The following is a 72089-nucleotide window of genomic DNA, read 5'->3' on the forward strand; positions in this document are numbered from 1 at the left end:
CAATCCTAGTACTACGTAACATAGTTGAAATATTATTATTTGTTAAGAGGTTGAGTAGGTTGGATTCTTTTGTAACATATTGAAGCTTTATGGTAGAACCATCAGGTATATTGCAAAAAGCATAGCAACAGACATGTAGAAATTGTTGGATATCTTGCTTGTCATTAATTTTGCTCAACAAAATCACCATTATAAATAAATTCTCTCTAGGATTCAATAGTAGAGAACCTTTGTATTTTAGCAAAACAATCATTCTTCTACTTTTAGTCATGCTTATTTTGACATTAGATTCAAACCTATAAATCATTTGTTAATGAACCAAAAAATTCAATGTTATGATTTGTGAGATTTACAAAAAAAAGAATTAATGGACAATTCAATGCTCATTTTGAACCATTATATCATTTATTGTCGAATTATTACTAGACAATATTGAAAAATTAAGCAAAGCATTTGATACATACAAAAAGTATAAATCAACATTTCAAAATTTGCATAATTGAATCATTTGAAAATGAATAATTACAATGTGATACACTTCATGCATTTAATATGATCAATAAACTACAGATTTAAATATTTAAAGAGTAACCATATGAACAATTAATCTAGGCATTTGATTGATTCACAATAACATACTAAATAAAAATTATCATCCAAAGCAAGCATGTAAAACATTTCGAAATCTAAAAATAACTGACAATCATAACTAACGACTTGATTAGCTCTATTTTATTACTAAAACTTTAGCTTTTGATTAATCATATACCTAGAATTATTTTTTAAATTTTACTGCAGAAGATTGGATCATAAGCACAAATAGTAAATCATTCCAATATTTATATCACATTTATAAATCCAAAAGTATGTATGTGTGGAAATTTAAGGACAAACTAAAACCCAATATGTACACAGATGAAGTGTAAACAAAAACAATAATTTAAATTAAGAAAATACAAAATAAAGTATTGTCATAAATTAAGCTAAGCTTTATTGATACTAATTAAAATGAATATTTTAAATATAATATTATATTTTTATAATTAATAACCAATCATATATGTTAATACTTTTAAGCATCAATTAAATAAAAGAGTATAATGTATGTAAAAATCCATAAACATATATCCATTTTAGTAAGGGTATATATATATTATAAAAACCCACATAAATAAAAATCTCCAAATGACTTTTATGACCCAAAAACAAGCTCAAAAAATTCAAGTCGAGCTTCATCAAACACTAGTGCTTTTCATTTAAAAAAATTTAAAAATATGCACATTTTAGAATTAATACCTCAATACACATAGGGGTCGTTCGGTGTGCATGCTTGGAGTGGGAATGAAGCCTTGATGGGTTTTAATCCCTTGTTTGTGTGTGCAGGCATGGGAGTAAGAGGGGTGTGAGGGAGGAGAGAATGATCAGTACACAAGTAATGACATTGCCCTTGAATTTGAGAGGAGTCCCATTCCTTGTTGAAGACTTGATGGCGAAATGTCAATTTTGGCCCAAAAAGTTAGTTTGTTCACGTGAAGTTGGTCTTCTTGCCATTCTACCAGTGTCCTCTTCGTATGCTGAACACTCGAAACCGGCGAAACACCATCCCATCTCTCGGTCGTCTTCTTCGTTTAACACTCAAAACCGGCAAAACACTATCCCATTTCTCGGTGGATAGCTTGAAATCGGTTCCAATCTCTATCTCGCCGGCGAAACACTCAAAATCAGAGAAGCTAACAAGGGAGAATTCCTAACATATTTGTTAATATATAATTAAAGCCAATAATTGATAACTAATTAATGATATAATGAGTTATTGAAATTAAATATCCATTTGTAATAATAAAGTAAATTTAATATTTTAAAAAATAGTTATCACATACAAATCATAATTAAATAATAGTTAATAAAAATCTAACCATAATATTAACTAATATTTTAAAAAAATAATTGATTCAGATAATAAAGAGATAAATAATTAAATTTAATTATAAATAAAAATTAAACTTAAATACTTCACAACCACTTATATATATTGTTATTAAAATTAATAATTAATAATTGTTAAACTGAAAAATTTAATTTAAATTTTTAATTATCATAAAAAAATAACAATACTTAAAAAATATAGTTAAAAAATAATGAGATTCTATTTTCTGCGTTTTGATCTTAATTTTAATAATAAATAATTGATAAAGTGGAATATTTAACTATGATAATAGAAGTGAAACAATATTTGAAACATTTTATTATTTAAAAAATATTTATTATTTTACTTTAATATGTTATTTATATATAATATCATTTAATCCTATACAGGTTATAATAGTCATTTTATCATATTTCTTTTTTTTTTTACTTTTCCCATTCCTAATGAACTACACCATATACCTTATCAATCAAACACATTCTTCATTCCCACTTTTTCATCACTACTCATTTCCATTACTCCCCTACTCTTCTCCATTCCCAATCCCGGCTCTGGTCTCTTGAAGAGACGGAGTCTGACCTTTAGAACTTTCTCCACTTTCTCCCTTACTAGTAGCATGATTCAAAATTTCATATTTTGTATCTTAATTAAGTATCTATCTTTACTATTGAGCAGTAATATTTTCTTAGTTAGTTCAGAAATGAAATGTTCCAAATGTTTCTGGACAATCGAACACTACTTGAAAATGGTTCTTCTGTTCAGAAATGAAATGTTCCAAATGTTTCTGGAAATTCTTGCTGGAAATGAAAACCCCTTTCCCTTCTCACATTTGTTCTCTATTGCATTGCATTGTTGCAATAACAAAACAATAGCTAATTTTGGAATCAAATAAAAATAATAAAAAATGGATTTTTGAAATATTTATTTGTAGTGGAAAAGAATAATGATTTATTCCTAGAAGAGATCTTTCTTGATCAATCCCCTTGCTCCTCATTCTTCGAAAATCGAGGGAAATATAATCCATCCGATCCAGATCGCTGAATGATCCATTTACCACCCTTCCTTTCGTTGGAGTAAGAACTCCCTTTCATCGTTTATGGGAGGTAGTATGGGATCCGTAGTAGGCAAGAAAATCACTCGTTTGATCGAGTATCTTCGACCCCCTCAGTCACTACGAGCGCCCCCCGATCAGTGCAATGGGATGTGTCTATGGAACTTCGATCTGATGAGGGTATCCAATCCCGCCGCTAAGATGTCCGGCCCAACAGAGTGTTTTCGCCGTTGGTATTCTTTCCAATCTCTACGCATTTCACCGCTCCACCGGAAATTCCCTGATACTATAGGTATCTCCATGCGAAGGGCTTTACTTGGAGAAATAGAAGGAACATGTATCACACGTGCAAAATCTGAGAAGGTACCACATGAATAACTTCTTGGTCTTCGACCTCCTCAGTCACTACGAGCGCCCCCCAATCAAAGTGCAATGGGATGTGTCTATTTATTTATCTCTTGACTCGAAATGGGAGCAGAGCAGGTTTGAAATACAAACTAATGGATGTAAACAAATAGCACGTTCCTCTACTAAAATGGGTTGGAACGCCTAAACCAAATACCTACTATAGGCCGAGCAGCCAAGAAGAAATGTAAAGCACGAGCAGATTTTTTCGGAAAACTCCATCTATTCTGGTGTGGATGGCAGGCGGGCCTATATTTCTTGGTACTAATCCTTAACTTTTCGAGGAATCCTTCATCAATGGTTGTGAATGACTGACTTTTTCAATCTTTTCGACCTTGGTTCGGTAGGAGCAAGTCAGAAAGATTGAAAAACCTTTGAGTTTAGTTTGGGACTTTATTCAATATCATCGTGGTCCTAGTATGAATCTGAGGTATTTCGAAAGGAGGGCATTGGTGCGCTCAGTCTGGCCGTCTGGTGGAAGCTTTCTTTTGGAGAAGTGTAGTTCCGACCTATGATGTGATTTCTTCTTCTGACTTAGGAAAGTTTAAGCTAGAGGATGAAATAAAGATGGGATACTTTTTAGCTAAGAATCTTCGTGAACTGGGTTATCTTTATAGCATGTCTCTTTAAAGTGAAAGTCGAATTCATTCTTTGGAAGAAAAAACAAGATGTTTCTTTTGTCCTTTCCAGGCGATCGGAAAATAAAGAAATGGTTGATATATTCAAGATAATTACGTATTTACAAAATACCGTCTCAATTCATCCTATTTCATCCGGTTAGATTCAGGCATGATACACTTTTTATTTATTGGGAGAACCCAAGTACGCTCTTGCGGATCCATGAAACAACTCTCAGAAATCTTTTTCCTTTTTGGAAGATACAGGAGCGAAACAATCAACCTATTGATATCGTCTGAGATAATTTGTATTGATAATGATCCCTTAACCGGTTTTTCCATTCATTTATTTCAGACTTATGAATTTTCTTGTACCTTGATTTGACTAAAAAAAAAGGGGCACCTTACCTCTTTTTATCCAATGCCAAATCGACGACCTATGTATAAAAAAAGAAGAATTTTTTGGATTTGAAGAAAGGGAAAATTATAAAGGAATTTTATTTTAATATTTAATGAAAAAGTAGAATGCCAACCTTAAAAATGTAAAAAATAAAGGAGTAATCCGCTGTGACACGTTCACTAAAAAAAAATCCTTTTGTAGTTGATCATTTATCGGGAAAAATTGAAAAGGGGAGCAATACCAAAATTCTTGGCTGATACTATAGGTATCTCCATGTGAAGGGCTTTACTTGGAGAAATAGAAGGAACATGTATCACAAGTCGGGCGAACGACGGGAATTGAACCCGCGCATGGTGGATTCACAATCCACGGGTTGGTGTGAGCTTATCCATGCAGTTATGCACTCTTCAAATAGGAATCAATTTCACACACACGAGATCAAACCGGGACTTTTTCCCAAATGAATATTTCAAATGGCTTTGTATATTCTCACTTCAAACCGGGGCTTTTTCCGAAATGAATATTTCACGCACATGAGATCCAATACTAACCGTTCAATAGGCTGTTGATACTCTCAATTATTTTTTTATCTTGGAAATTATCATTTTTATCCATTTCTCAATATAGTTATCAGCATAAAGGTCTTCAAAGTCCAAACAAACAAAAGCTCTGATGAGAATGCTTGTTTTTTTATAAACAATGTTGTTCCTGCGGACCACCCGAAACACGTCAGCACCTATCCGTTTCGCAATAACAAGTCACCGACCGGCCCCACCAAAGATAGCGACACTGGGCCCATCAACCACAACCAAAACCACTCGATGTTCATTTCTGTGGATCTTGGAGCAAATCTAACGGCTGATGTTAGATCAACATGGGCGGCTCATAGGTTCCTTTCGCCGACCCCACCATTCCTTTTTTTTTTCTTTTGGAGTTTTGCACATAAATCCCTGTAATATATATCAATTCCAATCATGCAAATATCATATCACCTACTTCAATAAATAATGCTTTATTGAAAATTCACATATTCATAATGACGTGTACTTTAGAGCATGTATAATTCCATGAAACTCCATTTATTTTTTATAATTACAAATGATCATGTGATTTTATTTTATTTTATTTTTATAAATATGTACAAACCACTCACTCTAAATTTTGAGTTTGGAGAAATTTACTTTTGACCTTTTGATTTGAGAAGTAAATGAAATATTCCTCACCAGTATAAAAATTTTATTGATACATAAATATCTTTGCTAAATTAGTAATATTTTTAAATTATTTTTTTCTAATATTATTGGTGGTTAAAATTTTTTAAATGATTTATGAATTATCAAACGTTTCTTGGCTTATTGGTACTGAGTCCTTTGTGTAAGGTGTCTATTTTAAAATAGACTTAAAATTGAATCCTAACTCACAATATTTGTTGAACTTGTAATTACATTTTTTATCTGAATACATTCTTAACTCCCCTTAGAAGGAGGGCACCTATCACCCATTTGAAATATATATATATATTTATATGAGTTGAGAATTTATTGTTGCTGTTATGATCTTATTTTTTTCAATTTTGATTCTTTTCTTTCATAACAGCAACATTTAATGAGGAGAAGCTTGTGAATGTTCCCAATTATATTATATATTTTATAATTTCATAACAACTCTTTATCTTCTTCTCTTTTATCTCTGCATTCGTTTCTAGAGGAACTCAACATTTTTTATATTGATTTGGGTAATATGCACATTCCACAATTTTTGCTAAAATCTATCCGTTCTTAACCATAGGTTATGAGTGATGTTAGGTAAATTTTAAATGAAAATGAAGATTCTACAAAGATATATTTAAATAAATACAACGTAAAATAGGGTGAAATGACACTTTCATGAAATGAAATATATAATAATAATTTCATCTTGTGCTTTTTCCTTGATGGAATGAAGATAAGTGATTTCATTTTATAAAAATCTTAATAATTTTTTAAAGTGAAATTTGTTCCTAAAGAAGTGATTTTTTCTTAATTTTTATTTTTACAATTTTCAGTGAAGAGCGTTATTGTGTGAAAGAGAATTAATGGAGTTAATAATAAAAAATATTTTCAACAAAAGAGTATTTTAGTTAAGAGTAATGCTATATGAGGCGAAGGAAACACACGAACCAGCCACACGAATGATGTGGCTGGTGACGTGTCATTTTTTTTAATTTTTTTAAAAAATAAAAAAGTAAAAAGATGGCGACCGGGTCTCTCTCCCTCTCTCTCACGTGAGTCCCTGTCCCACCGGTCGCCGCTCCCGTTGCTTCCCTCTCCGGTCGCCGCTCCCGCCGCTTCCCTCTCCCACCCGATTTCCAAGCTTTCCCACTTAAAGAAGTCTTCACATTGCCGCCATATATCCTGCTTGACATAATGCAAATAGATTAGCTAGTAAGTCTTAGTCCTCAGGAAGAACACAAAAACAAAATGCTAATTTAACAACTCACACTTTCTATCTCTTTCATTCTCCTACAACATGGCAATTGTCAATCGATGATGGCCATAGGTTGATCCAAAACCTTCTCAACCTCTTCGAGGCCATGAACATTGCCATTCAATAACTCCATGCTCGAGGATCGGCAAGTGAAGTAAAAGACAGCACTCATCATTGAATCCACAAGCACTACAAACGAGTACATCATGATCAACAAACAATCCTTCACTCGATGCTTAAACAATCCTTCAACGAACGCCATTCCAATTGTTGAGCCAAGAAACATCAACAAGCCGGCCTGTGTTTGCCCCTTGATCAAATGCACAGATCTGAGCAATGCCAGCGGGCCTGACAAGTCCTCCAAGACGGAGATCATGGTTGCAAGATTGCAGACGATGATGGTGTGAGCGTAGGCCATGGAGAAAGTCAGGAAAACGAGCATGGCCGGGTATGCAACGATCTCCGGAGGGTAGCCAAGTAAGGAGAAGGCATTGCAGATGAGGACAAGGATTGCGAGGAAGAGAGCGACGCATCCGGAAATGGCCGCGCAGACGCAAAGGTAGGTGAGGAAAAGTCGGCGCCAGATTCGTCGAAGGAGAGCGACGAACTCGGCAAGCAAGATGGGTCTGAAGGCGTAGATGGAGGCAACGGAGAGGAGATGGAGGAGCGGGCGAGAAGGAGGAGGGAGAGGAAGGGAAGCAGAAAAGGGAGGAGAGGCCAGAGGACGAGAGATGGTGCGAGAGGTGTCTGATGGAATGCGTGAGAGGGACACCAGAGCGGAGTGTGAGGAGAGCAAGGCGGTGGGAGAGGGCGGTGACGGCGGCGGTAGGGACGAGGGCGTTGGAGAGGAGAGCGGCAGAGACGGGGCAGATGAGGAAGGCGAGGGAAGCAACGGGAGCGGCGACCGGAGAGGGAAGCAACAGGAGCGGCGGTGGGACAGGGACTCACGTGAGAGAGAAGGAGAGAGACCCGGTCACCATCTTTTTACTTTTTTATTTTTAAAAAAATAAAAAATAAAAAATAAAAAAAAAAGTTTTTTGACACGTCACCAGCCACATCATTCGTGTGGCTGGTTCGTGTGTTTCCTTCGCCTCATATAGCATTACTCTTTAGTTAAATCCTTCAATAATTTAAACTATTAAATACTTTACTTGATTCTACTTCTACAACCTTAAAAGACATTTATTTGGAAAACGGAGAGAGAATCATATTCACTATGTACTTTGAAATTAGATTTTAGTATATATCCCCTAAAAATATATACATATATTCCATTGACATACTCATGAGAAACTCTATTTAAAAAATTATAAAAAATTGCACATAAAAGTTGTTTTTATTTCAAAAATATATATAAAAATGAATCAGTTTACATGGATATTAATGACAAAAGGCCCACCAATAATATATTTTTTTCTAAAACTGTCACTCTAGTTATATTATTATGTATGAAAAAAATTAAAAAAAGCTAAAATATAACATTGAAGAAGTGCACATGTGAAAGAAGTCAACAAAATGATCATAAGTGTCTAAAGTTAATTTGAAAAATTTATAAGCATATATATATATATATATTTGATAAAGATGAATCCAATCTTAAAAATTTATTAACTGAGATAAAACATTATATAAGGCGATTAAAATTCTACTATGTATATGTCCAGAATATATTGCAGAAATCAAAGCGGGTTAATAAAATTTTCTACCATACAACTCTAGAGAGGAAAAAAAATATTATTCTCTCAAAATTCTCATAAATAGTAAATAAATACTATACTACAATATTTATATAGATATATTATATACATATTATTAAAATAGTATTATCAACCTTAGGGATTTACAAAGTCGACACTAGGGATTCACACTGGTTTGCCCATTTCATCATCTTTATTAATCATATAAATATGTAAAATTTGTTTAAGATTCAAATTTGTAACAAATCCTAAAAATTTAGAAATCTAAAAAAACACTTTTACAGGGGGGTATGTATAAAAATACACTCTTTGCCTTTCCATCCACGGCCTCCTTTTGGGGCCACTTCTCTCTCTCTCTCTCTCCATTTGCACACAAGACACGCGGGTGATTTGCTCACGCTTTGGGCTGAGAGACCGAGAGACCGAGAGAGAGGAGAGCCAGATATGGCGGCGTCTCGGCGGCAGCTGGGCGCCATACTCCGCAAGAACTGGCTTCTGAAGGTCCGGCATCCCGCGAGCACATGCACAGAGGTACTTCCCATGACCCGGTTCTTGATTTCACTCACTCGGAGCAGAAAGAATGGAAAAAGGCGAAGAATTCCAAGATTTTTGTGTTTCAATGGAGGTTTTTTTTTTTTGCTTTAATTTAATGTTAATTGGGAATATTGGTGTTTTCTGATCATAGGTTTTGCTGCCGACGATTGTCATGCTGTTGCTGATCGCTGTGAGGTCTAGAGTTGATACGACAATTCATCCTGTTGAATCGTATGCTTCCATGGTCTCTTAATTGATTTTGTTGAGTTTTGCTGTCTTGAACTTCATGTTTTGGTTTGTGTTTTTGTTGGAATTTTGCTTAGATATATTCGGGAAGGCATGTTTGTGGAAGTGGGGAAGAGTGAGATCTCTCCGAGTTTTGATAGTATCCTTAGCTTGTTGTTTGCCAGTGATGAGCATTTAGCCTTTGCGCCTGATACTAAGGAGACAAAGTTAATGCTGGATGTGCTAGCCTTGAGGTTTCCTCTTATAAAGGTATAATTGGTTGGTTTATGCTTTCAAACTACTGCATGCCTGAACTCAAAGTGTTTAATTAATGGCTATGGGGTTCATTGCATGGTTTATGCTTTTCGATATTAATATTTATATTCAGTTTGTGCTTCCTTTTTATGCATATCCTAGTATTATGGATTTTACATTGGTCATTTTGCTGTATTTATAGATTGTTGGAAAAATTTACAAAGATGAGGTAGACCTTGAAACATATATTCGTTCTGATCTTTATGGTATCAACGATCAAGCCAGGTAAGTCATATATCATTTTTACCATTTGGTTAACAAGTGTAGTTAACTGAATCAATTTATTAATTTGTTTGGAGTGAAATCATTTTTATATAGGACCAGCGTAATAAAGCAGTTGAAACTTAAAAATGTTCGAGTCCCATGAGGAGCAGTTATAATTTTTTGGTCTTGCTTTGCAGCATTTGTGATACATATGCAATATTATTATTTGAAACAATAAGTTTTGCTTGAATTCATGAAAATATTCAAGAACTAGCATGATTAATTTCCTTTTTTGGCAATCATATCTAAGTTGCATTTCTTTAGCCAGTTGACTATATGTTCTCTTGGCCATTTTTTTCCATAAAATGGATGTGCTTTTGAATGACCCAATTTTCACATGATGAAATTTTTTATTGTGTATTCAGGAACTTATCAAACCCAAAGATTAAAGGCGCTATTGTTTTCCATCAGCAAGGCCCCCTGATATTTGACTATAGTATTCGACTCAACCACACTTGGGCCTTTTCAGGGTTTCCTGATGTTAAAGCAATCATGGATGTCAATGGACCATATCTTGATGATCTGGAGCTGGGCATGAGTATTATTCCAACTCTACAATATGGATTTAGTGGGTTTCTTACTGTATGACTTCTTTACTTAATCCCCTTTTTCAGCAGCCATATTTATTGTCATGCATTGCAATATAATTATGTTCCTTTGGTTAATATCATGGTATTTTATATATTACTTCCATGACCATGTTTAAGATTATGATGGTATGCTGGTGGAGTTCACTCGTTGAAATTGTTCGCCTTCATCATCAGTATATTTATTCTTAATAGTTTGGTAATGGAAATTTGTTATTGGAGTTTCCCTTTTGCATTCATTTTAATTGTTTTGATTTTTTTAGACATAATTAATAGTGTTCCTTTTTTTCCCCTAAACTAAATGTTGCGCTTTCTGTTGAATTTTCTAATCTTAAAATCTTCATTGTGCCCTGGGAAGAATGAGATTCCCTAGTTCTACCTGATGTTGATTAGTTTATTTGACTGCTTGACATATGATTCTACTCCCATTGACTGCATATGATTGTGGGCTTTTTGTTCTGGTTCACTAAGCCTTCCGTGTTTATATCATGTGTTATATGCACATGATTTCAATTCTTGTCATTCCTGTTGCAGCTTTCCACTGGATTTGTTTGTAATACTTCTGCCCAAGTAAACAACAACCAAAACATTTTCAAGAATTCTATTTTGCTAATGTGAATTGTTGTAAAATTTCATTTATGGAAGACTTTGTTGTTTGCTAGCTTTTTCATAACTTATGATGATCTACTTCCACTGAATCTGAGTTGATATTCCACTAGCTGGTGTAGTGTGTAATTTACCTTTACTAATTTTCTAAAAGCCTCACATTATCGTCTGCTATTTTCACCAAATGTGCTCCTTGTCATTGCAGCTGCAAAAGGTTATGGATTCACTCATAATACTTCTTTCACAGCAAAACGGAACTTATTTTGTTGCCAAAAATTTGGAAGTAATTTCATCATTCGGAGATTTCTCTCATTCAAACATTTCATGGAGACAGTTCATTCCAGAAAACATCAGGATTGCTCCTTTTCCAACTCGTGAGTACACTGATGACGAATTCCAATCCATTGTAAAGACTGTCATGGGAGTTCTGTAAGTACTTTAAGCATCATTTGATTTCCCAACTCATGTATTTCATTATTAGGTTGCACCATTGTCTAGTTGAAGTTTTTAATGCAGACATTCTATTTGTTTTTGTCCGAGGACCATACAGAAGTTATCATTTGTGTTTGTGATATTGACATAGGTATAAGCTGTCTTATTGTTAAAGTAGTGGTTACTTAATTAAGCCTCCGATCAACAAGTGTTTACTCTGCTTGAGGAAAAAGATGTTGGTAATTGGCCCTTCCACTCATTATCTAAAATTATTGGAAAAACAGTATTTACAACTAGCCCTCTTGTTTGTATTTTATATTACGAATTAAACCAGATTTATTTAATGGGGGATATTTATTTAGTTGGAGAAGTATCTTAAAGTTGAGAAGAAGACTGTTGGGAATTTTGTTTTCTGATTTTTTGAGAATTTAATTTAAGATTGTGCTTCCTTCCACCCTCTTACTTGGTACAATACATGGACATCTTTATCATTCTCATGCATCATGGATAAAAATTGTGGCAATCTTACAAGCATTAACATGTGTTGTAAATTTTCTAATATGATTTACTGATAATCTGATTATGGGAAGCAGATATCTGTTGGGATTTCTCTATCCAATCTCTCGTCTCATAAGCTATTTCGTTTTCGAAAAGGTATCTTAAAGACTCTTGATACCGCCCATCTTTGTTGTTCTTAGAATTTCGCTTGTCACTTCTGTGTCTTTGATGTTGCAGGAATACAAGATTAAAGAAGGGCTCTACATGATGGGCCTAAAAGATGAGATATTCTATCTTTCTTGGTTTATAACCTATTTCGTACAGGTGAGATCTATCCACACCTGCTTTTATGATGAAAATTGGAGCATACATTTCTTCTTCTATATATGTTTATTCTTTTTTACCACATTAGCTAAGTAAATTTGCTATATGTGGGCTGTTAATGCTATGAGGCTTAACATTATTGTAGAGATGGATGTGGCTTAAAACTAAAACGTAGCGCTAGTGTTGCTTATTAATTAAACAGAAGGAAATCTTGCATCATTTGTTTTGATTGATTCCAGGATATTGAAGATCCAGTGTTTGCTTAAACAAATGTCTTCTCTTTTCAAATTGGAAAGAGATGCTCTTTGAAGACTTGATATATTGATTATATTTATTGATCATAATAGTACATAGAGAAAAGGTTTTATGAGCTGCATGATTGCTGTAGAATATTTTGGGATACCAAGAGGATATCTAAAACATAGCGGATAATAAGAGCATAGAATAGAGTGAACTTATGTGGAAAGTTGACAACCATGTCTTATGTGGCAAATGCTTTGTCAAGGTTATTCTATTTTGTAAATCATGTAGTAGATGGCCATCTGGTCTTAATCAAGGCTTGTTCCAGTTACAAGTTCTTTACTGATTGAAGCATTTGATAGTGGGATGGTTGCCAAATCTAAGAAGAGATGGTTTATCTTTTAAATATTGATCAAGGGATGTGTCTTGTCTATATGGCTATGAATAGAGGTACATGATTTCTGTCATGAGATATTCAAAGTTTAAAAAAAAAATTGCAGCAGTTAACATGTTATACATCTTGAAATGACTGCTACCTTAATGTTTGTCTATTGGGGATCTTTAACCCAATTGCATTTTTCCATCAAAGAGAAATCCACCAGTTTACCCATTCAAGTGACTAAGAGAACGAAGTCAATCTTTGTAGACTCTGTTAGAGCTTACAAGTGAAGACTTTGCCTTTCAAAGACTATCGTAGACTCCTTTTGCATAATTCTTCCTGCCCAACACAGACACACACACACACAAAACTAGAACTGTAAACTTCTGCAAGACACATTTCTCCAGGGTAAGGTACTATCCTTGCCGCAAACAAGAAGATAGTGGCTAGCTAAAACTAATGGTGCTTCTTTCTACACTTTTTATATATATATATATATATATGTATTCGTACACATAAATATATTTTTGTGTTTGAAGGTTCTCTCAAAATGGTTTTTTTTTTTCTTTAGGCTCTGCTAATAATAATGGCTTTTGTGACGTTAGTAGTGATGATATCTTGTATCACTTTATGTCAATGTCCTTTGGCAAATGATGGAAATGAAGGCATAGTCTGTTGTTGGCATAAGTTCCCAAATATCCAGTTTAACACTTAAAATAAGCAAGAAAATATCCTCTTTGTGTGCTCCAAAATACATTTGGGTATTTGTAAAGCCTATACACCAGCCAACCGCCGGAGGAAAGTATCTGCTTTGATAATTCAAGTCTTCTGCCCTTGTTAAAATCTTTTAAGGATTGGTATCGAGTAGGCCAGACTTAGCTGTGTGCTTTTGGTTAACATTTGATGCTGGCAAGTTTATTTGTGTGTATTACTTTGGTCTGGAAACACATTTCTTGATCCATGGTCAATTTTCCAATGTGTTTTGTTCCCATTCATTCTTCACTTATCAGTAATGCTTTTTTCTTTTTTCAAACTAAAGCTTTCTTCCTCTGGTGGCTCATATAATGAGCAAATGTACTTAACATTTTTCAACTAATAAATTGAGTGCTTTTTTATTTTGCAGTTTGCAGTTTCTTCTGCAATCATTACGGCGACCACAATGAGCAGTCTTTTTATGTATAGCGATAAATCGCTGGTCTTCTGCTACTTCCTTTTGTTTGGTTTAAGTGCAATCATGTTTTCTTTTTTGATCTCTACATTTTTCTCACGAGCTAAGACAGCTGTGGCGGTGGTACACTGTCGGTTTAAACCTTTTTTCCGCCACCACGGTCAATGATCCTTCTGTACCAATGTTAGTATTCTTGCTAATTAGCTATAAATGCTTTGTGGTCTTCTTCAGAAAGGTTTGAGTTTTTCGTCCTAGTGTACATTTATTTGTTTGTTGCACTGTCAGGTTATGGAAGGTCTTGGCCTCCTTACTTTCACCAACGGCCTTTGCCCTTGGTACTGTTAATTTTGCTGATTATGAGCGTGCTCATGTTGGTGTCCGTTGGACAAATATGTGGGAGGTAGTCATTGATATGAAAAAGTTTAGCTCAGAATTTCAGTTAATTTTTTCATATTAATTGCTAGAATGGTTGCCTGTAGGACTCATCTGGAGTCAACTTCTTGGCTTGCTTCCTGATGATGATTCTGGATACAGTTTTTGTATTGTGCCCTGGGGCTGTACTTTGATAAGGTAAGGACAAGTGCTGATTTTGATGTTATTATTGTCTACATTGCATAACTCGTTGGAGTCATTTCATGTACTGAGGATATTCATCCAGCTTGCTGGTTGATGTTTAATGCCTTGACAGTAGAAGAAAACTTTGCCAATGTTGTTTGAAGTTAGATACTTGCACATTAATTTTGTGTTTTTCATTTTTTGGTTTGTGAAGGTGTCTTTTATCTCATATAATGTTTTTTCCCCTTTTTTGTTTTTATTTTATTTTATTTAGTGTGTTTCTATTGTAAAATGTGGTATTGAGTAACATTACAGACAACCAATTCTGGTTTGCAGTAGAACCTGACTTGTGCTTGTAAGCCTTTGAAACAATGTTTATGCAGCAGTAACAGTAGACGTGTTGAGTTGCATCATTGTATCAGCATTTGAATCAATCATCACATCAAATACAGGTCTTTTTATTCAGAAAATTATTCTGTTGACCTACACTACTTACCAATACGTTTACTATCCTGTATATTTAAAAAATGTATTAATCTGCATTCTTCCTGTTCTCCAATGAAAACTACTGGCGCTCTGATAGTTAAATGATAGCAAACTATCAGATGCAGTTGGCAGCTGATGTTAGATTAGTAGTTTATTTTAAATGTGCTCAGACTTATCTATATTTACTTATTTTTCTTTTGATTAGTTTAATAAATAATAACTACAGGCTGTTACAAGTGACACCCTAATTATTGGGATCTCTATTTTCTTCACTTGGGTTTTTCTTCACTACTACATGGTCTAACCTGAGAATTTTGACTAATAGTCTTTGCTAGGACTTCTTCTATTTTCTGATCTGATTTATTTTTGATTTTAAAAAGTGAATGTTTAATATGCATGATTTCGAGAAGAGATGGTTCCTTGGTTGGAATACAAGTTGAAAAAAAGGTTCATGCCTAGCGCTGGAAGAAGTTTGGTTTTCTGAAATTTCAACCAAAAAAGAAAACAGCATATGCCATTTGATTAACTTGTATGGCAAAACCTTTCCTAACACCTTAAAAAGTATACATTTCTTTACTAATGGTCAGAAACTCAAGGGGACCATTATATAATTTTTCTGCCGCACACTTCATAAAATGTAGTGCAACTAGTTTTTTTTTTCACTGATGAGATTGTTTTAAGTTGATTTTTTTGGTTCTTGTTATATAGGTTCTTCCGAGGGAATATGGAGTGCGCTATTCTTGGAACTTCTTATTCAGTAAGCATTTTTGGGGAAAAAAGAGTAGTCTTCATTGTGCTGGAGGGAATTTAGAATGTATAGCCAATGGAAAAATCAATCCTCACAAACCAAAATGTGCTGATAAAAGTGCATATGAACCTGATATGGAGACAATCAGTTTAGAAATGAAGCAGCAAGAACTTGATGGCCGGTAGTAGCTCTATGATTTGGCCTATGTATGAGATATTACAGTTTTGAATTCTTATTTATTATTGTTTAGTTTTTCCTTAGCTGTCTGCAGGTCAGAAATTTGCATAAAGTTTACATGACCAAGAAAGGAAAATGCTGTGCAGTTAACGCCCTTCAACTCACTTTGTACGAGAATCAGATTCTTGCGCTTCTAGGTATGCTTCACAGTATGCACAAATTCACAATATATTATTCTTAAACATCTAGGTTATGCTTATACCCATTTATATGATGAAATTTTTTATCAGATTTATACTAATCACGCTTAAGATGAGCATTACATTTATGTCTATGTTGATATAGGAAAATTAAAATTCAAGGCTCTAGATTTAGGAAGCTGAGGAAGTCCTGGTTTTGCTGCAGATGAATTTAGTGGTGTAAAACTAGCTAAAATGATTGAATTTTTACGGGAAGATTGTTAGAGGCTCTTATTTAATAATGCGACTTAGATTTCTGAGTCAAGGCTCAGGTGCATGCATGATGTGAGCAAATATGCATCTTAGGTAGCCCTTGACAAGAGTCAAAGGAATAAGAGATTCATGTTACTAGGCTAAACTATTGGCTGTTATTTGGTGCTTTCGACTAATTGGCAGGTGGTCTGACCATGCACCAAAAATAAGAATATACGACAAATCCTATTTGGTTGCAAGTAAGTGCAAATCCTATGCAACTCCAGTAGCTGCAACTCGAGTTACTTTTTTTTATTTGCTTGGATTGATGTGCATTTAGTTACAGTAGCTTTGAATATTGTGTTTGGTTGGATGTATTTCAACCAGTTTACAGAAGGGTATAATTACATATATACACTAAAAACAAAAATCTTCATATACATCCCCACAAATCACAGGTATTCAACCAATATATTTCTGCATATACATCCCCCATAAAAATCATATTTCTGCATATATCCAAGAAAAAATTGGTAGTTGCATATACACCTTTGTGCTCAACAATGAATTATACTTTTAAAAATAACCTTTTTAACCTCACTCCTTTTTTCTGCAACATTAATGAGAAAGGTGAAAGGAAAAAAAAATAAAAAAAAAGTAACTTGGAACTCAAGTTATATTGATTAAACAGTCTCTTATTAACCTTGGTAGATTTTGTAATTTTACGAGAACTCTGTTGTATTAAACATGCTTTGGATGCATAAGGAACATGGATGGCTGATCTAATGTATAAAGCTGTGTATTGGGTGTTCTTCTCATGGTTCATTTTTTCATGGAATATTTATGGAATCAGCCAATTTGTAGAGTACATTTTATTGAGTTCAAACGTAAGTGGTGCAAAAGAAAGGTCATTTGTGTTGTGTTTTTGAAATGAATCCTTTTTTTTACAGGACATAATGGTGCTGGTAAAAGTACAACTATTTCAATGTTGATTGGTCTTCTTCCTCCAACATCAGGGGATGCTCTTTTCTTTGGCAAAAACATCAGAACTGACATGGTAATTCATCTTTTTAGTTTCTTACTATTGTTTTCTTAGAATTATTTTTATAACAGGCAATCATGGTTCATGGTCAACCAGCGACATCTTCCAGGATATAAATGTTAACAGCTTCCTATCTTTGCATAGTTTTCTGTGTGAATTGTCTTCCAAGACACAATGTTGCCATGAGCTTGTTTGGTTGGTGAGTTACCTTCATTCTTGGTGTGGTGTGGGCAGGTTAAAAACAAGCTTTAATTTTGATCTTAAACGAGTAAACTTTAAACTTAAAATATTTAATTTTTATTAGCATTAATTAAGTCAAAATGTGGGCCGTCTCATAAAAGTTTTCCCTCCAAACCAATTTGTAAAAATGATTCGTTAAAAATACATTCTTACTCATTGAAGACCAACACCACCTATATGGACTTCATTATTGTTGTGTGTGTTTGGCGAGTCTTTTATTTTTGATTGATAAAGGGTAAGTTCATAAACTGGGGGACAACCTATAGAGGCGATGTTGCCATCATGTGGGTTAGAGTAGTACATAACAATACAAAATGATATAAATATCATCACTAGTCCAAGGGTTGGCAATAACACAAATACATTGAACCCAAACATAGCAGCCCTCAAAACATGTACAAAAGAGATCATACTAGAGTAGACCAACATATTCGCCAAGGTGCAGTTATTGGTCATGTCTTATGTTTCTGCCATCCGATTAAACCTTATCAGATTGGGGCTTTATATCAGTATGCCCAGTCACAAATTTGACTGTGGGAACTACTTTGGTGCAGCTGAGTATGTATTTGGTAAGCCCTTGATGGATTTTGCACAGGAGGTTGCCCATTGAGAATAAGCAATGTGGTTTTTTTTATCTTATTTATGGTCAAAGGAAAGAAAAAGATAGCCAAATTGATGTTGCTCTAGTTGAATGATGTCGGTAGTATTTTCCTTGGCACAAGGAATTCAAGAAAGGAATTAGAATATGAAAATTTAGCTCACTTCGTATGGTCATAATATAATAGCTAAAACAAAGTTGGCGAGTATAGCATCTAGGTAGAAGGAAAGAAGTGAAATGGATGAAGAAAAGAGACTGTTAAACTCATTTGCTTTACATACAGTGGACATTGGAGCAAGTCTTATATGTGCACTTATGTGTAGATTTTGTTATAATCTTTCACATAAAACATATAACAGGGAGACATTGAATCTCTTCTAGCAAGGGACACTTACCCTATCAATCACACAAGTGGACCAAAAATCTGAATCTCCTACGTCTATGATTCAACAACAACAACGACAACAAGAACGAGAAGCTGTTAGTCCCAATTATTTGGGGTTGGCTTCATGAATCTTTCCCTCCACATTGCTCTATTAAGGGCTAAAAGACTAGATAAACTAAGCTTTGCCATATGATTACGTAAAGTTTTTGCTAAACACTTTTTCGGTTTTCCTTTCCCTCTTCTATAACCTTCCACTTGTAGCGCTTCCACTTTTTTATGGGGCATTTACAGATTGTCTAAGGGATCTCCTGCATTTATGATTGTGTTGCACAACCGCAAGCGCACGGTTTTGCCAAGTAGTAATAAAGTATTGATCCCACGAGGACCAAGTATGATTTCCAATCTATTGCAACAATGGGTTATCTAGACAATAAAAAGGGTGGAATGTAAGAACAACGAGTAGCAGGAAATAAGACATAATCAAGATTACAGGGATGCAAGGCTGTGGATTATGATTCAGGTTAAAATAGATTTAGATTCGGGAACTCACCACAAGGTGTAACATGAATGATGCGTTGGATCTAGACTGGATTTGGGTAGATCTTTTGAAGGGCAATAATCCTAAACTACTTGTCACTCTCCTTCAAGAGATAGCAAGTTAGGTCTTGATAGGGCCATCTCCTACTTTCGTGGTAGATAAACCTTTCCTAAAACCTTAATAAGCACAGTGATTAAGTGATAAACTCTCAAGAATTACCTTTCAGTATATTCAGGGCGATTTAAGAAGTTCCAAGGCTTAGGTTACCCTTTCAGTTAACCTAGATCTCTAAGATAAGCAAGCAATGCTTTTCAAATCACAAGCTGTGTACTCAAATCAGAAATCAACTCAAAAATCTACCTTTAAGCACGAAGATCCATATAATAAGTATCAACACATCAAACACTCAATATCTTGGGCTAATCCTAGACTTAAGAAAAGTTTTACACATGCATCATCTCAGTTACAAAAAAAACTAGAAAGAATAGAAGTTTTGCAAGAAGCAGCACAACAAGGCTGAGAGGACTCCCTATGATGTCTACAGTGGTCTGTTCTTCAATTTCCAGCTCTCCTTTCCTTCTTCAGCCTTCTTCAAAGTCTTCAAAACTTCTTTCCTTCTTTTTCCAACCACCACTGCTTGCTCCCTGTCTCTCTTGCCCTAAAACCCCTTTTTTAGGTCCTTTTTATAGCCAAAGATGGAAGCTAGACCCCAGATCACTTTACAGACCACAGGTACTTCTTGCAGACCACAGACAAGTTGTGTATTATCAGAAAGGCTGATTCACAGTCTCCTCAGTCATCTCCAGCTTCCTACAATCAAAACAACTAAAAAGAGTAGTTTGTACAAAAAGAAGGGAAATAATCATAAAGACTAGGAAAAATGCATGAATATTAGCTAAATGCATGATGTTAGTAATGCAATTTGTAAGTGCAACAGATTGCAGACAAAAAAAATTGCTGTTAAACATATTCCTGAAGATCTTGTCCTTAATGTCAAGGTTAATGAATGCTTCATCTCAGCTTTGATGACCAAAAAGCTCTTGCTAGAGTTTAGTTAAAATGGTAGCTTTGTCTCAAGGTACTTTCGTAGGCTGGCGCTTGTCAAAGGTTTGGTATTTGGGTTAGATTCTTGTGGATCTAATCCTAGATTTGATAATTAATAGGAGTGTTATATCTGTCAAAAGTGATGGGTTTTGATTGGCTTGCTGGAAACTATTGCACTTGGCTGTGTTAGCTCAAATCTTTGCTGAAATCAGCCCATAAGAGTTTACTTATAGGTACTCAATGAATATTAAATTAAACTAATGCAAGGTCAAACTTCGTAGCTGATAAAACATGCTCAAATTCAGAATGGCTATTAAATTAATTCCCTGTCCTTGATTCTTTTATGCTCCATTGAATTTAATATTACCTAATATACTCTTTTTGTTCTTCCTCATTCTATTTGTGGACAATTCAAAAGACATCTCTTTGCATTTGCCTCCAACCATAAGACATGATTTTATGCTGGCATGCCACAGGACTGTATATTCAGTGATTACTTTGATCATTTTCAGACATCGATCATCTGTTAGGGGTTGATGTTGACATTTGATACTTCATGATGGCACACCAAATTATTCATATAGTTGGGAATGGTTGATCAATTGTGTAAAGGTTTAATTCTCTTTCCATTATTGTATTTTGAGTTCGTATGTCTTCATCCAAATTGGAGCTTTCTCATTTAAAGCTAGATGACTTTTTCCTTTGTGACGTACATGGCTGAGTGCGTATCTAAGCATTTTAGTGGTTTGGCTGCTAAGGACTTCCAATTGGCTCATATATCTAGGGATGGCAATGGGTTGGATTCGGGGTGGGGAAATGCCATCCTTGACCTTATCCCCAAATCGTTGACCTGTCTTCCATGAACTAGTCTCGATCCCCAATAGGTATACATACACCAAAACCATCTTTGAAACTGATGGGATGGGGATACCCGACCTGGCCCTGATTCCTCCATTGCTTTTCTTAATTTTACTAAATCAAAACATAAATATAAAAAATATTATTATTAATAATTATTTTATATAATTTTTAGTTATATCTATCTATCTATTGCGTTCGGGTGGGTCCCCAGGGAGCATGAGTAAATTGCATCCATTCATGTATCAAACTAGTTTGAACTGAATGATGTTTCTTTTCAATTCCATTTTGTGCTTTTGATTGATCTGTTTGTTCTTATGGATGTTATCAACTCTTCATTGCATAAAATTTGCTAAATTGTTGTACTGATCACCATTTTTTTTCTATATTATAGGATGAGATACGCAAGATGTTGGGTGTGTGTCCGCAAAATGATATTCTTTTTCCTGAGCTAACGGTAACCATGTTCACAATGCATTTATGGATATATTTTCTAGGATTTTTATGCCTATTGGATTAATATTGTTTGATGTTTCTTAATATATCATTTTGTTATTTTACTATTATTTGTGAATCATTGAACATCATATAATTATAGCATAGATGATTTGCAGATGTGCTAAGTTTCTTTTTGTATCAGACGCAATCCTAAATTTAATGTTGTGTGATATCAAGCATCAACAAACTCTGCCCCACTTACTTGCACTATGTAATATTTGCACATCCAGGCAATGAAAATCTGTGGATTATGTTGTTATAGTATCTATTTAAATCTAGTTTCTACTAAGAGTGTTTGTTGATTGACCAGGTATCACTAAATGTTTGCCCCCTTAATTGCTAACCCATAATTTATGGTTTTGTATCCATATGGCTGGTCAGTTCTATGATTCAAGCTTTGTTATCATTGTTATTTATCAATCTGTTTTGGCTATTTCTCATATTTTTTTAGGTAAAGGAGCATATGGAAATATTTGCCATTTTGAAAGGTGTTAGTGAAGATGATTTGGACAGACAAGTGATTGAAATGGTTGATGAAGTGAGTTCCTTTAGTATTCCTTCTTGATTGATCAGATGCTATTGAGATGTGGATCTGGTGTATACATTTAAAATTGAGAAATTGGTGTCATGTACATTTTTAGTTTTTAGGTTGGACTCCAAATTTATGAATGTGAATGCTGTGTTTGGTAAAAAATGAGCATGTTCATGTAGTTTATTGCATTCAAAATTAAGAAAATGCCATATACTTTTTTTGCCTTTTTAGTTTGATTCCAAATTTATGGTTGTGAATACTGTTAGATGGAAACCATTTTATGCAAATCAAAGAGATAATCATGGTTCATATGAAATATTACAATAAACATCCACACTTGATACAATACTGGACTTGTGCTTGTGTAGACTAAATATAAAATCTTTCCCAATAATTATGCTAGAAACATGGAATATTTCCAACTCATAATAACACCAAATATAGGCTCTTATAACATACTGGGATACAAGTCATATTTTGATAATGGCACAGACTTTCATAATATACTAAAACATAACATATTTCAACAAATAATTCATTTGCAAAAGAATAGCTTTGTTCGTCATATATTTGAATCATTTCATGTCTTTATAATCATACTTGACATATTGCGCATCAGGTTGGTTTGGTAGACAAACTCAATACAGTTGTCGGTGCCCTTTCTGGAGGAATGAAAAGGAAGCTTTCTCTTGGAATTGCTCTTATTGGAAATAGCAAGGTGTGGCTAAGTTTGTATACTTTGTTTCAATATTCCTTGTAATAAGGGTTACAATTGTATTTTTCCTACCTCAATGCGCAGGTCATCATACTTGATGAGCCAACTAGTGGTATGGATCCATATTCAATGCGCTCAACATGGCAATTGATAAAGAAAATTAAGAAAGGGAGAATTATTTTATTAACAACACATTCTATGGACGAAGCTGATGTTCTTGGTGATAGAATAGCTATAATGGCTAATGGTCATTTGAGATGTTGCGGAAGGTCTCATTTCTTATTTCTTGCATTCTTACTACTGAATATATATATATATATATATTTTTGGTGGCAATATATGATTTTCTGGTAATTTCAACAAATTGAATGTTGTATGGCAGTTTCTGATTTTTAAATTGTTCTTTAGTAATAAATTCTTTCGGAATTATGGGAAAACTTAAATTGTCACTTTTAATTGTATCTGTGTCAAGCTCTTCATAGCCCAATTGAATGGCATGTCTAATTTTGCCTTTTGAGTTGTCTTGTTGTCTTGTGTGTCCATCTCGTGTTTGGGAAATATGCTGCAATAAGCTTGAAATCACAAATAGTTTGCCTAGATTTCTTCAATATTTTTTCACCATTTTTGGGTTGAGATTTAGTAAATGCAAACATCTAAATATTTTTGTGCACTTCTACTTATATAAATACTGCTACCCTGATAATGTAGTAGTTTGTGAGCTGAAATGATGATGAACTTTACTTAATTTGAAAATGTGTTTGTTTCTTGTTTCCCCATCTATACTCAAGTCTATTTGACCATGCACTGACAGCTCTCTTTTCTTGAAACATCGCTATGGAGTTGGCTATACACTTACAATAGCGAAGGTACATTTGCTAATTTAGTTTTCATTTTATTTTATTTTTCTATTTTTGGTAATATAATTGCGTTTAAGATATTTGCTTTGTAATCCTCTAATTCTTGATCTCTAGACTTCTCCTACTGCCTCTTTGGCTGCTGAAATTGTCCATCGTCATGTCCCAAATGCTACACGTTTATCAGATGTAAGTTTTCCAGGAATCCTCAGAATGCTATGTTTTACTGGAATGATATTTCTCCTGCTAGTCTTTATTGCAGTTGATAATGATTGCAATTTGAAGATGAAATATTACTGAAATTCCTTATGTGACTTGTATAATTTCTGCCTTCAAATTTTTTTCAATTATTTGCACCGAAGTTTTTCTCATGTGTTTCTAATGCAATCTATCTTTTTAACATGTCTTTTAAATATATCTACATGCTGACATACTGGTTTTGGATTTGAATACCGTTGAAAAAATATTTAGCAGTTAAACTTCATTAATAATAGTTTGCCAGATTTCCATTTACAAATCGAGGAACTAATATATTATTAATAGGATTTGGATATGATCACTCTTATAGAAATTCTAGAAGCAATATTCCATACTCCAAACCTACAAGTAGTCAATGCCATCTATCCCTGAAAACTTATGTCACAAGTCTTGTGCTTATTTTTGTTAATGCAATTCGAAACAAGCAAACAAACTATTGGAGGATGTAATATTTGAACCAAAAGAATAGCCTTTCACACTAAAATACAATTGAGGCGCAACCCTTTTGAAATAAGCGAGTAGGATTAGAGTCTTCTAAACTTAACTCAAAAACATTAATACGCTTGTACTTTAAACATATATTATTATTATTATTATTATTATTATTATTATTATTATTCTTATTCTTATTATTATTCTTATTATTATCTTCTTCTTCTTTTTCTTCTTCTTCTTCTTCTTGATGGAGAAGAAGTAAAATTTAAGAGTTTGCTTAAAAGAATTTGTAAACAGGCCAAACGGGCCAATGTGTGGATTTTGGTGTACATATCAACAATCTGCATAGAGGACTGAACATGTGGAACAGTATAGTATCTTGTAGATAATATGTTGGTGCACAAAATGACAATCAATTTCTATATGCTTTATTTGCTCATGAAAATGAATTATCACAATGAAAAGGCGTAGGCATATATTGTCAAAATCCTAAAGCATTTAAAAGTGAATGAAGCCAAATAACCTCTGCTGTGGTAGACACCATAGGGTGATACTTTGCAAAATAACCTCTAGCAATGACTCCCTGTTTTTATTTTTCTGAGAGACTAAAGAATCTCCATAATCAATACATCAACCGGTTGTGGAACAATAATTTATGATATCTCAAGCCCAATTTGCATCACAGAAGGCATGCAAAACCAAAGATGAAGATGGAGGGAATAACTATCCATAATGTTAAGTCCCTCACAAATACTGAAGAATCTGAAGAACAATTGTCCAATGAGTAGTACGAGGAGCATAACTAAACTAACTAACAATATGTACAACAAACTATATATCATGATAAATGACTGTGAGATGCACTAAAGAACCAACTACTTCTTGATATTGACTATTGAGTGGGATTATTCAAAAGTGTAGCATCATTTTGAGAGAGCTTAACATTGTACTTAGAAGTAGCTACTCTCTTTTCATCAGTAAGACCAGCTCTGTTAAGTATATCAAGGGCATATTTTGTTTGAGACAAGGTATAGTCATGAGTTGATGAGACGACTTCTATGATAAGAAAATAACATAGAGGACCTAAATCTTTCATTTCAAATAACATTGCAAGGTGATTTTTAATAAAGACAGTAAGCACCACTCGAATCGTTTCTATTAATGGGAAGATCATCCATGTACAAAAATGAAAGAATTTTGCCACAAGACGGAGTAGAAGTGAATAAAGCTGAGTCATAAAGTGATTTAATAAAGCCAAGTTGAAGTAATGCTGAACTTAACTTCTCAAACCAAGAATGAGGCACTTGTTTAAGGCCACAAAGTGCTCTCCAAAGATGGTATACTTGTTATTTGGTGTGGGGTAAACGTAGAGGAGGACACACGTACAGCTCTTCATGTAATCTCCATTTAAGAAAGCATTTTTTACTTCCATTTGAAAAGAAGTCATTGATTAGAAGAAGCAATAGCTATCGAAACACATATTGAAGTCATTTTTAACTATGGAGCAAAAATCTCTGTATAGTCAACGCCGTAGTTCTTAGAACCGCAAGATGAGCTTTATAGTGTTAAAGTAATCTATTTTTTTTTGTCTTACTCTTATATATCCACTTGCAACCAATAACATGTTTACCTGGGGATTAATGACATAAAATCCTATGTGTAAGTTTTATATAAAGCATCAAGTTCTTAGCTTTTTTCCAAGTGGGATGCGAAAAGGCTTCTGTAAAGAATGAATGTTCAACGAAAGAATGTATGGATTATAAAAACAAGCAATAGTTAGAGGAATAAATAAAAGACAAGCAATTTAATGATGTATACCTACCAGGAGGCAGATGAGTACGAGATGGTTGAACCTGAATAGGATGAGAAATAGGTGGAATAGGATTAACAAATAGAGATGGAGATGAGATACCTGTAGAATCCCCTTGACTGGATGAAGATGGATCACCTTCAGTATCCTGTACTGCTGTTTTAGGGCGACGAATAAACTTGTGCAATGAAAGGTGGTGGCTCAGAAAGAGTGGTAGGTGTTGCATCATTGGTGAATGGATCGATAAAAACCAAACTATGAGATTTAGAAGCAGACCAAGTATTACTTGATGAATAAAAAGAAATAATTTCTAAAAAGACTACATGCTGAGAAACATGTAACCGATTAGTACTTGGATCAAAACACTAATATTCTTTTTGTCAACACTATAACCAAGAAACACACATATATGTGACTTAGCATAATTTTGAGCATCATGAGTAGGCAACAAAACAAAACAAGTGCACCCAAAACACATAAAGAAGAATAATTCAGTGGTAAACCATACAATGTATGAAAAGGAGAAAGACTGGAAGTGAGTGTAGAAGAAACACAATTAATACGATATGATAGTTAAAACAGCTTTACCCAAGAGCATAGATGGAACATTGATAGAAGTAACAATGATTTGGCAGTTTTTATAATATGACAATGCTTATGTTCTGTAATTCCTTATTGTTCAGGAGTGTAAGAACAAAAAGTTTGATGAATTGTTTCTTCAATGGCTAAAAACTGAGTGAATTGATTAGATGGATACTCTCCTCCAGTGTTAGATGAAAATATTTAATTGATTTCCCAAAGTGGGTGCCTATAATTGCAAAAAAAGAGACGGATACTATAAAATTCAGATTTCTTATGCATTAAGTAAATCCATGTGTAACGCGTGTAATCATCAATAAATGACACATAATAGCACACACCTCCTTTAGTATGCATAGGTGTAGGTTTCTAAATGTTTGAATGAACTAAATCAGAAAGCAGATAAGGAAATAGTTTGACTATTATTAAAAGGTAAAGCAAAAGGTTTGGACAATTTACATCCACAACAGTTTGAAATATCACTAGAATTTATTTTTCCTAAGATTCCTATAGAAACCAAATTCTCCAACGTAAATTTAGAGACATGTCCTAACTGAGAATGCCATAAATAAAACAATGTGGACTGAGGTGTTTAACTCAAAAAAAAGATAAAGGTGAAGATTTTTTAGATGTAGTAGCCAAATGTTAGATGTGTAGGTGATCCAATTCATACAAGCCGAAAACTTTACAGTTTATCCCAATCTCCAAACCTATCTGCAAATCCTGCACAATACAAGAAGTAGCAATGAAGGTTATATGATACCTTAGATCAGCCAATTGACTAAAAGATAACAAACTAATGGTAAGTTTGGGAATATGCAGAATGTGATCGAGAGTAAGGTGAGATAAATAAGACTATTAATCCTTGATGTGGTATAATAGAGCCATTAATAGCATAAATTGGTTGGGGATTATCAATAGAAGAAGACTAAGTGGTCCAGAATAGATCTAAGGGAGTTATATGATTGGTGGTGCCAGAATCAATCAACCAAGTGGTAGAAAGATTATCTGAAGTAGGACTTTCTGTGGGGTGGGAAGATCGCAAACCTTTTAGCAAAACAAGTTGTTGAAGTTGATCGACAAAAATGTTTGGACTTCTTGTTCAAATACTCTGATAAGTATAGAAGGTATAAACAAATACATCAGACAACATATTGGCAGAAAATCATTGCTCACGTCCATTGCGTTGTGCGAGGTGGGAAGATCACAAACCTTTTGCAAACCAAGTTGTTGAAGTTGATTGACAAAAATGTTTGGACTTCTTGTTCAAATACTCCAATAAGTAAAGAAGGTATAAGCAAATACATCAGACAACATATTGGCAGAAAATCATTGCTCACGTCCATTGCATTATGGTTGCCAAAACATAGACTGGGTAAGCCTAATGTGGAACATATCTATGCTCTCGGGCCCGACCATAACCTTGAGGATGCCCATACTCTATTAGTTGTGGACAAGAGTTCTTCCAATGCCTTTTCTCATGGGAATAGGCTAGCCACACTCATCTGAAGATTCTGAAGTGATTTTAGATATAAGTTTTGTTGTGAGATGAATGGAGCCTATATTAGCAACAACAATGGAAGAATTTTGAGATTTACTAATACAAGATATGTTAGACAGTGAAATATATCTTTTCTGCAATAGTTGCATCAACAGTAGGAAAGAGTGTGTGATGTAAAGGAAAACCCCTGGCAGACTCAAAAATCTTCTTTTAATGCCTTAAGCAATTGAGTCAAATGTTGTTTTTTTCCTTTATTTGAAAAAAGCCTCATTTGCTTGCAATTTAGTGGGCTCCACAAAAGCTAATTTATCCCACATCTTAATTTGGTATAAAATCTTGAATAGAATAGTCACCTTGGTGAACAACTCGTATTTGTCTTTGTATTTGATATTCTTTGGCATAATAATCATGCATAAATTTGTTAGAAAATCCCATGCAACTTTGTTAGTTGAAAATTTTGATAATTGAAAACCAATATCCTTGGTAACAGCATTGTTGATTCATGTGATGATGTCCACATTAATGATACACCACTTTCGTAGGCGTTATTCATGATTCAACAAAGTTTTTGCGGAACTACCATGTTTTTTATAAAGAATAGGTATATAAATAAAGATCCATCATTATGGTTCAATTTATTGGTTCTGTCAAAAATTTGGTCATCACATAAGACCAATGTCTGTAGTTGGAACTATTGGAATGAACATTAATCACTTTAATTTGATTATGAAAATCCATGACAAGAACAAATCCTTCCCAGAACTGCTACACTACTAAACAGCACCACTGCTGCTACAGTGCCACACACAGTACCACAATTAAGATATTTTCTCGTTCTTCACAACCTATTACTAATATGTCAGATGCAAGCCAAACATATTATCTAAGCCTGATTCAACCCAAAAGTTTTAAGTTTGACCGGGAGAGAGACCAAGCTTATATATTAAATTCCATGTTTTCTAAATTAACTAGTATGGGACTAATAGTTACTCTAATATGTTAGATGCGAACTAAATATATTATCTGAATCCGATTCAACCCAAATGCTCAAGTCAATAGGATGAGAGACCTAGTCTTGTATATATTCAAATCCATATTTTCTAAAGTAACTGATGTGGGACTATTAATTACCTTGGTATGCCCATTTGATACATCCTAGTTTTTTTTTTTAACTAGCCACATTGCAAATAAACCAAACAAACCAAGCTCTAATATTGTTAATGCAATCTCAAAACAAGTGAACAAACTATTCAAGGAAAGGATGTATTCGGACCAAAAGAACAGTCTTTCACATTAAAATACAATTGATGCACAACTCTTTTTATCTAAGAGTAGGATTAGGGTTTCTAAACATAACCAAAGACATTAATACCCTTATGCTTTAAACATGTATTATTATTGCTCTAACTAATTATAAATCACACCATGAACGATTGTAAAATTAAAACTTCAAAAGGTTCTTAAAAGAACACTTCGATTCAAATCCACATTAGGACTTGTTCTATTGATCTTAAAATATTAATGGTAATATCATATACCTCAACTATGTTTGTCATACATATTATGATGTTGCGGTTTTAGGAAATGTTATTTCTTTGACCACTTAATCAACAGGTAAGATTTTTAACATTCCAAATATTTAAATGTGTTGTGCTAATACAGATCTAACACACTGCGTGAAAGATTCATTTGGTTTGAGTATGTATCCATGTGCAGAAATGCGAGCAAATCATGAGATGTTGATGGACAGAATAGTAGTTGTATTGTAAAACATTTTGCATTCAGTGTGTGATGCATCTTAATTTGTCTGAATGCGTGGTTGTAGAGCATCAAGAGGAAAATCAATTTTCATAATTCAGAATGCCATTAGTGTTTGGGCATATAATTATTTCTTGCTGTATGAACATGAGTAATGCCATCTTTGGATATTATTGCTGAAGAATTATGAGCAACACTATGCCCTTAGTTATTCTAATCGCTATAAGTCACTGTTTTCTTGAATTACAACATCAGCAATTTTATCACAGTTGTAATTTTTTTGTGTTCACATCTTTGTTTTCTTTGTTTATGATTTGTGCGTTGCATTAATGAAAATTAATTTTTGGAATCTTCAAATTCATTTCTGTATGTGGGGATGTTCATGTTTTTGTCCTTTCCTTTTACGTTTCTTTCTGCTAACATAAGTTATTTGTCTTAAGTCTAACTATAATATCGTTTTATGTTGTTGCGCTTTTTTTTAGGTTGGCACAGAAGTTTCTTTCAGACTTCCACTTACGTCATCATCTTCGTTCGAGAATATGTTTCGAGAAATAGAAAGCTGCATACGAAAGCCGGATAATATCTCCAATTGTATCTCTGGTTACAAAGATGATAGTCATGGAATTGAGAGTTATGGAATCTCTGTTACAACAATGGAGGAGGTGTTCTTGAGGGTGACAGGAGAAAGCCTTGATGATAATGAAGAAACTATATATCACTCAAATCGTCCTGTTACTGAGAGTATGATTTCTGAATCCTCTAACGACGGCCTTTCAAAATCATCAGCCTGGAAATTCTGCTTTGGAGTTTATGCTAAATATTTGGGCCGGATGTGCTCAGCTATTGGAAGAGCTTGCAGTTTAATGCTTGCAACATTTTGCAGTTCCATTCTTTACATTACAAGTAGGTTTTGTAGCTGTGGTATTATTGTGGGTACCACATTTTGGAAACATTCGAAAGCTCTTTTTATTAAAAGAGCCATATCTGCTCGAAGAGATCGAAGAACAATTGTTTTTCAGCTTCTTGTTCCAGCTCTTTTTTTGCTGTTTGGCTTGCTTTTTCTAAAGCTCAAATCTCATCCTGATCAGTACTCTGTAACTCTGACAACGTCATATTTCAATCCTTTACTACGTGGTGGAGGTGGTGGCGGACCAATGCCATTCAATTTATCCCGCCCTATTGTTGAAAAGGTTCGTTCCACAGTTAAAATTTTAACCTCATAGTGCATGGTTTGAGTTTGATTCTTGATTCTCAGTGGATAGGATCAAGCCTTTGTAGATTGGAGCCTGCCAGGGGAGTTCAAATTTTGATCTAGTCCAGTTTAGCTTGTATCAAGTGTTTGATTATGATTGGTAAACAGCCATTTTGATATGATGTGGCCCAAGATACCAACTTGAGGAAAATTAAATAAATATATCTAATTATGTCCAAGTAAAACAATCTCAACTCAGAATATTTTAGTTTTAATGCTATCTTACTAAACACCAATTGAATGGAGTTTGAATCACGCGTGATCCAACCTGTTTAATCTACTTTCGGTCTGAACTTTCAAGCAATTTTTCAGTATTCTGGTACTTTGTTTACAGTTAATTTCTGGAGAGTATGTTTTGAATCTTGCTTACTTACAGGTTGCATCTCATGTGAAAGGTGGTTGGATTCAGAAAGAGGAACCAAGGTCTTTCAAATTTCCTGATGCAGAAAAGACCCTGGCTGATGCTATTAAAGCGGCTGGGCCCAATTTAGGCCCTGTCCTTCTTTCCATGAGTGAATATCTTATAACTAGTTTGAATGAATCTTATCAATCAAGGTATATTTGATTTTATCCTAACTAGCTTTCACTGTTTGATAGCCACAACTTTCTCCCTGCGTCTTAAATCTGTTCTGGACTTCTTTTGATAGAAGAGGAAAATGTCACAGCTTTTTGCCTGCTTTATGCCCTGAAAGGGGAATTTGTGTGGAAAGTCAACATCTGGATACATCAAATTATTATCTTCTTTTTTGAGTCGTGATTGACTGTATACTGATATTGTCAGCTGAGGTGGCAAGCATGCCAATCCGTTACTCTATTGTTTTTGGTTGAAATGAGTATATTCTTATCTTTCTGAGCAAAATCGATGATCTGTTAATTACCTTGATCTTATTATTTATTTTGAAGGTATGGTGCCGTTGTAATGGATGACCAGAATGAGGATGGAAGTTTAGGTTTTACAGTACTTCACAACAATTCTTGTCAGCATGCAGCACCAACTTATATCAACGTGGTCAATTCTGCCATTCTGAGGCTAGCAACAGAAAATGAAAATATGACGATTCAGACACGTAATCACCCTCTGCCATTGACCATGTCACAACACTTGCAACGCCATGTATGTATTTATTAATTTATATACATCCTATTTAGATTTGCTATTTTATGCTTCTTTGTCTACCTCACATCTATGTTTCTATGAAGCCAATATATATACATATAAACTAACTGTTCTATTTAGAATTGAAACAAATGGAAATAATATCAGAAAATGAGAAAACTAGAATTAATTTTCCAATCCAAGTTGTCGCTTCACTTTTTCTTTTGGCTTTGCTTTTGAAAAGTCTAGCCAAAAAATATTGTTTCTGTAGTTGTTGTAATCTAAATTGTCAATACTAGGTGAACAAGCATTTAAGATAGGAGTGTGGACTTGTAACTTAATTAACTTCACTGTTTCTTTTTTCTATGTAGTAAATTCAGAATTTTGGTAATATGTATGGTGTAGGTTTACAAATATGTTTTAGTTGGAAACTGTAATGGATAATCTCTTGCTGGGTATGACCTTACTATAGGAATTTGCAAAATTTCTTGTGTCAAAGACAGTTGATTTTAGTGTGCTAGTAATTTGGCTTCAGCCCTAGTTAGAAATAAGCTTAGTTTATTTTTCAGATGTAAGGTTTGTCTTAGTCTAGGCGCATATTTAGACATGTTTTGCTAGTTCATGGCAATATAATACATGTTGATTTTCCAATGAAATTTGTTATATCATATATCCATTGAGGCAAGTTGGTATCATATATCCAGGATGTTCCATGAATTAATACTAAAAGATATTATGTTATTCTGATATGATGCTTCTGAACTTTTGTAGGATCTTGATGCATTCTCTGCTGCAATAATTGTTAATATTGCGTTCTCTTTCATCCCGGCATCATTTGCAGTGGCTATTGTTAAGGTACTTCTTTATTTACTTTTGCTTTGAGCTTATAGTGTTCAGCTTCTTAGTATTACGTCTTTCTAACAAATCCATGCATCCTTGAAAGTCTCCTGGATTTAGGTCTAAATGCTTTGCTGTTCTCATGTGCATTATACTATGCATGAAATTAGTATATGTATCATTTTCTTAAATTAATTATCAAGTATATGTTCTCATGAAACTTGAATTTTTGGATTGACTTCCTGTGCATCAGCAGTTTGTCAGAACTTGATAAATGGCGCAGTATGATATGAATTTTTTCAGCCTGTCATATGTATGGTTTTCAAACATAGCTCATCATAATTTTTTAAGTGAAAAATTATGGACAATTTCACATCTTTTATGGTTGGTTATTCTTTTGATTGGTTTGCTAATCATTTTTTTTTCCGTTTCTTTTGCCCCACTTAATTGCAAAGGGTTTTGTGCCTATAAATATCAAATTGCACTTATCTTAATTATCATATAGTAGCTGCCAATTGTTTGTTCTTTTTCATTTAAAATGTATAAGCTAATTATGATTTGAATGTGGATAAAGCCATTTTTGATCTCTACATTATGTTCTAATGTTCAATTATATATGTTAGATTTTATATTTTTGATACTAGTGGGCCATATATGGGCTTAGGGGTCTTACACCAAAAAGTCTCAAGACTTAGTGGCTCAACCCCTATACCTATATATAAACCCATTACACTTCTATCACACAATCGATGTGGTACTATATTTCCAACACTCTCCCTCAAGTTCAACTCGGTCGAACTTGCACAGACTTGTACACCAGAGGTCTGTTTACGTGGACTTGTACACTACTTGTGTCTCAGAGATCCTACACATATGGACTTGTACTACATCGGTGGCTCCACTATATTGCTTTCTGATACCATGTTAGATTTTATATTTTTGATATTAGTGGGCCCTATATGGGCTCTAGATGGGCTTAGGGTCTTACACCAAAAAGTCTCAAGACTTAGTGGCTCAACCCCTATACCTATATATAAACCCATTACACTTCTATCACACAACCGATGTGGTATTATATTTCCAACAATATCTCTATGCTACGGTTTATTTCCATCATTGTACTTTGTAATTTTGTTTATTTTCATCCCTCAAATTGACATGGCGGACACAGGCAAAATGATGTCATATACAATGCCATGTCATTATAATTTTTTTTAAAGAAAATTTGTAGCAATTAACATAGCATATGGTATCATATCATAATTAAAAAAAAAAAAATTCAAAAAATAACAAAAGTTATTATTTTCCACATGGTATCTTGTTGCCACAAATCCAAGTGTAAAAAACATTGAAAAAAGGGCAAATTGATTTTTGATTCACTCATTGCTGTGGCATAGTGACCAACAAGACATGCATAGTGACCAACAAGACATGCCATGTCAACAACCCTGTATTTCAAAGTTCAAACTATATGCTGCTTGTCTGCATCGTAAGTATCAAGGACAAAAATGAACAAAAATGCAGAGCACAGGGATGGAAATGATTGTTGAAGTTAAGTATTAGGACCAAAAGTGACTTCAATCCCTGAAGGCACAGCTGAAGACATATTTTAACTGCACTGACCTAAGGAAGAAGTAAATTATATATCAATAATTCCATTATCTTCTTAATTAAATGAACATTTATTTACGTTTCAAATTCATAAGATTTAGGGGTTGTGTGCAGGGAAACCAAAACAATCTTGATTTTACTGTTTAATAAACTCACAGACCATCACTGTGCCATTCTCCAATTTTCAGTTTGGATTTAAGCATGCATAGCTGTGTTATCTTAATTAACCGTTGTTATTTTACTATTCATATAATTATTTTCTTTTTACTGTAAGTCATATTGTTCTTCCATTTAGCTCTAAAAGCAATACATTTTGCTCTATTTAGGAACGTGAGGTCAAAGCAAAACATCAGCAGCTGATTAGTGGGGTATGCTGCTCATTCATATTGTTTCTGGTTTGCTTTCAGATTAGGTGATTAATAATAATTGGTCTCCTACCAGGTTTCTATACTATCATATTGGGCATCAACATATCTATGGGACTTCATCAGCTTCTTGTTTCCAACATCATTTGCAATAATTCTATTTTATATCTTCGGTGGGCAGTGAGATGCTTTATTTTTAATGTTCCTTTTTTGTTCTATTGTAGATGGCATGCTAGTTCATAAATCAAATGCACTATTTTCGAAGGAATTTTAGTCCTTTTTAGTCTTACTTATTGTATTGTAGCTCACTCATTTCATGGCCTTGAACAAAATTATGTGATGGAGCTTATGATTTCATCTCCTTTTTGTAGATCTAAATCAATTTATTGGTAAGGATAGTTTCATGCCAACGATTACCCTCTTTCTGGAATATGGATCAGCAATTGCTTCATCAACGTACTGCCTTACTTTTTTCTTTTCTGACCATTCAATTGCACAGGTAATTCCCAATTGTGGACTATGCTTTGAGGGTTTTTTTTTTTCTTTAAAACATTGAGAAATATTCTCTTTCAAATTGCAGAATGTGGTTTTGCTGGTGCACTTTCTCAGTGGACTCATTCTGATGGTCTTTTCTTTCCTTCTGGGGCTAATTGAATCAACTAAAAGGGCAAATACATTGTTAAAGGTTGGATTTTGCTACATGCACATTTGAGTCATTATGACATCACATTGCTGCACTTGTAGTGCCCCATTGTTGTCATTGTACTTTTATTAAACACTTTATCCTTTGCACACATATGCTGATACGTCTTCAAGTTATAGCAGAATCCTTTTCTTTTAGCTTAATTTCTGGAATTCTTCTCTGTTTTTTGTTGTATTTTTCAATGTCAAAATTTTGTATTAGGTACAATTAAGCTGACAATATATGGAACTATAGATCAGTCTGTAACCACGAAGTAAACAAATTAAGTAGATTCATGTACCAATTTGATTCATTATCACCTTATATGGAACCATAAAGTAACAAGAAAAAAATGGGAGAAGAGATGTTATCTTTATTTTCCTTTCGGTGATGGATCCTTGAGTACATGAGGGAAAGAATTGTTAAAAGGACAAGGCCCCTTGAAAGCTGTATTTATTGTCTCATATATGATGTTTTTAAATTCCTATATAATTCAATTAACCATGAAGACTTAAAATGGCCATTTCTTCCTTAAATGCTCATAAACATTTTGTAATGTGGCTCAACTGCAACTATAACTTTTTTATGAAAACTCCAGCCAAATTTTAACCTGGTTTTGACTGACATAGACCATCAGAATTATGGCTTTGATTTGGCTTTAGAAATTAGTAGCATACATAATGATTCCGGCTCAAGGCTAAGTATTAGCTGCTTAATATCTGAACTTGTATCAAATCATTATCCGCCTCCTGCATCAGTTCCTTCCACTTGTAGAATACTCATTCTTGATTCTAGATCTATTTCTTTGATTTTAAATCTATCATCTTTGCCAAATTATCTAAAGTTTGTGCTTAATGATGACTGATAAAATTTTCACAATACAAGTATTCTACCTACCACTAAGCCTTTTTGTTTGGAACATGAATTTTGAAAATACGGAGACCAATGAAATAAGAGTTTTAATTTATTGCCAATTAACTGTTGAGGCTTGCTTAATATCAATGATGTGCGCTTAGACACACTAAGCATAAAATTATTGTCATTAACTTGTCATGTGCAGTATGAAATGCTGCTACCCTGACATATTACATGTTTTCCAGAATTTCTTTCGGCTTTTTCCTGGATTTTGCTTTGCTGATGGTCTTGCATCACTAGCTCTCCGGCGGCAAGAAATGAAAAGGGGTTCTGGGAGCGGCAGTCTTGACTGGAATGTCACTGGTGCCTCGATAGTTTATTTAGCTATGGAGGTGCTTATCCTTGCTTCTATTTTTAATATTTTATAATCACATTTTTTCATTCTATTATGCTTTTTTTTTTTAAAAATTTTTCTATTGAATGACAATCAGATCATGGTTCTGACAGCAAGTAAACTGTAAAGTTGGTCTGCGGTTTAATGTTTTTGTACTGAAATAGCTATTGATGATATATTTCCAATGGTTTATGGTTTTAGTTGCTAATGCTATTTGCTCCATTGATATTTACAGCTTATATACCTTCCATTCCCCATCATTCCTTAGTTTTGTTGATTGGCTATAATGAAAAAATTCTGGACATAATGAAAGACTCTTTTGTGGGAATTCCTGTAACATTAGATTATATGTGGAAACTTCAAGTCTTATTGGGAATTATTTTCAGCTTATAAAGTCAGTTTGGCTTTTGTCCTCCATTTTGGTGGATATTAGTCAAAATTCAGTAGGACAAATGTTCAACATTTAGAAAGTACCTTTTCAAAACCCATTTTAAAACAATGGAGCATTCGTGCCACCTATTTTGTACATAATTCCAATCATTGTACATTAGGAAATGTTTTTCTTTACAATGATAAGGAATATTTTAGTATCATGAAAAATTCTTCATGCATTTGGAGGTTGGTTAATCATCAGCCATGCTTGATATTTTAGACAGTAGGTGGTTAATGAACTTTGTCTATCAAGCTCAACATGGAGATGTTGGATGATGTTTTTAACAAAATAGTTTGCTTTATTTGTATTTATTGAGGGCTGAATGTTGGTAAAGAATCGTATGTTTCATCATGATGTTTTTATTGTGTGGGTGTTAGTCCTTATGTTCAACCTCAAATGCCACGTTTTTGAGAGTGTTGTGCATTGGAGTATTCTATTTGTGGATATTGTTTTGACCTAGTAAAATATTTAAATTAAAAATTTCTCCCTGCCCATCAGTTCTTCATGACATACCAAGACCAATGATTGAAGAATTACTTTGAGAAATGGGCTACTATCACATTATATAGTATTAGTATCATCTTAATTAGAATATCCAGTCAACATCTGATTTGTTTCAGGCCATGATGCAAATTTTGTTGTGTTCATGTTGATGAATAAAATATTTAATCTAGAATAGGACCAACATCGTGTGTCCTTTACAAACCATTATTTCTTCACTAATTTGTTGCACCTACAATCAGCCAACATTAGATGCATTCTGGTTCTCTATTCTCTTCTTCATGTTAACATTATTAGTAGTTCAAGGTACTTGAGAAACATTCCCCATTGATCTAAAGTATGCAGCATCATATTGTGAATTACCATCCTGTCCTATGGCTTCCATTAAGTATGCATATTGAGAATTTAACTGTTTCTGTTATCGTCTTTCTTTAGTGTTGCTGCCTTATTTTTTTTCTCTGTTTATGAATTTTATTTGTGTTAATTTTCCTTTCTTATTAATTGCAACAGAGTATTGTCTTTTTTCTCCTCACACTTGCACTTGAGTTCTTACCTCATCACAAAATATGCTTTGCTAAATTCAAAGAGTGGTGGCACAAGAATGGATCTACCAAGCATGATATATCTCAGAGCTCAACCCAGCCTCTTCTTGGATCATTTGCTAATGAAGCTTATTCAATGTCTGATGAGGATGTTGATGTGAGAGTGGAAAGGCAAAGGATACTTAGTGGTTCCGCTGATAATGCCGTAATAAACTTGCATAACCTGCGGAAGGTACTCTCATATAGTTTCTTGCACAGGGAGGAGAGATATCCATGTGTTTATACTTTTGGTGGGGTTTCTTTCTGATTATTCAGATTTGAAAGTGGCCATTATTTTGTTTTATCAGGTCTATCCTAATGGAAGAAATCATCTGGCCAAGGTTGCAGTTCATTCATTGACATTCTCTGTTCAAGCAGGTGAATGCTTTGGCTTCCTAGGAACAAATGGAGCGGGCAAGACTACAACCTTGTCAATGCTAACTGGTACTCATTTAACAATATTACATAAGGTTAACATATCATCTTAGTTGGTTTCCTAGGAACTTTGTCTTAGCTTCAAAATTATGGTGTTTGCTTCGTTTTCTTGTGTTTGTTCCCAGTAAAAGAAAATTAATGTTTTCCTTAACTGGTGAGAAAGATTCTTATCATACGCAGGCCTCTTTTTTCCTTTAGTCTTTTTGAATTCAAAATAATCATTATGCTCCAAATAAGATTTAGCAATATCTTCATTATTGAAACTTTTCTCTCTTGCACTGCATCAAAGAAATAGGAGATTACGGATTGAATAAGCTTGACAATAGGTGAGATTGTCTCATGATAATTCACTCTAGGTGTTTGAGTGTAGCCTTAGGCAACCAACATAGCTTTGGCCATTCTACATGATCATCCTATATATAGTTAATGGTATACATCCAGAGACAGCTGACAATACGCATACTAACTGGTAAATGAGTCGATGTCCATGTGTTGCTGGAAATCGAGGGCTGCATCTCATTGTCCATTGCTGCCCACCAGCCGTCATTAGCTAGGGCCTCATAAACAGATTGTGGAACAGATAAGGTTGTGAATTTTTATCAGCAGTTTTTGGTAAATTATAAAAGAGTGAAGAACCACAAGAACAAAAATCAACAAGAACACTAAAGGATGGCTGTTGTCAGGTACAGCTGATACATGAAGAAGCAAATAACAAAATATTTAGTGTTTCTAACTTGTTAGGGCCACCAAGCTGTACACCATTCTTATTGAAGTAATTAAAGGAGTGGCACACCATATTTGTTGAAGTAATCAAAGGAATAAGTAAATATGATATATTTTAATGTTGAAACAATAGAAATAAATAACTCCCAACAAACATAAAGCCTATGCTTGCAAGTTTCCACACTTCCTGAATTCACACTCATACTACCTTGTCTACTTCTATTTGGAATGTGCAAAACGCTTTCTTGAGCATGGACTGTTAATTCCTTTGTTTTATAACTTAATATTCACCGACCTAGTTTTGGCATTATGATGTTACTCTATTGCCTACTATCCAGGGGAAGAGTATCCAAGTGATGGAACAGCCTATATTTTTGGGAATGACATACGTGCACATCCAAAGACTGCCCGTCGTCATGTAAATTAACATGTTTCCATTTCCCTACCTCTTGCACTCAAAGATTATTCTTGTGAATTCTTATTATAGGTTTCCATTGACTAGTGTTCTTCTTGACAGATTGGTTACTGCCCACAATTTGATGCTCTGTTAGAATTTCTAACTGTTCGTGAGCATCTGGAGCTTTATGCAAGAATCAAGGCTGTTCCCGAATTCAGCATAAAAGATGTAAGAGTTTCTATCAAATGACCCATTTCAATATTATAAATCTCCAAAGTGCTGAACTTGATTTTTGGTCCTTGGAATATAACATAGTATCATGATCTGTGGCTTGTGTAGGTTGTTGATGAGAAGCTGACAGAATTTGACTTAAGAAAGCATGCTGACAAACCAGCATTTTCTTTAAGCGGGGGCAACAAGCGCAAATTATCTGTTGCAATTGCTATGATTGGCGATCCTCCTATTGTGATTCTTGATGAGCCTTCTACAGGTTTGAAACTAATTTAACGTAATTTAGGCATTGATGGTTTATTTGATTAACAGAATTTTATTAATCACAGCTGAGAGCATCTTTTTTTTGTCTGTAACTATTTTATGTCTTGCAGCCCCTTCTTTTATGTTGTACTGTTTTATAGTATGCTTTACTTGTTAGATGCAAAATTAACCAAACAAATTAAGGAAGAAGAGAACTGGAAATTCGTTGATGGATCTAAAAACTTAAAAGCTGTCTGAATACAGAAAGTAGAGGCCTCCACATTATCATTAGAAGAACATAAGGATTAGGGTTATCAATATAACTTCAAAGGAAATTATTATCTTTTTAAACTAAACTATGATAATAAGTGATTAATATATAGCAATAACTATGAATATTAATTAGCACTATTTTAGCACCTTCCCTTCAACCATTGATGTAGTGAACATCATTAATTTGCCTAGAAGAAACTTGAATCAAGCCAAAATGATATTATTTTTTTAACATATCAGTAATATGTAGAAAAGTATAAATATAGAATAAAAGTATAGCCCCTTGTTGGACAAGTTGTGGAACAAAGTGTTTACCGATAATCCGTAATGATATGCATCTAGCATGTGTCAAACAATCTGAGTGACAGCAGACCATTGACTTGCAGGAAGCAGAATTGAGCTAACTGACAACATTCATAGCATACTGTATATTTGGATGAGTGATTACAAGATAAAAAAACAGACCAGTTCTTGATATCTAATAGGGTCATTCAAAAGTTTGCCATCATCTGGAGAATGTTTAACATTATGCTCAAAATAAGTGATAACTGTATTTTCGTCATTAGTAAGACTAGCTTTGTTAAGTATATTTAATGTATATTTTGTATGACACATGACATGCCCTCAAGATAATTGACCTATTTTAAAGCCAAGGAATTAACATAAAAGACCAAAAAATTTTCATTTCAAACAACTTAGCAAGATGATACTTAAGAAGAACAATAACTTAGGAGGTATCTTTTGTAATAATTGTATCATCCAAATAAAAAGTCGGAGAATTTTTCCTCAAGAAGAGGTTGGATAAACATAGCAAAACCATAAAATGAAAGCGAATCCAAGCTGAAGTAATGTCAGAACTAAACTTCTCAAACTAAGCATGAGGGCATATGTTTGAGACTACGAAGTGGTTAGCAAACACAACATACTTTGCCTAAACATGAGGCTAGCCTTGAGTAGAATGCATATTTATCTCTTCATGCAAAGCTCCATTTAAGAAGGCATTTTGTCATCCATTTGAAAAAGAAGCTATGGATAGAAAAGGTTATGACAATCATTACACATACGGATATCAATTTTTTCCTTTGGGGCAAATGTCTCCATATAATCAATACCATACTCGGAAAAGGAGCGCTGATTCACAAGATGAGCTTTATTGCATTCAAGTGATCCATCTACTTTTGTGTTGATCTTATATGTACATTTACAACAATGAAACTTGTGAAGATAGGAGAAATAGTTTGTATATCTCATTAGTAAAGGAGTACAAGGATATATAGAGAGAAATATTAGGGTTTTGTGGTATGGGCCCAATATGGCCCATTAACCAAATATAAACTATAACATAATTCTAACACTCTCCCTCAAGCTGGAGCATATATATCGAGCATGCCCAGTTTGTTGCATAAATTACTAAAGAGTTTAACATTTAAACCCTTGGTGAAAGATATCCACCAGCTGCTCAGACGACTGGGTATATGGCGTAGAGATGACTCCCTTTCGATTACCATATCACGAACATAGTGACAATCAACCTCCACATGCTTGGTACGCTTATGAAATGTTGGATTATTTGCAATGAAGATGGTCAGCTCGGTTATCACACAACATCTGCATAGGTATTGTGATAGGGGAATCCCAACTCGGATAGAAAAGATCGCACCCAAACCATCTCACAAGTCGTCTCGTGCCATCGATCCGTACTCGCTCGCACTCGATCTCGAAACCACATTCTGCTTCTTGCTTCGCCAGTAACCAAGTTTCCACCCGACATACGTACGTAAGCTCGACGTAGACTTTTCTGTCCCTCTATCACCAGAGATAACCCTGAGTTAGAATATCTTTCAGAACGCCTAGGTGACCATGATTTTTTGTAGAGAAGACCTTTCGGGAGCTCCTTTTAACATATGCAAGAATCCTCGAGCACCCCTGCCCAGGTGAGCTTCTCGTGGCTTATGCATAAACCCGACTCGGGGAGTCCAAGCTGCGTAACATATATCGGGGACGAGTAATGATTAGATAAATGAGCTTGCCAATCGAGCGTCCGTATTGACCCGGGATCTTTGAGAAAACTGGGAAGATGTCTCCCAAAAGGGTGGTGGCGCTTTCGATAGGTGTACTCTACGGTTTTACAACCCATTAAACCCGGCCTCCTCAAGTAAGTCCAACACATACTTCCAGTGTGAGAGCGTCATCTTTCCTTTGGCATATGCAAACTCAATACCAAGGAATTATCTGGGTCGTCCCATGTCTCGTGTAACGAAATATTTCATTAAATGCTCCTTAGTTCTTTGAACGCCCTGGTGATCGCTACCCGTCAACAAGATGTCATCGACATATACCGCAAGTACAACACAACCAGTTGAAGTGTTCTTATAAAACACAGAATGATCCACATTACACCTGGGAAAACCATCTACAACTGCAATTACACTAAATTTGTCAAACCATCATGCACGAGGACTTTGTTTCAGACCATAGATCGCTTTCTTGAGCTGGCATACTAGATTCTCCCCCTGATCAACATACCTCGGAGGTTGCTCCATAAACACTGTCTCAACTAAGTCTCTATAAAGAAAGGCATTCTTCACATCAAGTTGACAGAGTGCCCATGATCGATTCATAGCTACCGATAGTAGAATGCGAATGGAATTCAGACGAGCAACTGGTGAAAAAGTCTCAGTATAATCAACACCATAAGTCTGAGTAAAACCACGGGCCACCAATCGTGCTTTGTAGCGATCAACCGTACCATCCGCTTTGTGCTTGACAGATAAGACCCATCGGTAAGTGACGACGCTGGCATCAGCAGGGCGAGGCACAAGCTCCCATGTATCATGAGATCTCAAGGCTTCCATTTCCTCATCCATTGCCGTTTGCCATTGTGGAAGCAAATGTGCATCCTGGTAGTTCCTGGGAATTGACTCAACAGACAAGGAAAGAGCAAATGTGCGGAAGGTCGGGTGAAGATTATCATAAGAAACAAAAAGGGAGATGAGATGTTTAGTACAAGAACGAATACCTTTGCGAAAGGTAATGGGAAGATGAAGAGAAGGATCTGCATGGTCCGGGAGAGGACCGGAGGGAGCGGAGCTTGCGGTGGTACACGTTGGCGTCGATGATAAACCTGTCCAAAACGACCATCATCTGTATCCAATGGAGGAGGCGTCACACTAGGCATAGGCACAGGCGGAGTGACCGAAAGAGGGATGGGGAAAACAATATTAGATGACGTAGTTAACATATCGTGAGAAACTGAGTTAGAAAAAAATGATTGAGACTCATAAAACGTGACATCCATAGACACATAATACTTCCGACTAGTCGGATGAAACAATCGTATCCACGTTGGGTGCGGGAATAACCAACAAAGGCACATTTAAGCGCACGCGGGCGCAACTTGTCCAAACCAGGAGTTAAATCCTGAACAAAACCAACACAACCGAAAACACGAGGGGATAAGTGAAACAACTCGATATCAGGTAGAAGACGACGTAGAGGAACCTCTCCCCCTAAGGGTGCAGAAGGCATACGATTAATAAGATAGACTTGCAGTTAAGATAGCATCAAACCACAAATACATAGGAACATTACGCTTTACTAAGAGAGTGCGTGCAACATCCAAGATGTGACGATGCTTTTTTTTAGCAACTCCATTTTGTTGAGAGGTGTGTGGACAAGTGGTTTGATGAATAATCCCAAAGGACGCACACAAAGAATTTACAGCAGAAGAGACAAATTCTAAAGCATTATCGGTGCGAAGACATTTGAGAACAGTGGAAAATTGATTTTTTATTTCCAAAATGAATTTTTGAAGGACATCAGCAATAGACCGACGGCCTTTTAACAAATATACCCAAGACACTCGGGAAAAATCAACAAACACAACATAGTAACGATGACTAGAAATCGACGCGGCCTTAGAAGGTCCCCAAACATCACAATGAACTAAATCAAATAACGACCGACTAGACACTAGAGTAGAACGCTTAAAGGTAGCACGATGATGTTTACCCAACGCACACGACTCACATTGAAACGACTCGACCCGAATCCAAGGCAAAGTTTGCTGAAGACGACTAAGAGAAGGGTGACCCAATCTAGATGCCATATGAGTGATGACTCGGAGTCGAGCATGATCTTTGCTAAACCACGAGGAATATCATCACGCACCAACGATACACGCCCGTCACCACGATTACGCCCCTAAACCAATCCTCTTCCCTCGCCTGCGGATCCCGAAAAAAATAAGTGAAAAGGGAAAAATGTTACACTACAATTCAAATGTTTGGTGATTGCAGAAACGGATAGCAAGTTGACAGGAAATTCAGGTACGTAAAGAACATCATTTAGTCTAAGCTGAGAGAAAGCCTGCACAACTCCCTCTCCGGACACTAAGCACGATCGACCATCGAGCAATTGCCACAGAACGAAAAATAGACGGAGAAAGGTTTTGAAAAAAAGATTTTGCACCTGTCATGTGAGAAGAGGCCCCAAAGTCAATAATCCAGGAACTGTACCTGGAAACAAGAAAGGCATTACCTGAGGAAACAGAAGAAGAGACTGTGGTGTGAGACGCTGTGCCCTGTAGCTGCTGGAACCGTGCAAAGTCAGCTTGAGAGATAGTGACTAACTGTTCAGCACTAGAAGTGGGTGATAGATCGACCATCTCGGTACTAGCATTGGCCACTGCCGGGCGACCATGCTTATCCCAACAGCGATCCTCAGTGTGGTCTGGCCGTCGACAGAAGGTGCACACAAACCTATTCCGAGAATCATCACAGCCAGCTCCTCGACCACCACGAGTGGAGCCTTTGCCACCACGGCCACGAGAAGCTAGCAAAGCGGACTGATCAGAGGACACAACAGGCGATGGAGATGTGGATGTAGAAGACAGGCGAAGCACGCGAGCATAAACAGCAGCAAGATCAGGCATTCGCTCAGAACTGAGAATAGAGCCCTTCACCTGGTTTTGCATCTCAAGAGAGAGCCCGGAAAGATATGCGATGACTGCAACTTCATTCCGGTAACGACGAAGGGTAGCCAAATCAAGAACTAATGGCTGGTAAATATCTAGCTCGTCCAACAGGTTACGGATGTGAGTGAAGAACTGAGGGGCGGTACGATCGCCTTGACGGGCTGTAAACAGTTGCTCATATAACTCAAAAACACGAGAGATATTATTTTCATTTCCATATGTCAAACTGCACATCTCCCAAATTGTCTTTGCAGTAGTCAACATCACCACACTTCGGGCAATATCCGGCTCCATACTACCGGTTAACCATGAGCGCACTGTAGCATCCTCAGCAAGCCAATCAGCATACTTGGCATCCTTCGAGTCCGGCGGATCTGCCGTGAGGTACGATGATTTCTTATGAGCCATAAGGAACTGCTCAAAACTCTGTGCCCAAAAAGCATAGTTTCTCCCATCCAACTTTTGCGAGGTACAATGGAGATTCTTAACTAAAGAATCATGAGACGAAGACATGACGACGACAAGACAAATCCTTTAGCAACAAGACAAGGGCATCACTGGTTAGGGCTGAGGAACATCACCCGGTGCCCATAGACCAGACAAGAATGGCAAGAGATGAATGGTGGCTGGCGGTAGAGGTGGCGGCGGTGGGTGGAAAGCTAGGATTTGGAGTGGCGGTGGCGGCGGCTAGGGTTTAACCCAGAGCTCTGGTACCATGTGAAGATAGGATAAATAGTTTGTATATCTCATTAGTAAAGGAGGACAACCGTACAAGTATATATATAGAGAAATATTAGGGTTTTGTGGTATGGGCCCAATATGGCCCATTAACCAAATATAAATTATAACATAATTCTAACAAAACTAGATCCCATGTGTGGGTTTTATGTAAACTATCAAATTCTGCCTGTATAGCTTTCTAGCAATGATGATGAGAACCAATTTCTTTGAAAGATGATGGTTCAATAAAAGAGTACATGGAACACAAAAACAAGCAGTATTCATATGAACAAACATAACGCAGGTTAATTAATGAAGTATCACTGTTGAGAAACGGACTAGTTTGAGGTGGTTGGTCATGCACATGCTAAGGAACAAGTGGAGTTAATGACCTTGGCTGATAAATGACGAGCCAATATGCAAAGAATTTGAATTTGTCTTGGTTTAAGCTCAAGCTTTTAGATTGAATTTAATTTTGAGCTGAGCTTGAGGTTTGGTTGGTTTGTTTGAATTTGACTTGGAATGGATTAAATAGTATACTTGAGAAATATATATAACTGATATTTTCAAATTACAAAATTGAGTTGGGTGAGGTAATTGTGGATTGCAATTTGAATGCTTAGAACTTTATTTTCTCTTTTGGATCCTTCATAGCATTGAATCCTAACATAGATATAAGTTACTGCTATTTTGTTGAGGCCCCAAGCCATGCTCAAAACTTGTGTTTATCTTAGTATCGAACACGTCAAGCTCAAGTTGCCCATCTTATGCTTATTTGAGCATGAGTTTGTTGGAAATTTTCAAACCAAACTTGAGTGAGTTTGTTACTTGCTTTAAGCTCAGCCATGTACAACCTTACCTAGAGCTACACCTAGCACATGGGCAAGTAAAACTGATTAACCTAATCAAGTTGTGCCCAACTCATTATTTGTGCTTAGTTGAGCACAAATAATGAGTCTAATTATAGTTGAGTTGAACATAAGTCTTAAACAAAATTACCACGCAACAATAGTTAGGGTTAATGAACCGATAGGTTGTTACATTATTGTGCTTTAGAAATTATCACAGGTCATTCCCAGGAATAATAGATTTATTCAGATTTTCTACAGAGATGAGCAAAGTTTCTGTTGTCCACTGATTGATTGTAACTGGAAGGTGAATTATCCTTCCTTCAGATCAATCTGAAGCAAAAGGAATAGTTGTTTCTTGTTGTATCAGTTATCATCCATCAGGGTAATAGTAAGTTACTATTTGCTTTTATTCATTATTACAGGTATGGATCCCGTTGCCAAACGGTTTATGTGGGAAGTTATCTCTCGCTTATCAACTAGACGAGGAAAGACAGCTGTGATTTTGACTACACACAGTATGAATGAAGCTCAGGCCCTTTGCACGCGCATTGGGATAATGGTATCTGGTCTCAGATGCAGACTTTTATCTTGTGAATAAGTAAAACATATTCAGTTAGACTAGTTTGGTCATCTTTCACATACATTGTTTCCTGAAATTGTAGGTTGGTGGCCAACTCAGATGTATTGGGAGTCCACAGCATCTGAAAACTCGTTTTGGAAATCATCTTGAGCTCGAGGTATTTAAGGAGCATATTTCATTTTATTTGCATGAAAATTGTGAACTGCATTGTTAGCTTTACATGCTGCCTTATTGCTTTTAGGTTAAACCTACTGAGGTCAGCTCCATTGAGTCAAATAATTTATGTAAAAGAATTCAAGAAAGTCTTTTCGATGTACCCTGTCATACGAGAAGCCTTCTTGGTGACCTTGAAATTTGCATTGGCGTAAGTGCTACTCTCCCATCAGATAATGTGGCAGAAATCAGTTTGACCAGGGAAATGATAGTCCTAATGGCACGTTGGCTAGGCAATGAAAAAATTGTTCAGACACTTGTATCTTCCACACCTGCCCTTGACGGCATTTCTGAGGAGCAGTTATCGGAACAACTAACACGAGATGGTATTGAAAATCTTTATTTACTTTCCATATTTCCTATCATTAAACCTGTTGTTCCCCATGAGCGATGGATGCTTCTTTTAGGACAAACTTCAGTAGGTAATTGTAATGAAACAAGCATGTTTATTTTCCATATTTCATCATTAAAGGATTTCCATGCCTTAGACAATATTTCTAGTTCCGTTGACTTCTCTTAAATATTGCTGGTGTATTATTGTGAAAACATAATTTTTTTTTTTATTCATTTAGTGAGAAAGGATTTGTTTTCTTTAATTTCTAGGTATTCTGGCATATACTTTCGGAATTTAGCCAATATTTCTTATGGTTGAAAATGTAAATGTTTTCTATTTATACAATGTCATTCACTCGTTTCTCTTTTCTCCTGATAGTGTTTTTAATGTTGCTATTTTTGATCCGGATAAACTAACATGAGCTCCCTAAAGAGATGGTGAAAATTGTTATTTGATCCTGGCCCTGCTTTTCCTTCAGCCAATGATTTGGAACTTCATGCCACTTATAATTTTAATTCCACCGTTTTCATATATTCAACTGTGTTTTCGTCTCCTTGCTTGTGAGTCCCCAAATAGTTCCTTTGAAAAAAAAAAAAAATGAAATAATGCTCATATATGCACCTTATCATTGACTCATATTACTTCTTTCTCATTTGCTTAATGTGGAATAGCAAAAAATTAACCCTTTATAAAATTTGTGGATTTTCTGCCAATAAATGCTAGTGAACTATTCTGCTCATAAGTTATAAGCTTTATGTATCTTGCTCAGGCAGTACATCATTGAGCATGATGAGGCAATTTTTAAAATTGACATATTTTTATAACCATAAATGCTAGCGAACTGTTTGTGTTATGACTTTATGCTTTTGTTCATAGGCGGCATACCATTGAGAATATTCTCCGAATGGTGGTTGTCAAAAGAAAAGTTCTTGTTAATTGATTCATTCATCCTCTCCTCATTTCCTGGAGCCACATTTCATGGATGCAATGGATTGAGTGTTAAATATCAGGTAAATGTTTTTTTCTGATCATGTACACTGCTTTCATTAGATGAATGGATTTTGTTGCCTTTAATATTCCTTCAATATTTAATGTGTAAAGTTACGTGGACTTTATTTAAGAATAATCCTATCAAACTTTACTAGTTTTCTTCATTGAAAGACATTTTGCTTCTAGTTTACATGTTATTGCAAAGGGTTGTCTACCTAAAATGTTGGGATTGCCAGATTTCTGGTCTGGCTAATTTTGTCAAAGGTTGTATGTGTTAAGAAATTTTCCTGTTATGTTAGATACAAATGATTGCAATAGTCCTTTAGGTCTGTTCTAAATTTCCCTAACTGACAGCCATAATAATCTATATATTTATCCTTGGATCTTTATGTTGTTAAACTCTCTCACTCATGTTAAAATACTCATGCTTCTGAATTCAGTTGCCTTATGGAGAAGGCTCTTCACTAGCTGACATATTCGGCCACTTGGAGCACCACAGGTATATATCTCATATCCGTGGTATTATAGCAAAAAAAACATGCTATTGCGGTATGATTCAATTCTTTCTGACTTACTATCATTATTTCTTCACTCCTCAGAGAAAGGCTCAAAATAGCAGAGTACAGCATCAGTCAGTCAACATTGGAGACAATTTTTAACCATTTTGCTGCAGCACAGTAATTACGTTGGAGTGAGACATGGAACTTGATAGTAATGCGCGACCCCTTCTTGCATACATTTTCTATATCTTCATCAATCCATAATTCTTGTGAGGTATTTGCAAGCAATTTTCTAAACTAAAAATGCTACTGGTTTTTATGTGCTGAAGATACCGGAGCTTGACACATTTGCAAAACTAGTGTACAACTACATAGTTTTCAGGCATTCACGTAATCAGTGTAAAGCTAGTGTAAATCTCCTTACCAAACAACTGTCCAAAATTTTTCCTGTATGGATGTTCAAATATGTAATACATGTGTACTTATGAAAATGTTGTGACTGTAAAGATTTGTTCTATAGGAAGCTTCTTGGAAGCTAAAACAGTCTCTTTGCAACCAAATTATATCATTGTATTTCTGAGAATGTAAATTTAGTCAGTATTGTAGTCTTAGAAAATTTCTTCTGTGGAGAATTCTTCTTGTAATAATCCTGAGCCTAATCTTTGTGAACAGAAGTACAAACCATTCTTTTATGTGCACAAAATCTGAAGTATATATACTTTTATTTGGTGCAAAGTTAATTTGTACTTATTGTATTCACTGATAATGAAAAAGATTTGTTTATATCTATCATGTAGATGAATAATATACAAATTTTATATATTTGTACATACTGGCTTAGCAATGAGATGCGAGAATATAGCACCATCCTTAATTTGTTGTTCTTGTTTGTTTGTTTGTTTTTTTTTTTGTTGATATAATGTAGTTTGTTTCCCTGGATGGTAAGGTATGTGAGTTTATTTGGAACCTAGGCAGGTGAGCATACATAGCTGCAAGAATTTCTTACACCCATTCTTGGGAATTCTGCAACTGTTCAGACTCTAGAGATGTGATAAGTAAGAACTGAATATTGGTACTAATTTTAAATCCCCTCTGCAGTCAATTCGTTTTGGAAATGTAATGAAACCTGACTTTCTGATTTCCCTTTACTACTGCTGTGCCTCTGCAATCTTTCACTCATCTTTTCAATGCAAGATCTAGACATATTTATTGGAGGAGAAAACTTAGTTGAAGTGCACGTGTTTGTTTGATAGTATTTAAAATTTTTTGTAGTTGGAATTACAAAATTTTTTTAAAGTAAGTTGTTTGGTTAGATGGATTTAAAAAAGTAACTATAGTTGCAAATATTCTTTCATTGAATTTTGGTGGATTAGGAACTGAACGTAGTTCTAAATCCAACATTTAGAATTCCAAATTTTTTTTAAATAGCCTTGATTTTTATTTAGTTATGTTTTATTTAAATAAAAAAAATAAAAATCTTTGAAAATAATGTCCAATATTGAATATAAATATTAGATATAAAGCAAATTTTAATGAAATAAAAAAGAATCATATATTAAATTAATTGTATATAAAATTAAATAAATATATAGCTAATTATTTATTTTATAATTAACAAAATCTAATGGGGTATTTTATATTTAACAAAATATAATGGTCACTCAAGGTGAGGTAATTTCATCATGGGTAATCTAGATTTATAAATCCTTCCAATCAAACATAATTTTATAATCCACAGTACTAAATACATCCAACTAAATATTTGACTTTCGTGTATTTTTCAAATACAGAAATTTTCAGATACACTGTAATTAAAAATCTATTGTATTTTCAACTAAATCTTATTAAATTCTATCTAAGTGAAGTTCATGTAGTTCACCATTGGATTTTAGATAAATAATTTAATGGAAAGAGTAGGGATATTATGGGAAAATTGTTATATTTTAATATATTTTTGGGACATATTAGAAACTCAATAGGCACTACTACACCAACCACATCTGTTGCATTGCACCTAAGTCGATGTCTATATTATAAGGCTACTGGCAAAGACTTCCTGGATTATGACATTATTACTACTGAAAATAATGCCTTAACGATCCTAATATTGTTGTTGCTGTGAAAGCTCCATTCCTTTATTATTGGCATATAGGCTTGTGGCATCAAATCCCACTAGGGTTATGTTGATTAAGGGTAGCGGTTGTAACAGTTTTTTCTTAAATAAAATTAGTGAAGTTCATGATTGTAATAAGTTTATTAGGAATTTTCTTTAGCCAAAAACAATAGTCAAAATGGTCTTCATTATTTATGGTGGTCTACCTTGAAACAAAAGAAAATCTGACATGGGACTTGGAATCCCAAACCTTCACATCTCTAAAATTGCTTTGATGGCTAAGAATATAATTTTACTCCTCAAGGATAAAAAACTTCATGCTGATAGAGTGAAAATCAAATATGGTTCCTTTTATCCTTCCTGCCTAGTAATGTTAAAAAATATTCTTGGACTTATAATTTTGTCTTTTTTATTAAGACCTAATCATTAGATTCGTGGTGTTAGTGTCTACCATACAAGGTTCGTTAATAACCTTGGTACTATCAATTATAATTGTGCATAAAACTTACATATTTGAACATGGATTTGGACATTGAAAGAATTAAAATGGTGATCTATTAATAATTCAATTTGGTGCTCAAAGACTTTGTTTTCAATCTTTAGTCCTAATTAGGATCTTAAGTTGATTTTTGATAACGGCATTCTTTCTTCTTACTCTATTAGTTGGGTTGGGCATCCTAAAACTGATGGTTGTAAAAATTTTCCCGACTGTTAATAATACCTAACATGCTAGCTCTTATTTTAACAACTATTGATTTGAGTGGATGTCTCTATAGAAGCTTTTTGTAAACCCCAAACTTAAGATTTTAGTTTGTCAAACTTTGCTACTATTGACTATTTACATTTTACTATGTATAACTCTTTTGATCTTTGTTGTTGTGGTGGTTTAGTATCAAAATATATTAATTATTTTTTTAAGCCTAACAAAATTGTTTGTCTTATCTAGGTGGAGATTTGAAAAATACTTTTTTTTAGGGCGAATAAGTTGATAAGTTGTGCTTAATACAACAAACTTTAATCAAGGCTTAAAAGCTACAATCCCATTATAGGATAACATTAATAAGCCACTTGGAAGATCACAACCCATATGGAAGAGTGAGATATTGGGGTTTCGCCAAGAATGGTTTGCGAGGTAGTTAGCTAAGCCATTACGATCATTTGAAATAACTTCAACAAGATCTTGATGTTGTTAATCATGTCTCTAAATAGCCAATAGGCTCAGTCATTTCCTTAGTGGATTAGTTGGACTAAGCCAGCATAATTTGCTAGAATGGTATCTAGTCATAAGCTCCTATGTCTACATTGTTCAAAAGTATACAGAAGGGCAACTACTTCAGGTTGCCAAAATTATGTTTTTAAAGTTAGAAACAATATTAAAATCAATATTAGATGGTGATGCTCAATCTTCCTAAGAAGCATCGCTAGAAACAGTAATAGTTCGGGAAGGACTAAGTTGCAAATTAAACTCCCCGCATCTTAAAGCATAGTCCTTTGAATATTCAAATCCCTTCTATTTTGTGAAATTCTGGCTTGATCTTCTTAAAGATGAGATTCCATCTTGCCATCTAGATAGGCTAGGCATTGGATGTTGACAAAGCTTTGAGGATTTGGTCACCAATTCTGGTTTAGAGCCTATTCAGCAACCAATCACTAGTAGAAAAAACAACAATTAAATCAAAATCAACACCTACATGTGAAGCTACCAAATTCTACTAGGCAGGACTCTTAAAACATTCCTAAATAACATGCTCTATAGTTTCAAGAATTAACCCACATAAGGTATCATGCAATACATGACTGTAATTAACTGGCATACATATAAGCATAAGAGTATAATTTCCCCTAAAAGAGTTTCTAGATTAAATTTTGGGTTGATCGCTTAACTTTGGTGTTTTTTCAGTTTGATCATCCAAGTCCAATTTGAATCAAAATAGTCACTTAGTTTTAATTTACTTCCACCGACAGGTCATCTAGCTATTTCTTGCCCCCTTTTGCTGATCTGGCCACATGAGAAGCCCACTCAGCAGTCCAGCCACACGCCCTAACTGACATAGCCATCCACATCAATTACAATTCTCGCACATCAGTTATACAACCCGCCACATCACTAGGAAGGGTTTCCACTCGGGCAAATCTTCTTTATCTTCTAGAGCAGAGGCAACAATGGCATGGGAGGTAAATGAGTGCCATGGAGAAGAAGATCTTGGTGCATTATTGAGGTATAGCAGGTAAAATCACGCATGTTGGAAGGTCTTCATATGTCCCGACGATGGTTAGTTCGGGAAATAAAGCTCTTTAATCCGTCTTTGTTGGAAGCCTTAATTCTGGCTTTCCACAACTTGTATGAAAGCCAGCGGGAGAGGGAATGTAGTTTGAGTGGGTGAATGGGAGAGGGGGTGTAATATTAGTTATTAGGGTTGAATTAAATCCATTGATTTTAGTCTTGTGTTTCTCCTTCTTTTTTATTTATTTATTTTGAAGGTGTTGATTGTATTTTGAGTATTAGGGTTGAATAATTGAATACAGTTTTACTTTTTCTCTAGATTTATGAAAGCCCTAAATAAAGTGATTTTTTTATTCTTTATCTTATCAATCTTTTGTTTTATGCTATATAATTTTTATTAAGAGCTTATAATTATGATCTTAATCAAATGCAAAAAAAGAATGAACTGCAATAAATTTCCTATAATACTCAGACATACATATGATTCCTTTTGCATGATTAACTTCATTTACAGATGTGCAATTGAAATTAATCATAATCAAGTACACATTTGTAATTGTCTTAATTAATTGCAACATTGTGTTTACACCTTTGAAGTTTTCTCCCATTCACAATCTGCATACATTTGTAATTGTTCTGTTATTGAAATTAATCATAATTAATTACACACTTTTGAATTTTTCTTTTAGTCACAATCTGCATACATAATATGCATCAAGCACAAAAAATTTTCATATGCTCCACATAATCTGCATACATTTAAGTAGTATAGATGCATTAAGCAATCCTATACCAAATTAAATGAGATCAAATAAACTGGATTGAAGTAATAACTTAGAAGCACAAAAACTTGATCATTGAAATGACTATCAAACATTCACATTGTTGCGGTAGTATACAAAAATTTGGCAACTGCAGTTGCCAACATTAAAACAAGTGGCTATGTTGTCCAACATACCAAAAAGTATTCATAAACCAAAAACACCAAACATGACTTGACCATCTCCTCCTTGGCAGAAGACCACATGTATTCCTTTATGGGACCCAAGCTTTCCTTTTCTTTGTAGCATCACTTGTACTCTCGATTTGCTTCATGTGTCAATTAATGTTTTTGCCTCCCTTAATATGCATTTTCTATCTTGGAAGCCTAGTCCGTTCTGCAGGAGTGTCCCCTGGTAGGTTATCCTTGTTGAGCTACATTTATCACCCGATAAAAAAACAAAGGTCACTGCAACTATACTGTGTTGAAAATGCACATATCAAAATAAATATCCATTCACCTGTGACATGGGGTCTTGAGAGCTTGGGGGTTGGTTTGCACTTGGGTGATGTTGATCACCTCCAATCAAATTGGCAACCTTTAAATCAATGAAGAAAAAAAAATTAATGTCTTATGGTTATAGATACACAAGAAAAGAAACAAAATAAGATAAGGAACACACCATGGTGAAGTGCTCATCCAAAACTTATGAGTCAATATTGTCCATTGGGTCTTCTTGCCATTCTTCACTTTGTACTGCATTTTGGGACAGACTTGCTTCATTTCTCTCCTGGCATTAACACATTGTCATACCTGAAGTAATACTACACAATATTCCAGCATTATCTAGCTCCACAAATGCTACATTTGATTGCCACCCCTTTCTTGCTAATCTTCTCATTTGTGTACCCTCTTCTTTCTTCACCTAACTCTCTTCTTCTTAGTACAACCTTCCTACCTCTTTTCTGTTGACAGGCTGTGGAGGAATTATAGGTCATTTATTAGATTTGGGCCAAGAATCCCTGTCATGGGTTGGGTTCAAAGTGTGTCTGTAGGTGTCCATGTAGGTGCTGACCTTGTAGCAACTATCTAGATAGTTCTTAGGGTTTTTCATTGTTGTAATATATAACTGAAATTGCATGGCTACAAGGGATACCATACAGCTATCATCTTCTACAAGAACATCTAGACTTTACTTTATCAACAACGTATTGACCATCAAGTCTTGTAACCTGATACTGGGCACCACCTGACCATGTTGTTTTGTAATGGAAACTTTATTCCTTTAACTTTTGCATCTTTTGAATTATCCTAGGGTAGTGTGTGGATGTAATTTTGTTCATTGCATCTCTTCTTTTCAGTATCCTTATCATAAGGTGGGTCCTTATCATTTCATTAATTGTCACAATACTGTTAATCCTAGAATCCAAATTATGGCCACTAAAGCATTCACACATGTTATTCAAGAATATGTCACACTTGAGTTGTGACTGAAATGTGTTGGGCCAATGTTTTTCATGTATTGAGAGACACCAAGAGACATGTTTTTCAGATTGTCCATGGATTTCTCAAATGCAGCTAGGCTTGTTGCTGTGGCACAAGTCCAAAGTAGGTCTTTAAGAGTTTTACCTCTATAGGTTTTTACTAAAGTTACTATAGATGTGCCTAACACAATACCTGTGTTCACTATTTGGGAAAAGTTTTGAGATTGCAGGAATAAGTCCCTAATTGTGAAGAACACCCATAGACACACATGGAAAAAGAAGGCAATGGGGTGAAGAAGGTATCATTCATATAAGTTCAAAGGTGATTTAAATGAAACATGCACAACAAAATAATAATTCAGATGTGATTTTAATGATACATGCACAACAAAATATGTGATCAAAACATTCATCATGTTCAAATCAAGGCAGTTAAAAAAAGTTGAAGGAATCAGAAAATAATCTTCTGCCTATCACTCATGAAGGCCTAATTATTGCTATTTCTCATTTATAAGTGCTCTGCTAGTAATTCCTAGAACCATTTCCAGGTTTCCTTGGTTAATCTGCTCATAGTTGCCAAGCAATGGCGTAGCTATAGTCATTTGCATCTACCCCAACTGTTGTCAGTAGCTGGCCTCCATAAAAGTCCTTTAGAAAGCATTCATCAACACTAATGACCTTCCTGCAACTGCCAGGAAACCTTCTCTGAGGGGGGCCAACCAAGCAAACATACATTGATTGGAATACCCCTGCATGAGTCTTGCATTTTATGCTTGAACCTGGGTGTGTCCTCAACAACTCTAGCATGTAATTATATAAACCAGCCATCTAACTCTCTTTATCACCATCAATAAGCCTAAGAGTCATGAAAGGAACACAACATTATCAACAAAATTCATAATGAAGGCTAATAGAATAAAAATTGCCAAAGAAAAAAAAATGTTATATAAACCAACCATCTAACCCTCTTCATCACCATCTACAAGCCTAACAGTCATGAAAGGAACACAACATTATCAACAAAATTCATAATGAAGGCCAACAAAATTAAAATTGCCAAAGAAAAAAAAAATGGGAACATAACACTAACCTCAGTGCAATGCACTTAGCCTTGTATTCTTTAACCTACTTATATCAACCTCCTGATTTGTCTTCAATGCTTGGATGATATCTGCTATCTTCTAAGATGGATCTGCACTGAATTATTTGAAATAGGCTTTTGCTATCCACTATGCATTGACATGTCTGATATTCCTTGATTTTATCTGCATAGTGGACCTATCCTTGACCATGGGTGATGCCCACAAGTAAAAAGGGCAACCTCTTTTGTAGAATGCCTTACACATATCTTTATCATTTGGCTTGAAGTTCATTATGTATATGTGTTTAATTCCATAGTTCTTTACTGCATCCTTGAACTGCTTGAAGCTCCTGAACTTCATCCCAATTTCAAAGTGGGGATTCCTCTTGTCACATTCTTCATTGAATTCATAATACCTTGCCCTATTGGAGAAAAATTCATCCTCATCAATGGATGAGCATGACTATAATTTCTCTAATCCTGCATAATCTGAATCCATTCCAGCATCATCCCTCAAGTTTGGAAGTTCTCCAACAACAAGCACTATCTTCCTATGCACTGCATTGGTGTCTATAGCTTCCACATCTGATTCAAGGCTAAAACTCCACTCAGAGTTATGTATATCACTATCTTCTTCACCATGCTTCTTATTATTGTCTTTTCCCAAGTTAAGAAGAATACCTTCCAAGTCACTGCCCTCCTCTTGCACATCTTCTGATCCTTGTTGTTTAGCATGCCTGCATAAGCGCATCCATGTCTGTTTTAATTTCCCTCATACCTTTAAAATTAGTGCAAGTATCTAACCACCATATACTACAGTTACAAAAGAATTTAAAAAAATTGTCAACTACTTTACATGGACACTTATTATAACACCTATCAATATAACAATCGTAATAAATTAATTACTATCAAAATTAAAAACTATAACTATATGGAACACCATTATATGACACAGAGAACAACAAACACACCAATTCGCAAACAATATGATTAAATTAAACTATAAGTTAAACTGTATGAACAATAATCACACCCAAATGTAAAAAAAGTAAATTATGCTGCAATACAAAATAGATACTTAAACAAATCATGTTAATTCATAACTAATTTAATACAGAACATGTTAATATAATACAAAATGTTTATCAACCAATTTGAAAACCATAACTACATGACATACCATTAAATTATACTAGAATACAATACCGCACTAAACAACAAACATAAACAAACCATGTCACACACCATTATAACTAAAAATTCATGGCACATATATGGATAAATACTAAACAAACACACCAATTATTATCTTTTGTGCTCTTTTGGTCACTAAATTTTAACTTTAAACGGCCAAAGAACAAACAAAATCTTCACATTATGGATTTTTTTAGGTTGGGGACCACATTGAAGGAGACAACTCCTTAGTGCGCACATGTTCATAAAAACCATTACACATCTTTTCACTAGGCAATACAAGATCCTAAACAAGAACATGACCCTTCAAACAGAGGATGACTTACACAACCCCGGGATACCTCAAAATCAACATTACAAAGCAAAAAAAAATACAACAAGAGCGAAAACCCTAACTGTAAGGATTTTTCTGCAAACCCTAACAAAGGATTTTTCTGCACAAAAAAATCCTTACAGTACTCAAGTGCTTCTTTTCCTAGTGCGCGTTTCTCACAATTCACCACCATCTCCACTTATTGCAAACTTCCTCTTTGGTCCCATCGGAGGTTGCAAACTCCATCGTCCCCTTCCTCATATGTAGGCCAATGATGGTAGACTAATCTTTGTCTATGGGCGGAGAAGGTGATGATCACCAATTCCTAGAAGATGATCTGTACTCCTCGAAGATGGTGCTGTCCAGTGTTGATGTAGCCTCCTGGCCAGTGATGTGGACTACTGGCGGCCATCATGGAGGTTTTTGAATGACGTGGAAAGCCACGTCATGTGAAGACATTTTAATGGTATGTTGAGTGGGCTTCTCCGGTGGCCATGTCAGCAAAAGGGGGGTTGGGAACAGTCGGATGACTTGCCAGTGAAACTAAATTAAAACTAAGTGACTATGTTGATTTGAATTGAACTTAGATAATCAAAATGGAAAAACACCAAAGTTAAGTGATCAACCAAAAATTTAATCCAAGAGTTTCCATAGAAAAAACTTTTCCATAGGTGCCACCTATAGTTTTCACATATATTGCCACCTAGGCCAGTAATCACCAAAACTAGATCCCATGTTTAGATGGCTATATATCAACTTTGAAATTTTACCAGTAGAACAAATTGGAAACCATAGTCAATGATTTAGAATAGAATGATAAAAAAACCAACTTAGAAAGCCTATTCCAATCTAGGTATTACCTATGGAAGTGTAGGACATAGTTTCCTCAACATTTAAAAAATTACCACAAATAAGACCCATCATGGACATAATTTCCATTTTGTATAACATATTGTTATAAGTAGGTTTATAAGCCAGTAGGATATCAAAGCGGCAAAGATCATTGCATAAATTAACGTTACTGAAATTGCAATTATTAATCCATAAGTTGGGTTTCAGAATTTCTGCAATTTTGCACAAAGATTTATAAATCCAGGATAAATTAACAACTTTTGCAAGGTTTCAAATTCTACTTGGCTTTAAAAATTTTCACCCAAAGCTTATCATCAAAATTTAAGACTGTAAATAGGATCTTGACCCTCAGAGACCTTAGTACATCTAAGGTTTCCAACACCGAAGCCCCCCATACTTATCAAGTGTAGCTATGTTCCAAGAAATTGAGTGAAAGCTATTAACATTGCTACCTATATCTCACAGAGAATACTTGGTAATTTTATATATTTTATTTAGGATGAAAGCATGAATGGCATAAAAGGATAATTGATAAATAGGGATGCTTATAAGGAAACTATTAATAAAAATTACTCTACCAGCTTAGGAAATATAAGATTAACTCCAAGCATTAATTGCCAAGTTAACCTTATCTATTAAAAATTAACATTGTGCAATATTGAGCCTACTAGGGGAAATGTGAGCTCCAAGATACTATGGCCTTGTTTGGATTAGCTTCTGGGAAGCCCATAAGCACTTTTTTTTAAAAAAAGTTAAGTACTTATGGGGTCATAAAAAAGTTATTTGGATTAGCTTCTCTGCAAAAGGTGAAGCTGCAAAAAAAAGCAGCAACACTATTTTTTCCAGAAGCTAGTCATGTGATGTTTATGAAGAAAACACTTTTCAGAAGTAGTTTTGGAGTTACACAATTACTTAATTACCCTTATAAAATAAAGAAATGATCTAGGTTTTTAAGGTTTCTCTCCAAGATCTGAAGCTCTCCGTCTCGTCTACTCTTGCTTTCGCCCCCGTGTGATAAATGCATAATGATTGGGATATTATTATAATTCAATGAATACCTATTTTAGTAATTTACTATAGAAAAAGTCCTATGAATGCACATACAAACAACTTCATAAATATAAAAGTACTTTTACATTAACATATCCAAACACAAAATAGAGAGAAGCACTTAACTTACTTTGAGAAGCACTTTTTTCAGAAGTCTTTCTACTAAAGTGAAAAAAAAAAACATATTTTTTATAAGTCAATCCAAACAAGGCCTTAAAGGGGAAGTTACCCAGCTTTATATCCAAAATCCTTCTAATGGCTACAATGATTATTTTATTACACCTTTAAAGATATAAATAGTAGACTTAGAGAGATTAGGAGCTTGCCTAGTAAGATCTTTACAAATATTCAAATAGAGCCTATAATATTTGGAAGCAACTTTAGTTTCTTTGATAGTAATAATTTGATCATCAGCAAAAGCAAGTGATTGAGGTTTTTAGTTAATCTATGATTAAAACCAAAGATCATATTACAATCTAAAGCATAATTCATCATAGCTATTAAATTCTGAGAAACTTAGATAAAAAGGTATGCTGATATAGGATCACCCTACCTAGCTCCTCTATGAGCTTTAATCCACTTTCTAGGACAACCATTAATAAGAAAGGAAAAGCTAGTAGAAGATGAGCATGCCCTAATCAAAGAGATCTAAATATTAGACAAACTCATTTGCCTAAGAGTTATAAAGATAGCATTCCAATCAAGTGTATCATAGGCTTTTTTAATATCAACTTTGATCATCATCCTGGGGGAAGAGGGAGGGCGATGACTATCATTTTCTAAAGACTGAGCTACTTCTTAACTTCCCAAGATGTTATCCATAGTGGATCTCTAGCCAATAATCCACTTTGTTCTAGCCCAATAAGTTTATGGATGATTAATTTTAGCTGGTTTAAAAGAAGTTTAATAATTACTTCGTAACATACATCACAAAGCATAATGGATCCTAATGGATCTCACCATTGGGTCTAGGTCCCTAAATCTTAGTGTAAAAAGCCTTCCTTTATGGCCTACAGTCATCTTAATCATAATGTTAGTCCTTGTCAGCCATGGACCGGTTGGAAGAAACTTTGGAATTTTAGAGTTGCTTCGAGGGCTAAACATTTCATTTGTTTGCTTTTTTGGGGTAAAAGAAAAATGTATAACTTCGTTTACTCCTTGAATCTGGGCTCTCAAACTCCGTGTATCTTCCTTTTTCTGGAATATGAAATTGTTGAACACCTTATTTATTCCTATTTTAAATCGCAGATTGTTTGGTCTTTGGTTAATGACTTGGTTAGTAAAAATATTTCATTTCCCAATGGTTTTCTTTGTGGCATGTGGATTGATTCTAATCAAAGTGGCAACTCTGTTTTTGTTAATTTTGTTATTGCTGCTACTTCCTTATTTATTTGGAAGGGCAGATGTAACTACATCTTCAAAAACGAACCTCTAGACCTTAATTATATCTCTAGAAGAGATTTTCCTCATGCCAAGGAGTATTCCTCTGCTCCCACTTCTTAAATGAGCAATAATCTCTTACTTTATAACTTCTCATATGTTGAGGGCATTTTCCTATTCTTTTCTACCTTTTGGACCATTGAAATATCTAATGGTGATGCAAGTTTTTACATTTCTAACTCTAACTATACTATTCTCATTGCAGGATGTTATATCCTAATGAGCTTTGAACTAGATGGTGAAGCTAAGGCGCTTATTGTTGCTATTCATTGTGCTAATGAGAGTAATCATACTATTTAGCACATCTTCATAGCATGTTCAAATCTCTTCGCTGCAATCAACTCTAGTGAACCACAAAATACTTGGAGAGCAAACTTGTAGCTTAATCTTCTTAGACATTTAATCATTGATGGCAAAGCTCCAAAAATTCATATTATCCCTAGAAGTTGGATCAAAGTTGCTATTGACTAGCTAGCCATGTAAGTAGTTTGCATTCTGTGTCCTCGTTCCATCAGGGAAGATAGTTGCCGAGCCGACTAATGAAGAACCTCCAATCTAATGGTTATTCATTGTGATTTTCTTAGCTTCTAGTTGTAGCCTTTCTTCTTGTTTTATTTGTTTACTTTTTTAGTTTCTTCTTGTTTCCTTGTTTCTCTTTTAACCTTTGTTAGTGTTTTAATAAGGCTAGTTTTTTAGCTCTTATAAAAAAAAGAGTTATAATCATTAGGAAGAGCCCTAAGGATATCAAGAACATAAGAATTGTTATTTGAAACATATAGGAAATTTTATTGTGATAATTATAAATGCCGGTAGCATTATAAAAGAATTTAAAGTTGAGGTCAACATTCTTGAGCTATAGAAGCCTAGCTCTCTATGCCTATTTAATAGAGCCAAGACTTGCTCATAGACGAAACCAAAACTGGGCTGGCATAAACTGAACTCAGATGGGGCTGTTTGCTTAGGGATTTGATGACTCAGTATCATCTCAGAACCTTTTTGTTTTGGTGAGGCTTGACCAGGATTTCTTCATTTTCCCTTGGATATTATATTACTTGACCGATTGGGCTGTCTAACTATCACTATTAGGCTTACTTTACTGGTCACCAAAGAAGGGCTGAAAACCTATTTTATAAAGAATGGAGATTTATAAGTTGAGAAGGATTTAAACCAATAAAGGCCTCAAGCACCTATAAGGATCTAATATCTACCTTAATGTTATGAATATCAATCTCTAAAAATGACATGATAGTGGTTCTACATTTAATCAGATGATTCTCGGTTTAAGAAACATGGTGAGAAAATACATGATAGGTAACAAGGCTATTCCAAGTTTTAGAAACAGAATTATGACAGGTATTGTATTCTAACCAATAGTTGTCAAATCTAAACACCCTATTTTTCCTATAACTAAAGAAGCAAGCTAATAGAAAAAAAGGAGCATGATTAGAGATAACTTTGGATGATGTCTATTAGCATAAGAGTAGTGTAAGAAGTCCATGCAATGTTGGCAAGGATCTTGTCGAACTTGACCCAATGACTAGTTAATCCCATTTGACCATTGTACCAAGTATGGATAGATCCAATATAAGCAAGTTTTGGAAGTCTTGGGTATGGTGTTATAAGTGGTAGCCATATATGTTGTCAATAGAAGGAGAGAAGTCTCATCCTTGAAGAGGGACCAAATCCCCTGTAACTGTAGAAAAATTGTCCACCAACTTTTGAGGCACGCATCCGCAAAAGGCTATAATCAACCACTTCTAATTTGACCATAATCTAATCACAAGGTATGCCTTATTTTCTGAACGTGTAACACCGAGGAAGGCCACAAGTCAGGATGAGGAGGCACTACTGAGATGTATGTTGGCTTCTCTAGTGACAACTTCACATTAGTTCTCAACACTGAGAAATTATCTACGCCCCCACCTTAGATGATAGTGAACAATTATCTAGGGCTTGCACTCATCTAAATACACTTGTTCTAGATCCTTTTTCAACCCCATGATAGCATCGCCTTCACAGGTTGGCATTTTCCTAACCATCCTTGCCCCACTATGGATTAGTGGCTACACAACCGGGGTTGACAATTAGGGGTAAGCATCGCAGTTTGTCTCATCATTCGCAAGGACATAAGGCTTTAGTGTATAGTTAGCCTCACTGTGACCCACTCTCCCACATCTGAAATAGAAATATGTAATTTCTCATATAGTACAACAACCATTACCTTCTCATTTTCTAAACCAAGCCATAAGCCCTATTTCAAGGATGGATAAATTAGTTTTTAGGCATATACAGACAAACTTAGCACTTGTAAGGTTCATAGTGTGCTCATCATCCTTTAAGTGTTAACTGAACTAATAGTCTATAGTCTTAAGAATCTCACCGTCCTAAAACTCTATTGAAAGACGATAAACTTGAACCTAGATAGTGGTAGGATCCAACCATTTTAATCCTGGTTGGATCCCTCCCTCCTCCGACCCATTATGTCAACTATAGGACCATGACCATCACCGTCTGTAACCCATCCTATAAGAGTTGTTGAAGTACTTCTTGTGTTTGACATTAAATGAGATTATAGCAGTTTGGAATATCTGCTATAAAGAATGCATCAAATCCACTCCACAGATGAACCACAACTTCCTTGACCTGATCTAGTGGCAAAGCTTTGCTAAGAAATTTTCCAAACAAAGTTGTTTGTATCCTCGAGTAGCTTAGAGTCATAAGTCTGTGTACAGACAGGTTAACTCCTCACCAAGCTTCTTAGCCTTTCAATGTCAATCTTTTACAACAAGAGAGGAGAACGGCTAGTGCCAAAATCTTACCCCATCAACCATCACAAGTGAGGGTATGAAGAACTCAAAGGATGCAAGGAGAAGATGGAAGGTCAAGGGTTTTAAGGATACTTGGTTTACATATCAACTAAACAGAGTCTTCTTTCTCTTCTTGATAGCTTATCCATGGACATTGTGCCCATTATTATGTTTCTATTGTTTGACAAATATGGTGTTGCAAGTCCAACTTGTAAACAAAGCCACACTTTAAATATCCTGGTGCATATTCTAGATAAATTTAATTACAAACACCAATAGAGATCAAAGGAAGCAACTTCCTAGAGATACTCAGAAAGCCCTAGCAACCAGTGAACAAAAACAAAGATAACAAAGAACAAGAGAAACATATCAAAGCTCCAAGATGAAGCTTTCTTCCATGATGAGATGCTTTTATACCCTGCTAGCTCAAACCTAGATCACACTTTTACCGCATTCTGGTACCTAACACACCCCTTGCACGTGCCCTCAAGTGCACGGGTCGCTCAAGTAATAAAGTGTACCCAACGGGTCTGGTAGTTAAATCAATAGGGAACAGGGTTACTAGTACTAACTACTTATTTGCTATCTAGCCTAATGAATGAGATGATGTGATGATCCAGTGTGTAAAGAAATGAATACCGGAGATGAATATGCAAGGGAAAAAAATAAAGGGAGATCTCAATTAGTAAATGGATAAACACCTAAATGTGTATATTTTATACGTATTCTTATTGTACTATTTATGTATAGATCGATGATTTGTTGCCGTTTGTGTGGTTTAATTGGTCTTATTCATGTTATAGGTCATGAGGATGCCCAGGTGAGTTCAACAACGCAAAAGAGAAAGAAAATGACATAGAAAAAGACATTTTAGAGCCCGGGTATTGCAACAACACTGCAATAGTATTGTAGCACGAAGAACTCGAGAAACAGCAAAGTCTTTGATTTAGTTGACGGGTTTGCTGACGGCTGTGAAGACGCCCGTGAACTAGATAAAGAATATGCAGTTTTATGATAGCATTTTACTGTACCACTTCATGAATTTTTGGCGAATTCCTCAAATTCTGACGGCCTCATTCACGCTCGTGAAGAAGGCGGTGAAGCCACCCGAGAAAGTTTTAAAAAGAGATTTTAGGGATTTTTGAGCCATCTTCTTCCACACTCTCTTCTCCTACCTCCACCATTCCTCTCCATCTTCCAAATCCGGGTTAAGAAAGCTCAAGAAGACATTTTAGGCAAGGAAATTAAAAGAAGATGCAAGATCCGACATTATCTCCCATTTTTAAGCTTGTAGAAAGCAAGGAAGCCATCCCTTTGTTGGCATTGTTGGAAGCTTCCCGTGACTTGTCTCTCCACATTCATCACTTGAGGGAGTTCTTTATTGCTTTATTTAGTTGTTTTTGTGGATATGATCATGTATTTTCTTAGTATGAACAACTAAACTCCATGGTCTCTGAATATCGGTGAACCTTGGGGTGTAGTTGCTTGTATGGTTGCTTAGTTTGCTTTGAATGCATGTGGTTTGATTTTGTTATTTAAGCTTTGTGTTCTTTAATGTATTGAATTGCATGAGAACTTTGTGGTTTGACTCCTAAGTTGTACTTGGATGCGCGGGATGTGCCATTGTGTTAGACTCACATAGCTTGAAAGGGATCCATGTACGAATACACCGAGGGATTCGGGTATTTTATACCCCTTTAACCATTAGAGATGAACCTAGATGTGTATTTGATCCTAGTTTTAGAATTCCTTGTCCGCATTGCAATCGTAGGAGGATTTGGTCGGAAGAAATTCTGCACCAATACTCATACAGGATTAGGGGTAATCAGCGAGGGATTTAGGATTATCTATTTTGGAAATCTCTTGGTCCAAATTCACCACTGCCTTGTAACCTTAGCATTCTCAAGCATTAGTAGTCCCGAGGGAATCCTCATCTGTGACTGTTCTTTCCTCTAGATTTCTCACCCTTTCATCCTGGCATATTTTCATTCACCTTTAGTAATTCTTATTCCATTTTTGCTAGTTTAGGACACTTGTATTCCGGTTTGTAGGCTATACCAAACGTGAAGAGAAAGTAAGGGTAGCTCCTTAACCCCATGGAATATGACCCCTGTGTCGCTCACAGGGTATTACTTGATGACCCCGGTGTACTTGCGGGTGTTCACATCAGTAAAAGTGGAGTATCTGGGCGATGCTCCCCTAGGATTCAGGTATTAGGCACTAGGTGTACAAAGTGTTTCTCGAATGAGTATGTTAAGTTGTATGAATTCTAAGATATATCAATCCCTACCTCCAGATCACCGATAACTAGTCTCCTACGAGGTTCCGGTGGAGAATTCTGTCGACGCCTTACACCACATTGATTACATAGCACTCTAGGGATCTCAAAAGATATATTTGATTCCTAAGAATAAACCTAACCCTACTTCTAAGTGAAAGGTCCCTAACTTCCTACGAGGTCCCGGCAGAGAACTCTCTCAATACCTCACACCACATATGGTTGCTTAGAGGTTAGAAAATACATAGATAGAATACACCAATTAGAACGGAAAGGGGACACTCCACTATCTCATGACTCACCCTCTCAACCCTCTTAAATCTTGAGATTCTAACCCTAATGGAAACCTCTCTCTCACTAAGATGAACAAATCATGCGAACCAATTAACTAAAAGATCAATAAGATAAGCAAGCATTAAGAAAACAAGATTGAAACTCAACCAAACTTGAATTTAATAGAAACACAAAGCAAATCCACACAAGATTAGAATCCTAGGGTTCATTTGCCCAAATAGCCTCTAGGGGTTTAATTTTCCATGGAGCAATATACAAAGAAAGCAATCAATTAATGAAAGTATATAAAAGCCATAAAAATAAACCCCCTATATCTGCACTAATAGCCTTCATGGATAATTTCAATGTCTTGATGGAATCCACTCTGAAGCTAGGTTGCCACTGGCTTCCTTGATGCTATGACGGAGGAGGAATCAGTTAAAGTTGGTGAAGAAATGTCTCCTAGGCTACAAAAACCTCTTCTCCAAACCCTAGCTACATCACATCTCAAGAGTTGCACAAAAGATAACCTAAAAGTAGGCAAAATGACCTTTTATAATCTAAAATCAAGGCTCCCACACGCCTGTGTGGGCTTGAAAATTTTTCACACGACCATGAACAATAACCACTACAGTAACATATGAATAATAACTATTACAGTACTTGTAAACAGTACTTGATGGAATGTCTTTTTTAGAGGCCAGATGGTCAGGCACACGCTAGTCTGTTAGGTCACATGGCTTTTGTCGACTAACAACTATTGAGAAGGCTCTTGAATTCTTCACACAAGCTGGAGCATGAAGGTGTGACTAGGGGTGGCAAAAATTCGGGTCCGGACAAAACCGGGTCCGAACAACTACTAATATAAATAGAAAAACTTGTGCCCGGACCCGGCCCGGTTTTTAATCCGGACAAACTTGCCATGTCCAAACCCGGTTTATTTTAAAACCGGGTTGTCCGGATGTTCAAATTTGTCCGAATTCTATAAGTTATTTTTAAGTTCGCTCAAATATTAAATTATACAAAAATAATTTAATTCACATTAAATGTAAAAAAAAGCATCAATAATCCAAAACTCAACTCAAATTATAGAAAAATCTAAGTCTTAATAGAAAAAACAATATATGTTTAAAGTTTTTAGAAGAATGAGCTTAAAACAAATGGGCCTAAGGTTGTGGGCTTTTAAAGTTTTAGGGGTTAAAAGGGCCCGGTTGTCCGAATTTCTATATCCGGACCCGGCCCGGATTTAAATTCGGACAACCAAGCCATGTCCGGACCCGGCCCCCATTTTGCAAACCTTATGTCCAAACCCTTTTTATTCTGGGTCGGACAAAACCGGGCCGGCGGGTCCGAACAGATTATTGCCACCCCTAGGTGTGACTACCTTTGTGCCCTTCCAACTTATGAATTAACTCGAACTCTCTCAGAAGTCAGCACACACTCCCATGCATTTGAACATAGTGTGTGTATCATGATCCTTTTGTTGCACAAAAGACTCCCAAAATGTGCTTCCATGACCTATCTTTGTTTCTTTTCTCTCTTCATGCATTCATAACCCTATTTGCACAAAAGAATACTAAATACACTTTATAAGCTATAAAACTTGATAAAAGAGATGCTTAATGTATGTAAAACATATATCGAAATATGTTCATTCAAGCACTTATCAATACCTGCTCACCACATCAGCATGAAGTAACTAAGATACCCCTATCAACTACGTGTAGCTAAAAGGACACTTAATGTACATTTCCCTTAAAAATATTACAACTCAACCACTTGTAATTCCTACTATGCACTTTTACCAACAATATAATAAACTTCACCACCATGGTAATTAATGGAAACCCTTATTTTAAATAACTCTCTCCATCCATGTAAAAACCAACATCTTCCCTTTATTCTTCAGCTTAGTAAACATAGTAATAGAGTAAAAAGAGTAGCTTCTTCTCACAACCAATGGCTCTGCAACCCTAAGACAATCCTTCTCCTCAAGGATTTAAAGAACAAAATTCTGGGAATTACTGTTGTAATGTATTATAAAATTCCGATATGCTTCATCGGAAGAAGAGTTTTCCCTTTGAACCAAAACTTGAACAACTGCTCTATTAAACCACTTCTCCAATTGCCTTTCTAAACTAGCTATAGTTGTTTTCATTGTTTCATTGTCTTCGGAAATGAAATTAGGCTAGGTTTTTTAGGCCTCTCCCTTACCTAATTTCTTCATAAGTTGTGACACATGAACAATATTATGAATTTTGGTTTATTCAGGCAATTGAATTCGATAAGCTACTTTTCCCACCTTTTCTTCTATAGGATATGGGCCAAAATACTTTGTAGCAAGTTTGTGACAAATTCTTTTAGCTATTGAAGATTTTTTATAAGGCCGTAAGTTGATAAAAAGCCAAATCTCCCATTAATCTCATACAATTCTTGCCTTTTGATAGGTTCTCCTTTAGAGGCTGTAAAATTGTTTCTCTGGCCATTAAGGTCTTTTAAATTAGTTTGGATTTAGAAATAATTGGCTGGTATAGTAATTGCATAGGAGGTCCTTTGCAATAGACTATTTTATAGGGTGGAGCCTTAATAGTTGAATGGTAGCTAGTGTTATACCATCATTTAGCTAGAAAGAGCCATTTGAGCCATTCTCTTAAACATTCTCTAGTCATGCACCATATATAATACTCCAAATGCCTGTTGATTACTTTTGTTTTCCCATCAAACTTAAGGTGACAAGTAATAGAAAAATTCAATTTCCCTTCTAACTTGAAAAGCTTTTTCTAGAAATTGTCTATTGCTAAATATAGACTTTAAAGCCTATGTAGCCTATAAATTTGATCAAGGAAAAGTTAAGAAACCATTAAAGCTATATAAGGGTGTGACAAGTTAATAAAATTCTCATATGTGCTCAACGTATCCTCTACTACTAGTATAGTGTTCTTTCCTTGTGAAGTAGAAAAAGCACCAACAAAATCCATGCTAATTTCTTCCCAAATTGCTTTAGGAAATGGCAAGGGTTGTAGTAATCTAACTGGAGAAGTATTCTCAGGCTTATTCTTTTCATAAGCATCACATTGTCTTACCAAAGTTTTGACATCATGTTTACACCCCTTCCAATAGAAGTGATTAGTAATTATTTTCTTTGTTGCTTCATACCATAATGTTTCTGAAATTCATTCAATATTAATTGTTTTAATTCCATGTCATCCGCCATTACTAGCCTGCCCTTCTTTTTCTTCAATTGCCCTTGTGACCAAGTATAGTAAGATTTACAATTCTACCTTTGCTGAATCTGTTGTATTATTTGCTGCAATTTAGAATCTACATTCCAACCCTTTTATATCCTCTCCCAAATTTCAAATTTAACTATAGAAATTGCTGAGAAAGTGGGTTTTCTAGATAGTGCATCAGCTTCTATATTCTCACTTCCCCTCTTGTACAACACTTCAAAATAATAGCCTAATAATTTAGCCAACCAATTCTGTGAACTTGGTGTTGTAATCCTTTGCTGTAATAAGAATTTTATTCTATGATGATTAATTTTGATCATAAAATGTATTCTAACTAGATAGGCCCTCCATATTTGTATCGCCATAACAATAGCAAGCATCTCCTTTTCATAGATTGAAAGCAATTTATGTCTGTCTGATAAGGCCTTGGTTACATAGGTAATGGGTTTCCCGAACTGCATAAGCACTACAACAATTCCTTCTTCACATGTATATGTTACTACTGTAAACTCAGCATTGAAATTAAGCATTGATAATAAAGGGGCAAAGCTCATCACTTCTTTAAATTTATTAAAAGATTCAATACTAACTACACTCCACTTGAAACTATTCTTCTTCAATAATTATGTCAATGTTTTAGAAATGATTCCAAAGCCTTTTATAAATTTTCTGTAATATCTTGCTAGGCCCAAAAAGTTCCTTAAATCCTTAATTATTTTAGAGATTGGCCACTCTTTA

At 35.0% G+C, this 72089-nt stretch overlaps 1 protein-coding gene and 1 long non-coding RNA gene across 5 annotated transcripts in view; one reads left to right on the top strand and one right to left on the bottom strand.

Annotated features, from left to right (window-relative positions):
- The first annotated feature begins 8918 nt into the window (after nt 1-8918).
- On the top strand, nt 8919-50986 carry LOC120263577 (ABC transporter A family member 1). Its single transcript, XM_039271538.1, is given in 42 exon segments — nt 8919-9094; nt 9249-9328; nt 9421-9592; nt 9780-9862; nt 10267-10483; nt 11300-11523; nt 12120-12180; nt 12262-12348; nt 14091-14272; nt 14274-14318; nt 14421-14535; nt 14615-14671; nt 14673-14705; nt 15885-16105; nt 16186-16298; nt 17483-17589; nt 21632-21694; nt 22187-22273; nt 22887-22985; nt 23067-23251; nt 23794-23848; nt 23954-24025; nt 30660-31367; nt 31806-31984; nt 32333-32543; nt 33297-33380; nt 35300-35341; nt 35415-35511; nt 35710-35837; nt 35919-36023; nt 37121-37267; nt 38714-38977; nt 39093-39228; nt 40281-40360; nt 40460-40567; nt 40679-40829; nt 48055-48191; nt 48295-48369; nt 48454-48751; nt 49636-49769; nt 50190-50248; nt 50349-50986. Coding segments are annotated over 42 exon segments (5670 nt in total). The 5' UTR covers nt 8919-9007; the 3' UTR covers nt 50431-50986.
- A 4449-nt stretch (nt 50987-55435) lies between these two features.
- Nucleotides 55436-72089, bottom strand: part of LOC120263319 — a 19281-nt gene continuing 2627 nt past the window's right edge. The window contains exons 2-5 of one of the 4 annotated variants that reach the window (XR_005537055.1): nt 58593-58648; nt 56029-58507; nt 55867-55944; nt 55436-55780 (exon numbers count right to left, since the gene is read on the bottom strand). This is a non-coding gene — a long non-coding RNA (uncharacterized LOC120263319). Of the gene's footprint in view, nt 55781-55866; nt 55945-56028; nt 58649-72089 lie in introns of all 4 variants that reach the window. The other 3 variants (XR_005537056.1, XR_005537054.1, XR_005537053.1) reach the window with 3 other exon arrangements.

Source organism: Dioscorea cayenensis, chromosome 6, assembly GCF_009730915.1.
Source record: "Dioscorea cayenensis subsp. rotundata cultivar TDr96_F1 chromosome 6, TDr96_F1_v2_PseudoChromosome.rev07_lg8_w22 25.fasta, whole genome shotgun sequence".
NCBI lineage: Eukaryota > Viridiplantae > Streptophyta > Magnoliopsida > Dioscoreales > Dioscoreaceae > Dioscorea > Dioscorea cayenensis.